This window comes from Vulpes vulpes, chromosome X (genome assembly GCF_048418805.1).
Source record: "Vulpes vulpes isolate BD-2025 chromosome X, VulVul3, whole genome shotgun sequence".
NCBI lineage: Eukaryota > Metazoa > Chordata > Mammalia > Carnivora > Canidae > Vulpes > Vulpes vulpes.
In genome coordinates this window covers 85,781,302-85,853,390 of record NC_132796.1, presented here as the reverse complement: position 1 = coordinate 85,853,390, position 72,089 = coordinate 85,781,302, and the positions used below count along the sequence as shown (strand labels likewise).

General features: G+C 37.4%; 2 protein-coding genes across 3 annotated transcripts; one reads left to right on the top strand and one right to left on the bottom strand.

Moving 5' to 3' along the window:
* Positions 1-26,406: 26,406 nt before the first annotated feature.
* Positions 26,407-27,959, top strand: CT83 (cancer/testis antigen 83). Its single transcript, XM_025986963.2, has 2 exons — positions 26,407-26,616; positions 27,681-27,959. The coding sequence occupies exons 1-2, from the start codon at positions 26,548-26,550 to the stop codon at positions 27,957-27,959; spliced, it is 348 nt and encodes a 115-aa protein (XP_025842748.2). The 5' UTR covers positions 26,407-26,547.
* Positions 27,960-30,079: 2,120 nt separating this feature from the next.
* SLC6A14 (solute carrier family 6 member 14) lies at positions 30,080-55,443 on the bottom strand. 2 transcript variants are annotated; one of them, XM_025986974.2, is made up of 14 exons: positions 54,989-55,443; positions 53,820-53,985; positions 50,466-50,597; positions 48,997-49,158; positions 47,531-47,669; positions 46,271-46,403; positions 44,213-44,353; positions 38,841-39,069; positions 36,890-37,015; positions 35,607-35,725; positions 34,794-34,893; positions 34,445-34,554; positions 31,949-32,116; positions 30,080-30,780 (listed from the first exon to the last, which is right to left on the bottom strand). In XM_025986974.2, the coding sequence occupies exons 1-14, from the start codon at positions 55,034-55,036 to the stop codon at positions 30,634-30,636; spliced, it is 1,920 nt and encodes a 639-aa protein (XP_025842759.1). In that variant the 5' UTR covers positions 55,037-55,443; the 3' UTR covers positions 30,080-30,633. The 2 variants fall into 2 exon arrangements, with proteins under 2 accessions (XP_025842759.1, XP_072600867.1); XM_072744766.1 differs by lacking the exon at positions 31,949-32,116 and having other exon boundaries at positions 54,989-55,174.
* Between the last annotated feature and the right edge of the window lie 16,646 nt (positions 55,444-72,089).

Here is a 72,089-nt window from a genome sequence, read left to right as displayed (position 1 = left end):
TAACATAAAATGAGACATGGAGGAAAGTAACTTAAAAAGAGTGATTATTCCAGGAAGGGAAGGCATATTGGGATAGATTCAGGGTAAAAAGTGGACTTCAACTGCATTTATAAGCTTTATTCTTTAAAAAAAGACTCACGCAGATATGACAAAATCTCAATATTGGTGAATACGGATTCTGAGCATCCAAATTATTGAAAAGAACATAAAATCTCTCCTAATCCCACCATCCGGGATTTACTGTTGTTAAATTTGTAACACATTTCTTAGAATCTCTGTGCATCTCCCTTGTGTTCTTATTCTCTACAGTGTGTGTGTGCATGTGTGTGCATGTGTGTGCGTAGTAAATTGTGATCATGAAGTTTTACATGCTATTTTCTTCGTCTAACATCCTATAGTAAGATTTGAGCATTTGATATATAGTCATTCCAATACCTCCCAGTTTTTCACTACTTATATAAACAAGAAATGGCTGTTTCTGATGTGCATCTCTGGCCCCATCTCTGGATAGTTTCTTAGAATAGATTTCTGATGTGGAATTACTAGGATATTAATATTTTAAGGCTTTTGATACCTATTTTGCTATAAAGCCTTTGAGAATATTTAGGTTAATTTGCATTCCTATCAGTAAAATGAGTATCCACGCTCACCACAGAAGATTAGAATCTTCAAAATATCAGTCAAATATATAGACCTCATTTGAATTTTCATTTCTTTGATTGCTAATTAGATTGGGCATTATTATTACTATAAGTTTTTGGTCAATTATTCCTCTTCTTTTTTATGTACTTATCAATTTTCTATTAGAATATTCATCTTTGTTTGGAGTTTTTGAGTCTCTTTCCATTTTCTACATATTCCTGTTCTAATACCACATTGCTTTTAAAGTGTTTCTTTGATACATTTTTATATAAGCAAGAATCCTGTCTTTATTTTTGTTGTCCAAAAATTTCTTGGCTGTCTCATGTTTTAAAACTTCCAGATGAGTGTTAAAATAATTTTCTCAAGTTTCAAAAATCCCACTGGGATTTTGATCTGAATTACAATAAACTTACATCTGAATTTTGGAAAACTTGGCATGTTCATATTGTTTAGTCTCCCCATCCAGGAACATGTTATTCTTCTATGTTTATGTAAATCTTGTATCTCTCCCAGTAAAGTTTTGTCGTTTTCTTCAGCCAATTTTTAATTGTTTGTTTCTGGGTATTTTGTTGCCATTTTAAGCGGTCTTGTTTCCCTGCTATATTTTCTAACAAGTTATTGTCAATATGTAAGGAAGCTCTTTACCCTGTTTGTTTCCTATGTATTCAGGCGTTTGACTAAACTCTCCCATTAGTTCTAAGATTTTTTTTAATGCAGAACCTTTTAGATATTCTATGCAGATATTTCTTATTGCATTCACTGGAATTTCCATGTGATAATTAAATAAATTTAATGATGAAGCATGCTTGCCTTGTTCTTAATTTTGATTATAATGTCTCCAGTGTGTCACTGTTACAGATGACGTTAGTTATTGTTTTTGTCTCAATATTGTAAGATTAAGAACCTTTCTTTCATGCCTAGGCTTTTAAAAATTAATGCTTAGTTTCATTAATCCAGAAATGGGTGTTGAAATTTAGCAAATGCCCCTTTTGGCCATATATGGAGATAGTCTAGTAACTCTAGTAACTTTTGACTTCTGGGTATGATATAATAAGTGATTTCCTAGTTTTATCAGGCTAACATTCTGAAATAAATTGTACTTGGTGATATTATTTTATTTTGTATACTGTCCATATTTTATTGCCTTAGTGCTTTATGTTAGTTTTTTTTTTTTATTTTAAAAGAATCCATCTTTTATATCTATGTGCTATATTTGGTAAGATTTTGTATCAGGGTCAAGTTAACTTCAAAAAATATATTCAGGAGACTTCCTTCTTTTACCATGATGTGATTTTTTAAAAATATTACTGGCTAATTACATATCCATGAAAATATAAAAAAACATGAATAATCAGTCTGAGAATTTGAATAGAGCCTCTCAATAGTATATAAGCTGCAAGGACAGTTTTTGTCTCTTTGTTCACTACTGTATTTCTAGAGTCTAGAACAGTTCTTGTCATAGAGTGGGTATTCAGTAAATATTTGTTGAGTTAATGTAATGAATAGTATCCTCAGACCTTTTGTAGTATTGTTTGGAAGGTTTCTTTCTGATTTATTTTGCATTTTGCTCAATAAAGCTCTTTTAGTGTGTCACTTGACACAAACATGCACATACACACAGACACACCCCTCAAAAAAACTGGTTTTTTTAGACAACCAAAGTATAGATGTTACTAGAAAGATCGTGTATTGTACTTAAATTCCCCACTGATATTAAGAACAATTATCAACATTTTCTAAGGTTTTCCAATATTATGTTTAACAAGGCCATAAATTCTATTTTAAGAAAATTTTCAGGCTGGCATTTCAAAGCTTCAGTGATAGACATAATGAATTGTTAGTCCCAATTTGAGATGGACATGTAGCTCATTCTCTTAGTAAAAAAGCTAAAAGCAATTTCTCTTCCAAGTCCCTTAATACTTTCCAGAACACATTACAGATCTAAAGGTCACTTAAAATAAGCTCTAAATGTCACTTAAAGTAAAACTATGTCAGTGAAGATAAAATACCAAATTTAAGCATCATTGCTCAGATTATATAATCTTTTTCTTTTGCCTATATTATAACATCAAGGGTGATATGGCGGTAGAGGAGCAAAAAATGTCTCAGGTTGGGGTTGATCATAATATAAACAGTTTTTAATCCCTTCTTTTGAAAAAAGAGAAGAAATATGGTCTGATATTGTTAACTCAGATGTGATTAATTTTAAAGAGCATGACCTCAGCAAAATACTATGGTAATTTTTATGTCGTGACTTCTTATTATGGTGTCATAGATCAATGATCTGTGGTATATTTCACAAATATAACTTATCACTTATTTATTTGACCCTGGATAATATGGTGCAATTCTAAATGAAAGGAAGCTGTGATTAAACAGTATAGAGCAACCCAAAAATGAAATAAACCTACAATGCCCTCTGTTGATGAAATGTGTGACTACAGAATGCGTGATCAGAAAGGAAAAATTCAACATATGTTTCTTAGTTCATTTTTCTATCAGTTTAAGGTAGTTTTTCTAAAATATGTCTTAATTTAATTTCATAAAATGACTGTTTTGTTTTTATAGCAGTGAGCACAAAATTATATAAATCAATAGGAAAAAATCAATAATTCCAGGCACATGGCCTTGAACAGGTATGATCTAGTCTGGCCTTCTTCTAGGAGAAAAACAATACAGAGGGAAGAACCATTTTTAGAGAATTTCAATTAAGGTAGAGTAGAAGAGGTAGATGAATAGTATTGCTCAGATTGCTATTCTCCTCCTCATTTCACCTAGTCTTCAAATATCAGCTAAGTCCTTACAACTGATGGAGTTCACTTGTGGCTTGTGGGTGCAAGGATGGATTGGTACCCTAAAACAAAAACTAAATCCCCTCTTCTAGAACGTGTTAAAGAGATTGATAGACATCCTTTGATAACTCTTCTTCCTCTCCTTAGTAACATAATCATAAATTTTGGTTGGGCATATTGGTACCCTGCATAAGCACTGTATTTCTTAGCCTCCATTGCAGCTAGATTTGGCCATGTATCTACATTAAGGCCAATAAAATGAAAGTGATAGTAACATATGTAAGTTCTGGGAAATTCCTTCAAAAGATAGAATGCACGTCCTTCTTCACCTTTGCCACTAGTCTGGTAAGAAAGGACAGTTCGGCAACCATCCTGGACCATAACATAGAACATATATGTTGAAGATGACAAATCAACAGAATATAACAAACTTCTGTTCCCAATGCATCTATAGATCTGCCCTACACATTCTGGAATGCCTCTCAATCAAATATTACTTTGTAAAGTTCTTATTTTGCATCTTAGCTACACCTGAATCTAAACCTAAATGAAAATAAAGGAATATTAGGTAAAGAATTTCAGAGGCTATTACACCATCAAGCATTATGACAAGTTACTTTATACCGATTATCTGCAGAACCTTTACCACATTATTCAAATATATTTGCATTAAATTCTCATTGAATGTGTTAAAGATACATTGTATAAACCTAGAGTAAATTTTATTGTTATAAGATGAAAAGTATTGTAATATTTTCTGGATATCAATTACCTTACTTCTGTGGTTATGTTGACTCATTTGTCAAGGAGGGTCTCCTTGATAATTCAGGTTGAAGATAGATGTCCTTTTATGTGTAAAGGATTAGTCTGAGGAAACTAAGGTTTCATTCCATACCCATACTACTCCTCCTACAAAGTCAATAGAAATGAGCTTACATCTTCCAGGCATCAGGAGCTATTATACTTTGAGCTTAGGAAGTATAACATTGTTACAGAGGTGGTTACATATGGTAGCATACCCAAGAGAAGATCCTGAGCAATGGCAGAAGCTCCATACCACAACTAAAAAGGGGCAAACAACTTAAATTACATCAACACTATCTTAATATCATTTGATATCCCCTCTGTCAATTTCACAACTAGAGAGATAATGAGTTACTTGTTAATGGACCTGATGGTGAACATTGAAAGATTTACTATGTATAGTAAACTGCTGCCGAGATATCTCAATTTATTCACTTTCTTAACATAGGAACAGAAAATTAATACCATAGACTATTTAACTTGTGATTCTTCTCTATTTGGGGATAAACATATGGAGACAGTATGATGAGAGGACCCCAAGTTAAGAGACCTGGTTCCTGGTTCCCAGTTAACTGGGACTATTTTTTTTTAAACTGGGACTTGTTTTGTTAAAAAAAAATTATTTTTATTTGAGAGAGAGTGAGCAAGAGAGAGCACAAGCAGGGGAAGGGACAGAAGGAGAGAGAAGCAGACTCCTCTGCTGAACAGGGGGCTCAATGGGGGGGGGGGTGAATGGAGAGCTTGATCCAAGGACCCTGGGATCATGACCTGAGCCAAAGGCAGACGCTTAACCAACTGAACTACCCAGGCGACCCTGATTCTGAGACATTAAGCAAAGCAATTAAATTACATCAGCTTCCTCTGCCGTAAAATGGGAATTACACTTGTCACAGCGACCACACAGGATTGTTGGGAGGGATTAAATGAAATCATGTAAATGAAGATGCTTTGGAAATCATAGAAACGGTAACCAAATGTAAGAGCACTACCTTTTTATCCAGGTTATTAGAGATAGCAAACTGTTTTCATGAATAAATTGATCATGTAACAAAATACACTTATCCAACTTCCATCACCATAGAAAGCACTGTCAGTGCTCCTACTAGAATGTAAAAATCACACCTATTCAAACACCAGCCTTGGAAACACTCATCAAGTTGCCCACAAATATTTCATAATAATATACAAAGGGCTAAGGAATCTGGTATGTTCAAGTTTAATATTGTATGACATATATGTCAGGACTTGGGGAAAATTTTAACAGAATTTATACATGATGTCCTCAATATCCTTTTTTTCCTTGATTCTGTCCTATTCCCTACCCTCACACAACTGTTAAACTTATTTTCTCATTATACCTCCTTCCACGAGCAGAAACCCATCAAATAACTAAGGTAATCCAAGTATTTTTAAAAAATGATGTCATGTACATCTTGGCATAAAATACATTCTTTGGGGGCACCTGGGTGGCTCAGTCAATTAAGCATCAGCCTTCAACTTAGGTCGTGAACCCCAGAGTCCTGGGATTGAGTCCCACATCTGGCTCTCTGCTCAGCGAGGAGCCCGCTTCTCCCTCTCCCCACTGCTTGTGCTGTCTCTCAATCTCTTCCTCTCTCTCTTCCTCTCTCTCTCACTCTCTCAAAGAAATAAATAAAATCTTTAAAAAATAAAGTCTAAGGAGGGAGAAATATTTTAAGCTTTATCTCTACAATGGGGAGTAAACAAAAGCTTTCACAACTTCCCCCTAAGAATTTCAGCTTCTTAGTACGGAGATTAATCTTTTCCTGTGTAAAAAATGAAGTGGCAAAGGACCAGCCCACGGATTTGAAAACTACATTCTGTAAGCATATGAGATACTGAGGACTGTTCCCTCTATCCCAACACTTTGAAGAGTCTTGATCAGGAATGGATGCTGTTTTTTGTCAAATGCTTTCTCTGCAGCTATTGAAGGATCATATGGCTCTTGTTTTTTCTCTTGTTGATATGATCTATCACGTTGATTGTTTCACGAATGTTGAACCACCCTGGTATCCCAGGGATAAATCCTACTTAGTCATGGTGAATAATTTTCTTAATGTACTGTTGTATCCTATTGGCTAGTATCTTGATGAGAATTTTCACATCCATGTTCATCAGGGATATTGGTCTACAATTCTTTTCGGTGGAGTCTTTGTCTGGTTTTGGAATCAACGTAATGCTGGCCTCATAGAATTGGTTGGAAGTACTCCATCCCTTTCTATCCTTTGAAACAGCTTTAGTAGAATAGGTATTATTTCTTCTTTAAATGTTTTATAGAATTCCCCTGAGAAGCCATCTGGCCCTGGGCTTCTGTGTCTTGGGAGGTTTTTGATGACTGCTTCAATTTCCTCCCTGGTTATATTTCTTCCTGTTTCAGTTTTGGTAATTTGTAGGATCCCAGAAATGCATCCATTTCCTCCAGATTGCTAATTTGTTGTCATATAGTTGCTCATAATACATTTTTAAATCATTTGTATTATCTTGGTATTGGTTGTGATCTCACCTCTTTCATTCATGATTCTATTAATTTCAGTCTTTTTTCTTTTTAATAAGACTGGCTAGGGGTTTACCTATCTTCTTAATTCATTCAAAGAACCAACTCCTAGTTTTGTTGATCTGTTCCACAGTTCTGGTCTCTATTTCATTGAGTTCGGCTCGAATTTTTATTATCTCTCTTCTGCCTGGTGTAAGGTTTTTTTTTTGTTTTTGGTTTTGTTTTTGATTTTTGTTTTTTTGTTTTGTTTTTTTTTTTTGCCTGGTGTAGGTTTTACTTGCTGTTTCTCCTACAATTCCTTTAGGTGCAAGGTTACCTTGTGTATTTGAGTTTTTTCCAATTTCTTGAGGGAGGTTTCTATTGTGATGTATTTCCCTCCTAGGACCGCTTTTGCTGTATCTCAAAGATTTTGAACAGTTGTATCTTTATTTTCTTTTTTTAAATAATAAATTTATTTTTTATTGGTGTTCAATTTGCCAACATACAGAATAACACCCAGTGCTCATCCTGTCAAGTAGCCCCCTCAGAGCCGGTCACACATTCACCGCCACGCCACACCCTCCTCCCCTTCCACCACCCCTAGTTCGTTTCCCAGAGTTAGGAGTCTTTATGTTCTGTGTCCCTTTCTGATATTTCCTACCCACTTCTTCTCCCTTCCCTTCTATTCCCTTTCACTATTATTTATATTCCCCAAATAAATGAGAATATAAAATGTTTGTCCTTTTCCAATTGACTTACTTCACTCAGCATAATACCCTCCAGTTCTATCCACGTTGAAGCAAATGGTGGGTATTTGTCGTTTCTAATGGCTGAGTAATATTCCATTGTATACATAGACCACATCTTCTTTATCCATTCATCTTTCGATGGACACCGAGGCACCTTCCATAGTTTGGCTATTGTGGACATTGCTGCTAGAAACATCGGGGTGCAGGTGTCCCGGCGTTTCATTGCATCTGAATCTTTGGGGTAAATCCCCAACAGTGCAATTGCTGGGTCGTAGGGCAGGTCTATTTTTAACTCTTTGAGGAACCTCCACACAGTTTTCCAGAGTGGCTGCACCAGCTCACATTCCCACCAACAGTGCAAGAGGGTTCACTTTTCTCTGCATCCTCTCCAATGTTTGTGGTTTCCTGCCTTGTTAATTTTCCCCATTCTCACTGGTGTGAGGTGGTATCTCATTGTGGTTTTGATTTGTATTTCCCTGATGGCAAGTGATGCAGAGCATTTTCTCATGTGTGTGTTGGCCATATATATGTCTTCGTCTGTGAGATTTCTATTCATATCTTTTGCCCATTTCATGATTGGATTGTTTGTTTCTTTGGTGTTGAGTTTAATAAGTTCTTTATAGATCTTGGAAACTAGCCCTTTATCTGATACGTCATTTGCAAATATCTTCTCCCATTCTGTAGGTTGACTTTTAGTTTTGTTGATTGTATCCTTTGCTGTGCAGAAGCTTCTTATCTTGATGAAGTCCCAATAGTTCATTTTTGCTTTTGTTTCTTTTGCCGTCGTGGATGTATCTTGCAAGAAGCTACTGTGGCTGAGTTCAAAAAGGGTGTTGCCTGTGTTCTCCTCTAGGATTTTGATGGAATCTTGTCTCACATTTAGATCTTTCATCCATTTTGAGTTTGTCTTTGTGTATGGTGAAAGAGAGTGGTCCAGTATCATTCTTCTGCATGTGGATGTCCAATTTTCCCAGCACCATTTATTGAAGAGACTGTCTTTCTTCCAGTGAATTGTCTTTCCTCCTTTATTGAATATTAGTTGACCATAAAGTTCAGGGTCTACTTCTGGGTTCTCTATTCTGTTCCATTGATCTATGTGTCTGTTTTTGTGCCAGTACCACACTGTCTTGATGACCACAGCTTCATAGTACAACCTGAAATCTGGCATTGTGATGCCCCCAGATATGGTTTTCTTTTTAAAATTCGCCTGGCTATTCGGGATCTTTCTGATTCCACACAAATCTTAAAATAATTTCTTTTAACTCTCTGAAGAAAGTCCATGGTATTTTGATAGGGATTGCATTAAACGTGTAAATTGCCCTGGGTAACATTGACATTTTCACAATATTAATTCTGCCAATCCATGAACATGGAATATTTTTCCATCTCTTTGTGTCTTCCTCAATTTCTTTCAGAAGTGTTCTATAGTTTTTAGGGTATAGATCTTTTACCTCTTTGGTTAGGTTTATTCCTAGGTATCTTATGCTCTTGGGTGCAATTGTAAATGGGATTGACTCCTTAATTTCTCTTTCTTCAGTCTCATTGTTAGTGTATAAAAATGCCATTCATTTCTGGGCATTGATTTTGTATCCTGCCACACTGCCATATTGCTGTATGAGTTCTAGCAATCTTGGGGTGGAGGCTTTTGGGTTTTCTAGGTAGAGTATCATGTCATCAGTGAATAGGGAGAGTTTGACTTCTTCTTTGCCAATTTGAATGCCTTTAATGTCTTTTTGTTGTCTGATTGCTGAGGCGAGGACTTCCAGTAGTATGTTTAATAGCAGTGGTGAGAGTGGACATCCCTGTCTTGTTCCTGATCTTAGGGGAAAGGCTCCCAGTGCTTCCCCATTGAGAATGATATTTGCTGTGGGCTTTTCGTAGATGGCTTTTAAGATGTTGAGGAATGTTCCCTCTATCCCTACACTCTGAAGAGTTTTGATCAGGAATGGATGCTGTATTTTGTCAAATGCTTTCTCTGCATCTTATGAAAGGATCATATGGTTCTTGGTTTTTCTCTTGCTGATATGATGAATCACATTGATTGTTTTATGAGTGTTGAACCAGCCTTGTGTCCCGGGGATAAATTCTACTTGGTCATAGTGAATAATTTTCTTAATGTACTGTTGGATCCTATTGGCTAGTATCTTGTTGAGAATTTTTGCATCCATGTTCATCACGGATATTGGACTGTAACTCTCCTTTTTGGTGGGGTCTTTGTCTGGTTTTGGAATTAAGGTGATGCTGGCCTCATAGAATGAATTTGGAAGTACTCCATCTCTTTCTATCTTTCCAAACAGCTTTAGTAGAATGGGTATGGTTTCTTCTATAAACGTTTGATAGAATTCCCCAAGGCAGCCATCTAGCCCTGGACTTTTGTGTCTTGGGAGGTTTTTGATGACTGCTTCAATTTCCTCCCTGGTTATTGGCCTGTTCAGGTTTTCTATTTCTTCCTGATCCAGTTTTGGTAGTTTGTGGCTTTCCAGGAATACGTCCATTTCTTCTAGATTGCCTAATTTATTAGCGTAGAGCTTTTCACTATATATTTTTAAAATCGTTTGTATTTCCTTGGTGTTGGTAGTGATCTCTCCTTTTTCATTCATGATTTCATTAATTTGAGTCTTATATCTCTTCTTTTTATAAGGCTGACTAATGGTTTATCGATCTTATTAATTCTTTCAAAGAACCAACTCCTGGTTCTGTTGATCTGTTCCACAGTTCTTCTGGTCTCGATTTCGTTGATTTCTGCTCGAATCTTTATCAACTCTCTTCTTCTGCTGGGTGTAGGATCTATTTGCTGTTTTTTCTCTAGCTCCTTTAGGTGTAAGGTTAGCTTTTGTATTTGAGTTCTTTCCAGTTTTTGGATGGATGATTGTATTGCGATGTATTTCCCCCTCAAGACTGCTTTTGCTGCATCCCAAAGATTTTGAACGGTTGTTATCTTCATTCTCATTAGTTTCCATGAATCTTTTTAATTCTTCCTTAATTTCCTGGTTGACCCTTTCATCTTTCAGCAAGATGGTCCTTAACCTCCATGTTTTCGAAGTCCTTGAAAACTTCTTGTTGTGATTTGTTCTAATTTCAAGGCATTATGGTCTGAGAATATGCAGGGGACGATCCCAATCTTTTGGTATCGGTTCAGACCTGAATCGTGACCCAGTATGTGGTCTATTCTGGAGAAAGTTCCATGTGCACTTGAGAAGAATGTGTATTCAGTTGAGTTTGGATGTAAAGTTCTGTACATATCTGTGAAATCTATCTGGTCCAGTGTATCATTTAAAGCTCTCGTTTCTTTGGAGATATTCTGCTTAGAAGACCTATCGAGGGTAGAAAGTGCTAGATTGAAGTCACCAAGAATAATTATAATATTATCTATGTATGTCTTAATTTTGGTTATTAATTGATTGATATATTTGACAGCTCCCACATTCGGGGCATAAATATTGATGACTGTTAAGTCCTCTTGTTGGACAGATCTTTTAAGTATGTTATAGTGTCCCTCTTCATCTCTCACTACAGTCTTCGGGGTAAATTTTAGTTTATCTGATATAATTATGGCTACCCCTGGTTTCTTTTGAGGACCATTTGAATGGTAAATGGTTCTCCAACCTTTTATTTTCAGGCTGCAGGTGTCCTTCTGTTTAAAGTGAGTCTCTTGTAGACAGCAAATAGATGGGTCCTGATTTTTTATCCCGTCTGATACCCTGAACCTTTTGATGGGGTCATTAAGCCCATTCATGTTCAGAGTTACTATTGAAAGATATGAGTTTAGTGTCATCATGATATCTATTCAGTCCCTGTTTTTGTGGATTGTTCCATTGGACTTCTTCTTAAAGGGGAATTTTGAGAGTCCCCCTTAAAATTTCTTGCAGAGCTGGTTTGGAGGTCACATATTCTTTCAGTTCCTGCCTGTCTTGGAAGCTCTTAATCTCTCCTTCCATTCTGAATGAGAGCCTTGCTGGATAAAGTATTCTTGGTTGCATGTTTTTCTCATTAGGACCCTGCATATATCCTGCCAGCCCTTTCTGGCCTGCCAGGTCTCTGTGGAGAGGTCTGCTGTTACCCTAATACTCCTCCCCATAAAACTCAGGGATTTCTTGTCTCTTGCTGCTTTAAGGATCTTCTCTTTATCTTTGGAATTTGCAAGGTTAAATATTAAATGTCAAGGTGTTGAACGGTTTTTGTTGATTTGAGGGGGGGAATCTCTCTATTTCCTGGATCTGAATGCCTGTTTCCCTTCCCAGATTAGGAAAGTTTTCAGCTAGGATTTGTTCAAATACATATTCTGGCCCTCTGGCCCTTTCGGCCCTCGGGAACCCCAATTAAACATAGGTTTTTCTTCCTCAGGCTGTCGTTTATTTCCCTTAATCTGTCTTCATGGTCTCTTAATGGTCTGTCTCTTTTTTCCTCAGTTTCCGTCTTTGCCATCAACTTGTATTCTATGTCACCCACTTATTCTTCCACCTCGTTAACCCTCGTCGTTAGGACTTCTAGCTTGGATTGCATCTCATTCAATTGATTTTTAATTTCTGCCTGATTGGATCTACATTCTACAGTCATGAAGTCTCTTGAGTCCTTTATGCTTTTTTCTAGAGCCACCAGTAGCTGTATAATAGTGCTTCTGAATTGGCTTTCTGACATTGAATTGTAATCCAAATTTTGTAACTGTGGGAGAGAGGGCTGTTTCTGATTCTTTCTTTTGAGGTAAGGTTTTCCTTCTAGTCATTTTGCTCAGTGCAGAGCATCCAAACACAAGTTGTATTGGGAAAAGGAGAAAAAGAGAGGAGAGAAAGATGGAAAGAAAAGAGAAAAAGTAAAAAGAAGAAAGGAATAAAAAAAAAAAGAAAACGAAAGAAAGGAAAAAAGGGGTGGGGAAGCAAACAGAAATCAAAAAGCAAAAAAACACGGGGGAGTATCTTCTGATTCTGTATACTTTAACTCCCTTGACTTCCCCTGGAACTTGTCCGTCTCGCTGGTCTTCTGGGGGAGGGGCCTGTTGTGCTGATTTTCAGGTGTTAGCACTTGGGGGAGCTGCTCTGCCCCCTGCCTGGTGCAGGGCTCAGTGGGGGTTGTTTACCCCGTGAGGCCCCGGGAGGAAAAACCGCAGTGGCGGGGTCAGCTCTGGGAACCTGGATTCAGCCCCCGCAGTAACTCCGGGGCTCTCCGTCTGCAGGGCCTGGAGGCTCCGGGGCGGGGGCGCTGATCTGCTCAGCTCGGAGCAGGAGCGTCCTTGTGGTCCTGGGCCCTCCTGGCCTCTGCCTGTCCCGGGGGGGAGGCCGGATCATGGGCTGTGTCCCGGCGCCCTGTGCTCCGGAGCCTGCGCTGTTGGATTCACGCTCCTGGCCCCGCAGCCCCCTCCGCGGAGCCTCCCCCGAGCCCCTCCGAGCTGCTCCGGGTCCCGCCGTGCGCGCTGCAGCCCTTAGGGAGCTCGGCGCACTCTCCCCGGGCGCAGGTGCCTGTTAGTGTCCAGGGAGCCTGAGGGCATCCCCGCCCTCCCGGGTCCTGCTCTAACTCCCTGCGAGGCCTTTCCGCCCGGGAAGGTTGGTGCAGCTCCTGCTCCTCCGGGACGGGGCTCTCCTGTCCTGGGGACACTCGCCCCGGCCTTAGCCCGGCTCCTCGCGGGGCCCTTCCCCCTTTTGTTTCTTTATTTCTTCCCCCCCCCCACCCCCACCCCCGTCTTCCTACCTTGATAGAAGCGTGAACTCTTCTCACTGTAGCATTCCGCTGGTCTCTCTTTAAATCTCCAGCCGAATTCGTAGGTTTTCAGGTTGATTTTAAGGTTATCTAGGTAATTTGGTGGGGCAAGTGACTTGGGGCGCCTACTCTTCAGCCATCTTGCCCCTGTATCTTTATTTTCGTTAGTTTCCATGACTCTTTTTAATTCTTCTGTAATTTCCTGGTTGACCCTTTCATCTCTTAGTAGGATGCTCTTTAACCTCCATGTGCTTGAGTTTCTTCCAAATTTCTTCTTGTGATTGAGTTCTAGTTTCAAAGCACTGTGGTCTGAAAATATGCAGGGGACTATCCCATCTTTTGATATTGGTTGAGACCTGATTTGTGACCCAGTGTGTGGTCTATTCTGGAGAAAGTTCCATGTGCACTTGAGAAGAATATATATTCAGTTGCAGTAGGATAGAATGTTCTGTATATATCTGTGAAATCCATTTGATCCAGTGTATCATTCAAGGCGCTTGTTTCTTTAGTGATGTTCTGCTTAGATCTGTCTTTTGCTAAGAGAGCTATGTTGAAGTCTCCTACTATTAATGTATTATTATCTATGTATCTCTTTGGTTATTAATTGATGTACTTGGCTACTCCCACATTAGAGGCATAAATATTCAAAATTGTTAGGTCTTCTTGTGGGATAAACAAGTATGATATAATGTCCCTCCTCATTTCTTACTATAGCCTTTGGTATAAACTTTAATTTATCTGATACGAGGATTGGTATCCCAGCTTTCTTTTGAGGACCATTTGAATGGCAAATTGTTCTCCACCCTATCATTTTCAGTCTTGGAGGTGCCCTTAGGTTTAAAATGAGTCTCTTATAGATAGCATACAGATAGCTCTTGCTTTTTTATCCAGTCCAAACCCCTGCATCTTTTGATGCGATCATTTAGCCCATTCATGTTCAGGGTAACTATTGAAAGCCATTTATGAAAAACCCACAGGGAACATCATTCTAAATGGGGAAAAACTGAGAGCCTTTCCCCTAAGATCAGGAGCACGACAGGGATGTCCACTCTCACCACTGATATTCAACATAGTACTAGAAATCCTAGGCTCAGCAATCAGACAACAAAAAGAAATAAAAGTCATTCAAATAGGCAGAGAAGAATTGAAACTCCCTCTTTGCAGATGACATGATATTGCATGTAGAAAACCCAAAAGACTCCACCTCAAGATTGCTAGAATTCATATAGCAATTCAGTAGTGTGGAAGGATACAAAATCAATGCCCAGAAATCAATGGCATTTCTATACACTAACAATGAGACTGAAGAAAGAGAAATTAAGGAATCAATCCCATTTACAATTGTGCCCCAAACCATAAGATACCTTGGAATAAACCTGACAAAGAGGTAAAGGATCTATGCCCTAAAAACTACAGAATATTTATGAAAGAAATTGAGGAAGCCATAAAAAGATGGAAAACCATTCCATGCTCATGGATTGGAAGAATTAATATTGTGAAAATGTCTATGCTACCCAGGGAAGTTTCCACATTCAATGCAATCCCTACCAAAATACCATGGACTTTATTTTAAAGATTTTATTTATTTATTCATGAGAGACACAGAGAGGCAGAGACATAGGCAGAGGGAGGAGAAGCAGGCTCCATGCAGGAGCCTGATGTGGGACTTGATCCCAGAACTCCAGGATCACATCCTGAGCCGAAGGCAGACACTCAACTGCTCAGCCACCCATGCGACCCTATCATGGACGTTCTTAACAGAGTTGGAACAAATACTCTTAAGATTTGTATGGAACCAGAAAAGGTCCCGAATAGCCAAAGGAATGTTGAAAAAGAAAACCAACGCTGGGAGCATCATAATGCCTGACTTCAAGCTGTATTTCAAAGCTGGGATCATCAAGACAATGTAGTACTGGCACAAAAACAGACACATAGATCAATGGAACAGTATAGATAACCCAGAAATGGGCCCTCTACTCTATGGTCAACTAATATTCAACAAAACAGAAAAGAATATCCACTGGAGAAAGGACTGTCTATTCAGTAAATGGTGCTGGGAAAATTGGACAGCCACGTGCAGAAGAATGAAACTAGACCATTCTCTTACACCATACACAAAGATAAACTCAAAATGGATGAAAGATTTAAATGTGAGACAAGACTCCATCAAAGTCCTAGAGGAGAACACAGGCAACACCCTTCTTGAACTTGGCCACAGCAACTTCTTGCAGGATACATCTATGATGGCAAGGGATACAAAAGCAAAAATGAACTATTGGTACTTCATCAAGATCAAAAGCTTCTCACTATGAGATACCACCTCATACCAGTGAGAATGGGGAAAATTAACAAGGCAGGAAACCACAAATGTTGGAGAGGATGTGGAGAAAAGGGAACCCTCTTGCACTGTTGGTGGGAATGTGAACTGGTGCAGCAACTCTGGAAAACTGTGTGGAGGTTCCTCAAAGAGTTAAAAATAGACCTGCCCTACGACCCAGCAATTGCACTCCTGGGTATTTACCCCAAAGATAGAGATGTAGTGAAACGCCGGGACACCTGCACCCCGATGTTCGCAGAAGCAATGTCCACAATAGCCAAACTGTGAAATGAACCTCAATCGATGTCCTTCATCAGATGGATAGAGAGTGATACACACACACACACACACACACACACACACAATGGAATATTACTCAACCACTAGAAATAATGAATACCCACTATTTCCTTCAACATGGATGAAACTGGAGGGTATTATCCTCACTGAATTAAGTCAATTGGAGCAGGACAATCACCATATGGTTTCACTCATATGGAATATAAGAAATAGTGAAAGGAATTACAAGGGATAGGAGGGGAACTGAATGGGGAAAAATTATAGAGGAAGACAAACCATGAGAGACTCCTAACTCTGGGAAACAAAGGGTTGCAGAAGGGAAGTTGGGTGAGGAGATGGTGTAACTGGGTGATGGGCACCAGGGAGGGCACGTGATGGGATGAGCACTGGGTGTTATACTATATGTTGGCAAAGTGAATTTAAATGAAACAATTTTTTAAAAACTACATTCTGTAAGCATATGAGATTAAACCTCATTCTGATAGGAAATCAAGGTCAAAGCATACTTTTTCCATCATATCCCAACAAGAAGATAGACCTCTGTAATTCCAATCTGAACCATGGAGCTTTTACAAAATAGAGCTTTATAAGACTGCACCAGTTTAGCTTGTTAACAGCAATTAAATAAGCAGGTTATTGCTGCTGGTTTCCTATATTTCCTTTATTCTGGATAATTTGAGCTACCCCCGCCCCCAACCAACACACACTTGTAACCTCTCACCTCTCAACCACACTAACTTGACTTATTTGCTCCTAAAGTGATTAATTTTTCCTGTTATCCAATTCTTTTGTTTTTTAAAGATTTTATTTATTTACTTGAGTGAGCGAGAGAGAGGGGGATCACAAACAGGGGGGAGGGACAGAGGGAGAAGCAGACTCCCTTCTTAGCAGAGAGCCCGACCAGGTTGGATTCCAGGACCCAGAGATCATCACCTGAGCCGAAGGCAGATGTTTAACTGACTGAGCCACCCAATTCTTGAAACTATATATGCATACTGGATGTCTCTCAATGCCAGCTATCTGCTTATTTCTAATGCCTACTATCATACTTCCTAATATCAAACATATCCTTTCTGAGATATTCTAAAAATTAATAGTATTACTAAAATATCAATAATCTTTCACATTTCATAAAATTGAGCACATCAGTAATATTTCATATTTTACAAAGTTTCTGGTAGTCACAGTACTTAAACAACAACCAAAAGGATGAGATCTTCATTGACTACACTGATTTATAAAGAGGTACTTGAAAAAGCATGTGTTCTACATAGTATCTTCAAATTGAACTCATGTTGTTGGGGGCTCAGAGAAGGAATAGTCATTAGCAGAGAGAAAGATCTGGAAGGCACCTTTCTCTTCTGTTTATAATACCTTTCCTGCATATATAAATAGGAAAAGATACTGACAGGAAAATGCGAATTTTTCTTTTTATTCACAGTTGTTTGCAAAGATAACAGATTTGTCAGAAACATCATTACATAGCACAAAACAAGATTTTTGGGGAGAAATACAATTGATTTTTATTTATGCTATCATGAAAGATAAAAATCCTTATAAGGGGAGAGAAGTAGTAAAGAAATAGAGGTATATGACTACTAAATTAAATAAATTTGCAGCAAAGACCATTGAAACAGCATTTTATAATTGAACAAGCACATTCCTGCCCTTGACCAAGATGTACAAATTTTGTAACATTTGTAGCTAATATTTTGAAAACACAGCAATAAGCAACACTAATTATTAGGGGCTTAACTTTTTCCCAAAATAAGAAAGTTTTAAAAAGATGATTTAGGGGCACCTGGATGGCTCAGTGGGTTAAGCATCTGCCTTCAGCTAGGGTCATGATGTCAGGATGGAGCCCCACATCAGGCTCCCTGCTCAGTGGGAAGCCTGCTTCTCCTTCTCCTTCTCCTTCTGCCTGCCACTCCCCCTGCTTGTCAAATAAATAAATAACATTTTTTCAAAAATAATAAAATAAAAAGATAATTAAAGGCCAGAAGCACAGAGAGTTTACAAAATATTTCAATAATAAAAGTAACCTGTTTGGGATGCCTGGGTGGCTCAGCTGTGGAACAATCTGCCTTTGGCTCAAGGCGTGATCCCGGGGTCCTGGGATCGAGTCCTGCATCTGGCTCCCTGCAGGGAGCCTGCTTCTCCCTCTGCCTATGTCTCTGCCTCTCTCTCTGTGTATCTCTCATGAATAAATAAAATCTTTTTTAAAAAGGCAACCTGTTTCTGTGTACACAATAAGTTGGTCTTTGAACAGAAACTCAAAATCCAATTTTATTTTCTGTATATTTTAATGTAATACTTTCCAGTAAAGGCTTCATAAACCACATTTCTTTCTAATCCTAACATAGCTGTATATGAATGTGTTTACACATATATAAATGTATAGTTATATGATAATGTAAATCTTTCCATCTTATTTTAAAAGATAATTAACTTTATAGGTATATTAGATAAGATAATGTGCAGTATGTTGAATTTATTATCTTTATAAAACTAATATTTTTTCTGATAAATTAAAATATTAATTATATACTTTATCTCATACATGTTCATTTCTCTATAACTATTGTATCTAGTCTAAACTCAACCATTTATTTCTGCCAGAACTAACCATTAAAACTTATTTCCTTAAGGAGAAAACTAGAAGCCAGGTAGTCAAGAACTGCCTGGCTATTTTTCTCACCACCATACATTTCATATTACTTATAAAACTTATAAATTACAATAAAAATATATGTTAAAACTATCCAACGACTTCATTTATCCTATTAATGTATAGCCATTATAGAAATAAGGGACAAGAGTAAATAAAAAATTCTGTGTAGTGACCAATGCTTTATACACTTTTCTTACTCAAAAATTGTCCCGATAACCAAAGAATATTTACTTATTAGCTCAATTCAATATGAATTTAAGGACTTAAAGTTAACTAAGGACTGGAACTAGAATTTAAGCCAACACATTAAGACTTTATGATTTTAGCATTATAAAAATTCACAAGACTGATCTTTTTATTTTTTATTTTCTTTAAGATTTTATTTATTTATTCATGAGAGACTCAAAAAGAGAGGCAGAAAAAAAAGAGAGAGGCAGAGACACAGACAGAGCGAGAAGCAGACTCCATGCAGGGAGCCCAATGTGGGACTCGAAATCATGTCCTGAGCCGAATAAGGCTCAACCACTGAGCCACCGAGGCATCCCAAGACTAATTTTTTAATATACTCACTATTGCAAATTCATTTAGTTCACAAAATTTTACATTTTAGTAATTTTAAATTGCTTGTGGAAACAATAATGACAATTTATTTGACATTTAAAACAAAGTAGGAAATTTAAATAGTTTAAAACTTCATAAATTAAATTCTTAAGCTATCTAGACTATTATATCTTTATTATTTTTCCATGGTGCTGAAATCAGAGAGAAAACACAAAATTGTCATTAAACTATAATTAAGTCACTGTTATTTGTCCAGTGTCATCTACTTATCTGGAATATTACATGAACTATTTTCTGATAAAACTCTTTACTCTTGAAATCATCCCCAAATCTGAGTGTCTCATTTTTCTCCTTATTTTGTTACCTACCAGCGTATCCAATCAAGAAAATCTGGCATCTGATGAACAGGAGAAAACAGGATTAAAAGTTAATAATATGTGTCACATTCATTTCATTATTTGTTTTTGTTTTTCTGTTAGTTTCTCACAGGAGGAGAGACTCCACACTTTTTCTTTCAAGATTTATCAATTTATTTAGATGGGGGAGGAGCAGAGAGAGAGAATCTTTCAGTCAGACTCCTCCTTGAGCACAGAGCCCAATGTGGGGCTTGATCTCATGATCCATGGGATCATGACCTGAGCAGAAACCAAGAGTTGGACGTCCAACTGACTGAGCCAGCCAGGTGCCCCAGGACTCTATACTTTCAATTATTTCTACCAGCTGTCATATTTTAAAAACCAATTGTTATGAGTGATATCAACAAGATGGTAAACTAGGAAACCTCAGACACCAGACCCTTTATCCCTCATGGAAATATCAAACAAGTATAGACTGACTAAAATAACTTTATAGGAACTGCATAAACCAGTGAAAAGTCTATAGCAACCAAGTGATTGCCAATTCCAGAAAAAAAAAAACATGAAAAACAGTGGGAAATTTTGTAGCTTTTTTGCTCACTTTTGCCTCACCCCTTCCTGATGGGGGCATGGTTGAAAAATACCAACCCAACTCCTGGTTCCATTCATTAAGCAAAAGTAGAGTGCAAATTGTTTACAAGGATTTGGTCTGTTCTTCGGCTGTTTGAGTGATCGGTTTATATCTTGCCTGACTCAAAGCTCACCTGAAGAACAGCAGAAAATCTTGGATCTCAATCTGGAAGCCATGCATGACAATGAAGAGTATCTTGGTGTGAAAACACTACAGAGGGTGTTCACACCTGTGGATGCCTACGAGCAAGAGATTCTAAATTAGAGGAATACAATAGAACCTCTAAGGCCCCAAGAAGCTAGAGTGAAACTTTGGGGGGAAATTGAGACATTTAAAAGCGGCTGGGAAATAAAAGGTAAAATTTAAGAAAGCACACACAGAGACTCATAAAAAACACATGCCTAGAGAAGACCCTGCACTGATCCCAAAGCTCAGAGTCCCTTTAAATAGTGAAGGCCTTTTATGTCAGTCTTTAAAGACTAGAAGAGGTGGGCATTTTTTCAAATGCCTGATTTTCAGCAAGGCATCAAAAAGCATACAAAGAAACAAGAACACATGACCCATTGAAAGGAACAAAATAAATCTCCAGTGATAATTCTTAAAGAACACATGCTGCAGACTTACTACACAAATATTTTAAAAGAGTTATCTTAAATATGCTCAAAGAGCTAATGGGAGGCATGGACAAAACCTACAGGAATTCAGAAAAAAGATATATAAACAAAGTGAGAATATCAACAAAAAAATAACAAAATATCAAATTCTGGAGCTGTAAAATACAATAACTGAAATGAAAAATTTACTAGAGGGGGGTTCAAAAGAAGACTCAAACAGGGAGAAAAAAGAATTGGCAAAGTTAAAGACATTAGAAAATTGTTGAATCTGAGGAGTAAAAAAAAGAAAAAGTGATGAAAAGTAAACAAAGTCTAAAGGACTTATTGGACACAATGGAGTCCACCACTACACACATTAGGGAAGTCCCAGGAGAAGAGAGAAAGAGGCGAAGACACATTATTTGAAGAAATAACGGCAGAAAATTTATTAAATTTAAAGTAATATGTGAATATACAAACCCAAGAATCTTAACAATTCCACTTAAGATTAACACAAAGAATCTTTGTGTGGTCTGAGGGGCAGTTGTTCTGCCTTGAGATCCTGGAAATCTTCAAAGAAGATTCTTCCATCCTGCCCAGACTACTTCTGTGAGCTCCAGAAACACCTATCCAAGCATTTATTCAGCATCTTTGCTATCTCGAAGACCTCTCAGATTCACTGCTTCTCTGGAGTGAAAACCATGCTTTGGAGCCCCACCCTTACCCTGACCCCACCATAAAACTCAGTTCTATTACAGGTCTCCTGACAGAGTGCATTACATCCCTGTCCACTCAAGCGTGGCCTGGAAGCCAGCAAGTCCCCTTGATGCCTCCATTTCCCAAGACCTCCCACTGCCCTGTGTCCCCCACCTCTGCCCCTCTTAACCTGACATAGCTCTTAATCCTCCTCAGCTTATTTACATCAGTGACCCAGCCTAGCTTTAATAAAGATTTTTTTAAGAAAAAAATTACCATTATAATTAAATGGTAATTAAACTGTTGAAAGCCAAAAAAGAAATAGTGAAAAAAGCAGGAAAAAAAAGTGATTTATCATGTACAAGGAATCCCCAATAAGATTATGGGTGGATTTCCCAGCAGAGACCTTGTAGGCCAGAAGGCATTGGGATGAAATATTTAAAGGGCTGAATGAAATAAACTGTCAACTGAGAATTCTACATCCAGTAAATGTGGCTATCAATAATAAGCAATAAATTCAAAAAATTTCCAGACAAGCGGTCTCAAAAGAGTTCATCACAAATAAAAATGCTAAAGGGAGCACCTGAGTGACTCAGGTTAGGCATCCAACTACTGACTCTTGATTTCCGCTCAGGTCATGCTCTCAGGGTCATGGGGTCGAGCCCATGTCAGGCTCTGAACTGGGTGTGGAACCTGCTTTGAGATTCTCTTCCCCTCTCTCTGTCCCTCCCCCTTCTCTAAAAAATAATAATAAATAACGCTAAAAAGAAATACTAAAAGGATTCATTAAAGTTAAATTAAAAGGACACTAGATAGTAACTCAAAGCCATATGAAAATATAAAGAGTTCTAGTAAAAGCAAATGCATGAGGAAATGAAAAAAAAAACTGGTATTATAGCGATTCTGGTTTCTAACTCCACCTGCTATTTTCTCAGGATTTAGAAAGACAAAATCATTTAAAAAATTATAAATCTATATAAGGGGGTATCCAATATATAAAAGATGTAGTTTGTGACATCAGTAATGTAAAGTGGAAGCAGGAAGCAAAGTTGTAAAAGAATGAAGTTTATGTATGCAATTGAAGTTGATTTGGTATCAATTTAAGACAGATAATCATAACATTAGGATATTATATGTAAATGCCATGGTAACCGCAATAAAATAGCTATTGAATATACACAAAAGGATACATGAAAATAATCAAAATGTGTCACTATAAAAAACTGAACTAAAGATAAAGGAGGTAAGCAGTTGTGGAGAAAATGAGGGACAAAAAAGCTAAAAGAGGTAGAGAAAACAATCAATCAATCAATCAATCAAGTGGTAAAAGTAAATGCTTCCCCACCAGTAATTACTTCAAATGCAAACAGATTAAATACTCCAATTAAAAGACATATATTGGCAGAATGAATTAAAAACCGAATTCAAGTGTATGTTTTCTGAAAGAGTAATTTTAGATAAAACATGCAGAGATTGACAATAAAAAGTTGGAAAAAGATATTTCTATTGAAATATCTTTCTTATCTATACTATCTGAAGATAGTAATCAAAAAGGAGTGTAAAGTTAAGTTGTTGATTTAGATCCTTTCTTTTTTTAAAAGAAAGCATTTAAACCTATCAATTTCCTGCTCAGCAGTGATTTTGCTGCATCCTATAAATTTTAGTGTATTGTATTTTCATTTTCATTTGTGTTAAGATAGCTTCTAATTTCCATTCTAATTTCTTCTTTGATCCCTTGGTTGTTTAATAGTGTGTTAATTGCCACATATTTGTGAATTTCCCTGTTTTTCCTTCTGGTGTTCATTTCCAGTTTTGTGGAAAAGATATTTTGTATGATTCAATATTTTTACATTTATTAAGATTTGTTTTGTGGCCTAACGTATGGTATGTCTTGAAGAAAGTTTCCCCGTTAACTTGAGAGAGACATGCATTCAGCTATTTTTAGGAACAATAACAGAACTAGAAAGAGAACAAATTTAATTCAATGTTATCAGAAAGGTGAAAATAAGATGCATTGGAGCAGAAATAAAGGAAATAGAGAAAATTAAGACAATAGGGGGGAAAACCCCCCAAAAAGAGTTGCTAATTTGAAGAGATCTAGATGACCCTGGAAAGGTGATAGTTTTTTAGATCTAACACCAAAGGACCTACTCATGAAAGAAAGAATTGATAAGCTGGATTTCCTTAAAATTAAACATTTCTGCTCTGTGAAAGACATTGTCAAGGAAGTAAAAACACAAGCCACTCACTGGGGGCAAACATTTGCAAAAAAAACCATATTTTATAAAGGACTGTTCTATCTAAAAGATATAAACAACTCATCTTCACAGCAGCATTATTTACGATAACCAAAAAGTGGAAGCAACATAATGTCCATTGATGGATAAATGGGTAAACAAAATGTGGTATATATATGTATACTGTTTAATATCGACCAGCCTTAAAAAGGAAAGAAATTCTCACACATGCTACAGTATGGATGAACCATGAAGACATTGTGTTAAGTGAAACAAGCCCCACCACATGACAAATATTATGTCATTCTACTCCTATGAGGTAACTCTTCTACCTAAATATGTAGAAACAGAAAGTAAAATGATAGTTTCTAGGGGCTGAGTGGAGGAAAGAATAGGAATTCAGTGTTTAATGAGTATAGATTTTCAGTTGGAGAAGATGAAAAAGTTTTGGAGATGGTGATGATGAGTTGCACAACCATGTGAGTGTACTTAGTCCACAGACATGTGCAGTTAAAATTGGTTAAAATGTTAAAATCTATATTTTGTATATATATATATATATATATATATACACAATATACAATAAAAATAAATGAAAAACTCTGTGGTTAGCAAGAGTACTCTAATGTGCTTGATGAGAATATTTTCTTTTTTTAAGCAGCTTTTTAAAAAGATTTTATTTATTTATTCATGAGAGACAGAGAGAGAGAGAGGCAGAGACATAGGTAGAGGGAGAAGCAGCCTCCCTCCGGAGAGCCTGATGTGGGACTCCATCCCAGGACCCTAGGATCACGGTAAGTCGAAGGCAGCCGCTCAACTGCTGAGCCACTCAGGCGCCCTGATGAGAATATTTTCTATGGTCTTTGCAGCATTCCCTTGGATACCAGTAGGATCAAAATTCAAAGTGCTTTTGTTAATGAGAGACTCCCAACTCTGGGAAACGAACTAGGGGTGGGGGAAGGGGAGGTGGGCGGGGGGATGGGGTGACTGGGTGACGGGCACTGAGGGGGGCACTTGACGGGATGAGCACTGGGTGTTATGCTATATGTTGGCAAATTGAACCCCAATAAAAAATAAATTTATATAAAAAAGTGCTTTTGTTAGAGATAATGTTACTGGGCCGCACTCCATTTTAGTTGATGAAAAACGTTAGATGTTAACATAACCACAATAACATACCAAAGGAAGTGTTATTACCCAGCCATTAAATACTGAAATCCTTCCATGCTCTATTCTTTGTGTTTGTATTTTTAAACTGACATGAGGCAATTTATTCTGTATCTAGAGCTTCAATTATCATTTATATGCAGATGCCTCACAACTCTGTCCTCAATTATCTCCCTGAGCTCAACTGCTTCATGTCTCAGTATCACCTCAAACTCCAAACTCAACATGTCCAACACCAAATTCATGATCAGTAGTCCCATACATGGTTATTTCCCACTCATCTAATTGAATAAGCCATAAAGCCAGGAGCTTCATTTTCCTTTACATCCCATATCCTATTAGAAGCTCCTGTGCCACCATGTACCTGTTGCTACCACTTATCTCAGCACTTTTACATTCATTTCTCTGGGTATTTGACTAATGTCTGTCTCCCACCCCACAGTGCACACTCTGGTGAACAGAGACCTATTTTTGCTCATACTCATATCCCCAGAATACATCACAGTATCCACCCTTCCAGCGTTTAATAAATGGTTGTTGAATAAATAAATCTTTAAGCTTTGAACTCATAACTGGGAAATAAGCTTGATGTGAAAACTTATAAATAATTCCTCTCCTTCCTATCTATATGAAGATGTGAGTTATTTCCCCAAGCAGTAAGAGGTTGTAGTTTGACACTCATCTTGAGATCACCCTGAGTTTTCAGTTCAGTGCCACCTTGTACATCTACCCGAATTTCTTGAACATTTCCTGTTGAGTACAATGACTCCTGTATCTGCTGCCTCTCATTAATATTAACCCAAATATTGTAAATTTAATATAACAATATAAATATAATATATTTATATTATATTTTATATAAAATATATAAAATATATATTATTTTTTATATATTAATATATATTAATTTTAATATAAATATATTGTTCAGTTCCTGAGTGGGTAATATGAAATACTTGATGCTCACAAGTCAGCGAGTGCAGACAGAGGTCCTGAGGATGGGGATGAGGGCAAGGGAAGGGCGGAGTTTATCTCAGAATTCATCTTTGTGGATTGGAGTCCAGCTCGCGCTGTTAGTTTCAAATGAGTTTACTTAATACCTGCCTCTGTTTCTACATTTCCGAAAGTGGGCACAGTATTAAAAATACGTATAGCACAAAATTATTGGGAGAATTATATGGAAGAATGTCTTTGGAATCACTTTTTAAACTGTACAGTGACACAAATGTTATGTAACGAGCCCAATGTGAACAAGGTTGGAGTGAATCCTAAAATAGCAATGGGACTGTGGAAGTTTCTGGCAAAGACTTACACGGTTACCCACATAGTTTGTGGGTAACTATCTTTCACAGCACATTTCCATCTTGTTTCTGAACTTGTTTTTGAAATGAATAATGGAGTGCTTGCGGCAAAGACAAACATAAAAGAGAAAAAAAAGGAGGGACGCGCACTTTTAAAATCTTGCATTTAACCAATGAATTTGGAGTCTGTATTTCCACCGTGTTTCAGCTTCCAGGAAACCCCCGCCGCCCCAGCGCCTCCCGCCACCCTAACGGCCGGACAGCGCAACACCGCAGGCCTTTGTAACGCCGCCTGGTTCCGGGTGCACGTCATCAGATTGTGACACAGCGCCTTTACGTGGGTGCTCAGTTGTTACGTCATGCGCCCTCTGCACTATATAAAGCTGAACTCTGCAGCTTCTCCCAGTTGTACCGGACAGTGCGGGAAGCGCCGCGTCGTGGCCCGTGGCTTCCCGAGCTGCGGCGACCAGTGTCCCCCTGGTTCCCAGCTGCCCGCCGAGTGCCTCCGGGCCGAAGAAGAAAGAAGACGCAGAGGAGGAAACTCAAGCATGCTGTTGCTTCTACTGAGCGGCATTCTGTTTGCTTTTCTGTTTGTCTTCTGGAAAAGCCGCTTTCAGGTAAACGTATAAGAGAGATTGGAATTAGATGAAGTTAGATGGTTCCTGAAAGGGGGGGGGGCGGTCTGAGAGAGTAGAAACATACTAAAATAGTAAAATAAGAGTAAGGAGAGGTCATTTCATTCCTTCTCTTGCAGCAGCCTCAAATGTTTACCCCCAAACTTCCCTTTCATTGACCAATGATTCAGCAGCTGTGGCCCCCCGGTAAAAAGCCCCAAGTCGCGGAGTAAGATGGTCAGCTTTGCACCCACTTGAAAAGTAGAACTGAAAGGGCCCACCCTCCACCACCACCTCCTATTTTAGGAATCTATACCTTCTCTATGTTCTCTAGCTTCTACTATTCCTTATGTTTGTTTGCCGCTTTCACCCTGGTTTCAACCATCTTTAAAAAGAGGTATTTGGGTATTCACAAATAATTCAGGTCAAAATGTGGGTTTCCTGGTGATACGGAAAGTTGCAAGTGACTTTTGATCTTCAGTGATCCTCAGGGTCCAAGTATAGACCTACTGTTCGAGAAATGTAAGCCAAAGATGTGACATTTTGATATTAAATAGCTATTCTCATATATATATTTTTTGAGTCTTTGGGAAGAGCATATTTCTGAGTCAACATTGTTGTTCAACAGATTTTCAATCTCTAATTCTAAGGAGAGGATAATCAGCTTATTTTGATAACCAAGACTAAGCATGTTATTTGGTCTACTCTTGAACAACGTAGGCTTGAACCCCGTGGGTCTTATACTCTCATTTTTTTTATACAGTCCAGTACTGCAAATGTATTTTCTCTTCCTTACGATTTTCTTAATACCATTTTCTTTCTTACATATGCTATGTAATACATATACAAAATATGTTAATCGACTATGCTATCTGCAAGGCTTCTGGTCAACAGTAGGCTATTAGTCTTTAAATTTTGGGAGAATCAAAAGTTACAAATGGGTTTTTGACTGCACAGGGAATCAATGCCCTTAACCACCAGCCCCCTGCCTTATTCAAAGGTCAGCTTCTTTTTTGGAAATGTTTAAACTCAATAAACTACATATGTATAATTTCCTTCCCTTACAGAGCAGCGTTGGTGAAATGTCATCAAATTCGACTTCTCTTGCACTAGTAAGACCAACCTCTTCTACTGGGTCAACTAAGAGCAATACTGATAAGAGTCTTTCAGTCAACAGCCTCTCTCGGGAAATCTTAATTAATTTCCCACACACGATAGCCATGCAGAAGCAAATATTGGTAAACCTCAGGATCGTGGAATACAAGCTGGCTGAATTGGAACTTTTCCTAGTTTTCAAGGATTTAAATTGTGCATTAGTTAACAGGAAATCTACTGACAGAGATTAGAGAATGTAATGACAGTGGAGGCAATCATTAAAGGCACTTTGAGTGAATTCATTTGATTATATGTGTTTATACCAAATGAATTGTTTAAAGGGGGAGGGGATGCCAAGTCAGGTATGAAATCCAGACATTTATCAGTTTGCTTTTACTGATATTTAAAGAATTGATTATATGTTTTATATATTTATATATTTTTATATATACAAGTTTGACAAGTTTATATATATAAATATATATTTAACTGGGGAAGGAACGAAAGCACAGTAGACAAAGAAACAGTTCCAAAGGTTTTCTTTAAAAAAAATAAGCACAGTAAAAAGAGTATAGTTGAGATGTAGCTATTTCAATTTCACTCACATGTGAAAAACTTTTTTGGTGTACAATACAATATTGCAAATGTCTTTTTGTGTTAAAGTAAATGGGATTTGATAGAACTTTTTCTTTTATACAGAATACTCTCTTACACTGTTGAATCTGTGTATTAAGAGCTATCATTGAGCACCCTAAAATATGCCAGGCATTGTTAAGATCTTGCTGTAGACACTTGTGAAGATAGTCACATAAATTCTTCCTCTTTGTAGTCAGCTCTTGAAGGGGATTTCTTACCTGTCACCCTGTCCTCCATCAATTTGATATTATCTCATTAGAAATATGCCTAAATCTTCCCTGAATTGCAAAAATCACCTATAGAAAAAGGCATGGTTTTTTTTATTTGGTGAAAAATGGACATCTCACATAGCACCAAAATATAATGATAGAATGCATTTAATGTAATATGGATTAAAATTAAGAAAAAGTATTTCTTGATTCTAATCAGTCATCTATTTCAAATGTTTTATGAAATCCAGTGTAACTGAGGAATTAACAATCTGTTGAAGTTCACTAATGGCATTTGACTTATCCACAAAGAAAATCCTCAAAATATCTATCACAAGTTCATTTTATATATATGTACGTGGTTCACTGAGATTGTTCAATTATAGCCCCATCTGTTTACCTACTGTAATGCCCCCAAAATAAATTACCAGTATAAATTAAATACCTTAATCCCTTAATCCTTTAATCTTCAATCAAAAGGAAGAGGAAAGGAATTTTAAAAGTATTAATTTAGGAACACCTGGGTGACTTAGCAGTTGAGGTCTGCCTTTGGCTCAGGGCGTTATCCTGGAGTTCCGGAATGGAGTCCCGCATTGGGCTCCCTGCATGGAGCCTGCTTCTCCCTCTGCCTGTGTCTCTGCCTTTCTCTCTGTGTCTCTCATGAATAAATAAAATCTTTTTAAAAAATTAAATGTATTAATTTAAAATTAAGCATTAAAATGATTCCTTTTATTTTTCATTTGCTGAGAACAAAAAGCCAAAAGTAGTAGTGTATATGGTTCTTAAGCTTTTTTGAGTCACAGATCCCCTTTAGTATTCTTATGAAACCTATAGACTCTCTCTCTAGAAGAATGTATGTATACATACACACAGAATGATATGTATAATGTCAGTTTCATATGTTCTCTGAAGCCCAGGTTAAGAACCTTAAAAATAACTGAGAAGTTTCTTACATATTTAGGCAATGTTCACCATCCCAGGCTGTGATGTTTAAATTAGTAGTCAATAATCAATGTGTAAGCCTATTAATGATATGTTTTTATTATCCTTTGTAAGGAAACTGGGACATAGGACTTTCTAATTTGCCTTCCCTTATTCTTGACAAATTTATCTTCTATAAGTATGTAAATAGGTTACCATCTGTAAGTAGTAACTTAACTCAAGACAAAAATAATTTTACATGATCTATTAAGTATATATTACAATCCTAAGATCTTAGATTTGATTGAAGCCATTTCCTCATTAGTATTTTGTCCCGTGTTCTATTTGAAAATAAACCTAGATTTCAGAGAATATAATGAACAACTCTTAATGTTGTGAAACACAGTAGAAATTAGGTGGGAGATATTTTCTTCCAAATATAACCTGAGGAAGATACTATATGGAGTAAGTATTCAAAGCTTCTGGATTCCATTTTCTAGATTTATCATTTACTGGCCATAGAATCCTGATTTTTCTGCCTTATTTCACTATTTGTAGGTGAAGAACATAACCACTAAGTTCACATAGAAAAAGAGACCCGTAAATACATGAAAATTTTATATATATATATTTGGATTAAAAGTATTAAAATACAGTGCTCATATACACAATCCATTTTTTCATATATGTATGGCATTTCTAGTTAAACGAGGCCTTCAATTTTAACACTTTCTTTTAAATATACTGATTTATTTCCCCCAGCTTTATGGAAAAGAAAGTTTGTAAACTAAGAAAATAAAAGCAAATAATATTTTAAAACTTATATAATAGAAAATATAACAGTTTTCTAAATCACTGGCTCAATATAACGTCTTCAGCATATTAGAAAAATATTATGATAATATTTACAAAAGTGTTGTGACATAGAGACAGCTGTGTGTTATACAGATAGATAATCTAAAAAGAAATATAATAATCACATTGTTAAATAGTAGTAGATTCACATTATATTACATTCCTGCTTAAATGGGAAAAAAGTTTATACTATCATGAATATAGTATAGACGTTTTTCTACTCGGCCAGCATATAAATAAATAAAATTTTCCTCTGTTCTAAAATAATCACATTGTATGACCACATATTTTTATAAATTAGATCTCATTCTGGTTTTCTACTGCCACTAACAGTAGGTATTTCATGGTCAGTCTCTTTTTTAGGGTCTACCATGTCTTTATATCTCTCCCCACGATGTCGTTCCAGGTATGGACCCCAGTTAGAAGCTGGTCTGCAGCAGCTTACAAAGCGCTGAAAAGAAAAAAAAAAAACTTGTTTTAGACCATAAGTGCTACATCTGTAAACAAGCAGATATCAAACCATATTTTCATTGCAAAATATTAAGTTTTTTTGCTAACCAAAATGAAATGGGAACCATGGAAAGGTAAAAGGTGGTCATCAAAAATTCTTAGTACAGTGTACTAAAAAAATGATAGTGGGAAGCCTAGGTGGCTCAGTGATTGAGCGTCTGCCTTCGGCCCAGGGCGTGATCATGGAGTCCTGGAATTGAGTCCCGCATCATGCTCCCTGCGTGGAGCCTGATTCTCCCTCTGCCTGTGTCCCTGCCTCTCTGTATGTGTCTCATGAATAAATAAATAAAATCTTTTAAAAAAATTAATTAAAAATTAAAAATGACACTCAAATTTAACTGTTAATAGAATTATATTAACTACAAAACCAAAATAAGTGAGTATGTAAATAATTTGAAAAGAAAATGTTGGGCCTGTTTGAACAATGGAATCACTCCGTGTTTTTCACTGAATTCTCCGACATTTTGGTCCTGCCCTTAGAGTGAGGGTTATGTGAGGATTTAAACCAGTGTATACCTGGGAGGTTCCAAGAACCAAATAAAAAGAGCTCAAGGATCAAACCACTGATTGGAATGAGCTTGGGAAATTACCTAAAATCTGACTGGAGATTTGTCCTAGTCATTATCCTAATGAGATGTCATGATCAACTGCATCCCCCTATGTCTCCGTGCAAGAGGGATCACTCAGGGTCTAGACTGGGTTTGAAATAATTTAGCAGGCTTTTTCCACCCTAAACAAACTATTAGCACATGTATTATAACCAGACAATATAAAGTAAGGATTATAGATATTAAGCAAAAAGGTCATTTGCTTTGTGTCATCTTCAGGGACAACTCAGTACAAGGATAAAAATCACAATTTCTTTGTGCTGAGCACTCTAATAGGAACTGAGGATATAGCAGGAAGCAACAGAAGACTCCTCCCTAAAGAAGCTTATAGTAGAAGACACACAAATATATATATGATATAAAGCTATGTTATGCACATAGTAATCTGAGGATTGTATCAGATTGTAACCTAAAGGTTCATAATCCTATATTACCACCATTTGAGTAATCACCATTTTCATCATAAGTACTTTCTACAAAGTGTAATATAAATGTGCTTACTTGAAAGATACTTCCTTCAGCTTGAATTATTTTTACTATGGCCATAATTGGAATCCAAATAATGCAGAAAATAATCATACACCAGCCTAGAGCAACTCCCCAGTCAGGATATGGAATTTGGGCATAATCAGGTCTATGAAATTTCACCAATGACCAGATCAAAATTGCCTGTGAAAGTCAAGTATGAAAAGACAATTCTAAAGATTAGACTTTATTGCACTAACGATTTCAATTGCACTAACTGTTAGGAATTTGATCCCATTCCTTAGAAATAATCTATCAAAAGCAATTAAAATGAAGATACATTCAAACAACTAAGATAATCCAGTAACTAGCCAGAAGAGAGTACTAAATGAACTCATCTAAATAACTCATATTTGGCTTTGAATAGATTCTTCCAAAATGAGCACCTCCATATAGTTATAAAAAATACAAATACTGGTCCAACATGTTTTTCAATAAAATACTTTACCATGAAATATTTCAGATTGGAAACAAAATAATATCTGAAAATTTCCATTACTGACCTTTTAACTTTAACCTACAATAGTATGATTTTATCCTATGCTATCCAGCTTGCCAGCATAGCACTTAATTCAAGGAGAATGTAAAGTACCTTTTAGTGAACATGCTTTGCACCTTGCTTAGCAGTTGCTTCTGTTATTTCCCATGGCATAGAGCACCCCTTACTCCATACCCAAAACCCACACATTCACAAACTACTGGTATATATTTGCTAAAGTACACTTCACTTCTAGCCTCTCTTTGAGAAAGGAAAACCAAACTCAATGTGTGTTTGGGTAAAACAGTGAAATCTGAATCTTCACAAGGAAAACACCTAATGGCCAAGTTAAAAAAAAAACTTCTTAAAAAACCTATTAGATATGTTGCTGCATTAAAAGTAATTATTTAGAAACTTGTAAGGCAGACAAAACAAAAACCAGACTCACATAGTAGCTTCTCTAAACTACTTAGCTATCTTTTACTAAACTCATGGAGATGGAATGTAAGAATTTTATCAAATAGGTATTCAAGTTTAATTTTAGAATTAAATAGTTAATTCCATCAATTTAATACATTAATTCCCAGTAATTTAAATGTATTTCCCAATTATCATAATCTTTTACATAAATACGAGAGAGTGGATGAGGATACTGGAATATCCATGACTTCATATAACTTTATACAAAATAGATGATAATGTATATCATTTAATATTTAATACTTTTGCATTTTAAATTAAATCCAGTTGTCAAAGCTATTAATCAATGAAAACTCACTGGCTAAAAAAAAAATTAGTGAGAGCTTCTTAATTGATAAAGGGCTTATTTTATTATGGAGACTTGTCAAAAGAAGAAAACAGTATTTAGTAGTAATGTCAAAATCATTTTGCTAGAATATGGAGCATCCAAAATATTTTAATTCAGTACAGTCAGTCCCAAACTGCTCCCTACTTGAAATTGACCTTATAAAATGTAAAAAATAAAACTTAACATTCTCTAAAACAAACATAATACTTCAGATGTGAAGCACATTCTGGATCAAATTATTTAACGCCCTTTCCTAGGAAAGACTTTTTTTTTTAATTTTTATGATAGTCACATCAGAGAGAGAGAGGCAGAGACACAGGCAGAGGGAGAAGCAGGCTCCATGCACCGGGAGCCCGAGGTGGGATTCGATCCCGGGTCTCCAGGATCGCACCCTGGGCCAAAGGCAGGCGTCAAACTGCTGTGCCACCCAGGGATCCCCCTAGGAAAGACTTTGAGACAAGGAGGCAATGAGGACCAAAAGACATCCTCTATGAAGCTTTGCCGCTGCCCCCACCTTCACCATTACAGTAATTCTCCATCCTATTGTTTATTTTGTCACTTACTGTCCTGAACTGATATTTAAAGGTATGTCTATATGTCATGTCTCTCGGGTAAGATAACTTTTGCTTTCCCTCAGTTCCTAAATAGCACCAATTGTTGAATTTAACATAAACTGTTGCCTCTGTTGACAGTGGTGAATTTATTTTAGTAATTTTGGATAGTAAATACCTCCCATAAAGAAAAATGTGCACTTAAATCTGAGTGTTGTTTCTTAGCAATTAGTGTATTGAGATCATATTCCTTGCAGGCAGAATCTGGGTCTTAGCAGAGAGGTTAGGGACAGTGTAGGTTGTTCAGGATAATTTTTAGGGAACAGGCAAACGAATGACTTATTTTTATTTATTCTATTGATAATTCTTAAGTACATAGGACTTTTAAGTCTATAAGAGCCTGTTCATTTTCTCAAATGGTAAATGTTTAAACCTATAGCCTCAAAAACAATACTGCAAAGATATTTTAATTTAGGCAACTTGCAATCATAAAGCAAAAGTTGAAAGTCATTAATTTATGACAGTTTGCCTTACTGTCTCTAACATGAATTATTCAAGTTTATCTTAGAACTGTTTTATAGATAGATAGATAGATAGATAGATAGATATCAAATTCATAGCATATTAATACTTACAATCAGAAGAAGAGGAGTAATAACAAACCAGCAAGCTCTCCACCATAGCCAGAATATCCACCTTTTTGCTCCAATCATCATTTCTATATCTTCAATGAATCTGTTCCCACCTTAGAAAAAAAGAGTGCATTCAGTCCTTGCTTACATTTTCCTCCATTAATCATTGTGGCCCCAAATTATCTGACTGTCTAAAAATTTTCCTATACTATATCAGTGAAGTATACACCTTTAACTACATATTATTCTTAATCAATTTTCCCAGGAATATTATACTTTACTATTTTCGTGAAAAGGAATCACACTAAATTAGTTAGTAAAATAAGTAGATAATTCTGTAGTTACTATTTACCATAAATCCAGATGATTCCTATGATTTCCAGTATAGCTGCAATCAAAATACCCCATCCAGCACAGAAGTGGTCAATCAAATGAACCCAATAAATTCCAGCCTACAAAAAAAAAATTACATCTAAGTATATTTTAATTTATTTTTATGATTGATGAAGTCTTTAAATATATGCTCCCTGGTTTCACCTATGCTAAGATATGATAAAGGAATGTTTCCAAATGTAAACACAAAAGTGGCTTTAAATATCTCAAAAAGGATGCACTTTCCATCCTATACTGAGTCACTGTAAAAAATAAGCATTTAGAATACTTGATTATCAAAATTATATGCAGTGTCTGTGTGCTCTGTAGTAGCTGCCAAAAATATAGCATGTGTTCAAAGTCTATACAACTTTCTTGTATTTGGGGAAATTTTCCATTATTGGATCACCTCCCCTCTTCAAAATATTATTAAATTTCAACACTGTGCTATAATGGGAAAAAATTTGGGCTAAAACCCAGAAAACCTTGATCCGAGTCAGACTTGGATTTGTCACTAAACATCCTCTTAAACCTTTGTTTGCTTATTTAGATTATAAGGTACATTCCAACTAATAATTTGTCTATGAAAAAAAATACTATAAGGGGCACCTGGGTGGCTCAGTGGTTGTGTGCCTGCCTTTGGCTCAGGTCATGATCCCGTAGTCCTGGGAGCGAGTCCCACATCAGGCTCCCTGCAGGGAGCCTGCTTCTCCCTCTCCCTATAACTCTGCCTCTCTCTCTCTGTGTCTCTCATGAATAAATAAATAAAATCTTTAAAAAAACTGTACTATACCTGAGTCACACAGACGAGACCAAGGAGAAACAAAACCAAGCAGCACCCCAAAGTTATAGGAACCCTCATTTTCTTCATCAATTTGGGAAATAAATCTTGAATCGTTGTTGTAATCGTTTCTTCAGAAGGGAAAAATGGCAATGTTATATGTAAACTCATTTGCCAATAATTTTAATCAAAGAATTCAGCTTCTAATCAAATTTACAAATATATGCTGAAAATATACTCTGGGTCCTAGTCCTTGCTTTTTTAAAAAACCCATAGGATCCTTTCTTTTGGCAGTTACCACCTGTTGGTTGTGATGAAAACCAAATGCAGCTCTCTTTATTTGTTATTTTTAGTCTGTTTTACAAGGTTTTTCATTGGTAGTAACTACAAGTTAACAGATCCCTGAAGGCTGACGTAGTTTGAAAGAGGGTTATAGGTAAGGAAGAATTCTAGAACTTTTAAATAAAATGAACATTTGAATAAATGGCATGGAGACAGAAAGGCCTTCTAGGTTTAAGAAAGAAATGTGTTCATGATACGCAGTACTGGCTGAAAGTAGAAGGATGTATGGGTGAAAGGATGAAGATACAGGTTGAAAATTTTCAAGGGCTTTGAAAGCCAACTAGAGGAGGCCAGACGTTACACTGTATATAGTCAACTATAAAAGTGTATTTATGTAAGAGTGATATGATGAAAAAGTTTCCAAATTTCTAGGTGTGTACCCCAGGGGAAATCCCTATGTGTACATAGAGCCACATGCAAGAATAATCATTGAGTAGCATGTGTAATTTTTCAAAATTGGAAATAATGCAAATGCCCATCAGTATGGCAACAGATTGTGAATTCGGTAGATATATAGGAGTATATATCAACACAGATTCACAATACATGTAAAAAACAACTGTCAGAATGATATGTATGTTATGAAACTTCACATTGATGTGACAAAATTCATGTGTTATTTATGGACATGTATATAATGTATCAAGCATGGACTGAATAACACACATAATCCATGGTGACAGTTGCTTCTGGGAAGGAAGAAATGTGAATTGTATTAGGGAGAGAAACAGGGGACTTCAATTTCATTTCTGAAGCAAATATGAAACATTCATGTCTGTTCCTTTTGGGTATCTACTGCATGAGTGCTTTGTATTTTTCTGTATTTAAAATTTAGTTAAAAAGAATGTTCAGATTCTAAGGGCAAACCTAATGGGGGCAACATGTTTTTAAGTAGAGGAAACATGAGTAAAATATAACAAAATATAAAATATAACACTCAGAGTATTACTTACCAATGGATGCAAACTGAGAGTCGAGACCCAAAGTCAAAAGCATGAAGAAAAATAATATGGACCAAAATGGCCCACCTGGGAGTTGGGCTAGCGCTTCTGGATAAGCAATGAATGCCAAATCAAAACCTAAGAAAAATGTATGACATTTAATTTAAATCAGTTGCCAAAAAGTTCATATATTTGAACATTTCCAAAATAAGATACTAGAAAAAAATCATTTCAATTTAGCAATGCCATCCATAATGCACATTCTCGAGCAACTCTTTCACTTGTACTCTTAAAAATATTCGACTTGGTTATTCAACAAAATGATAATGTGTGCATGTGTGCATGTGACGTGAATTAAGCTATGAGATGAATTTTGTAAATTACTCACATAGGAGATCTTAACTATTTCAATGATTTTGTTTAACTCTTTCATTTTTTAAAGATTCATAAAGAATAACAACTGTCTTAAACTCCAGAAACGTAAATTATATTAGCCTAGAAATTCTAAAAGAATTACACTATCAAGAAAGATATGCTTATGGAATGACTGTTGTAGTCTTTAGCCATCTCTCCAAATGTTCATCCAGAATGTGTACTGCCATTTTAACTAGTATATGCACACTTGCAAACTTGTATATAACAAAACTAAAAATTGAATCTTATTTTCTGTTTGATGTATATTATTGTTAGAGGTGCTTTAAATTTTTTCAATTATATTATATGATACTTAGTTGCCTTAAGTATTTTAGGTTTCTTCCGAGTCCTAGAAGACTGACCTAGGATTCAGCAGAATTAGCTTCTGACCTAGGCTCTGTCACTTCCTAATGATTTTATCTATCTACTATAAGACATAAAATTTCTCTGCATCAGTCCACTTCTCTGGAAATGAGAAGCTAGATTATCTATGAGGTCTCTTCTAGTCCTAACATTCTATTCTCCTGCTTTGGTTTCTCCATCAAATGATACTGGCCATAAATAAATTTTTTTATTTTTTTTATTTTTGTAATAATAAATTTATTTTTTATTGGTGTTCAATTTGCTAACATACAGAATAACACCCAGTGCTCATCCCGTCAAGTGCCCCCCCTCAGTACCCGTCACCCATTCACCCCCACCCCCCGCCCTCCTCCCCTTCCACCACCCCTAGTTCGTTTCCCAGAGTATTTTTTAAATATTATTTATTTATTTATTCATGAGAGACACACAGAGAGAGGCAGAGACACAGGCAGAGAGAGAAGCAGGCTCCATGCACAGAGCCCAACGCAGGACTCGATCCCAGGACTCCAGGATCACACCCCGGGCCGAAGGCAGGCTCTAAACCACTGAGCCACCCAGGCGTCCCCATAAATAAAAATTTAATGAGGAATTCCTACCACTAAGAATCCTGGAATTCTTTTCCTAAGATTCTTAGTCAGATAACTAAGCATCCTTAGCTAAAGAAAGTTAGGAAGTTCATTAAATAGATTCCTTTAAAGCTGGACATAGCTGGATACTCAAAGTTACTTGGGTTTCTATCGATATGACACTGATGTGTTTTAAAAATTCAGACCCAATACTGCACTTGTACATGGAGGAATACACAGCCACACCCCCACACACATATACTCTTATATAGTCATTCATATGAATACATGCATGTATATATGTATATATACACACATAAATGAAGATAATATGTGTAAAGGCACCCATGTACAGTAGGCAGTTCATATGAAGGACTATGTAAAATTCAGACAATTATCTTCTTAAACAATTGTTCCCTAATATAGTCCTGTTTTCTCAGACAATCTAAGAATTATTACATGATTAAAGCAAACAAATTATATAAGATGAAATGAGAAAGAAAATGCAACACCCTAAACCTTGCTTGAGTGCTTTAAGTAAATTGCTACAAAATGTATTAGTGTTTCTTAAAAGAGCTATACTGAATTAATCAAAGTTATTAACGTAGAGCATCACATACCTGATTTTACGACTTGAGAGACTTCCTTTCCAGATATGTGAGCCATGTGTCCCAGTATAGAAAAAATAGCAAATCCAGCAAACACACTAGTGAGGCAGTTTGTCAAACAAACTACAATAGCATCTGAGAAGCAGTTGTTATTGAACTTATTGTAAGATGATAGAGCAACTAAGCCACCCCAAGCCACTGAAAGGGAGTAAAATATTTGAGTGGCAGCATCCTTCCAAACCTATAAGAGAAGATAATTCAATTTATAAAAAGACACACTTTAAATTTTTTACTTCTATAAAATACTTCATATATACTGATGAATTAATATGAATAATAATGAAATAAACACCAAACCCACTACTCAGCTTAAAAAATGAAATGTTGTCAGTCTTTGGAAGCCATCCAATGCCCCTTTGTCATCATATCACCCTTCAACCTCCAGTGGTAACTGTTATCCTGACTTATGTGTTTCTCATTTCCTTGTTTTTCTTTATATTTTTATCATAAAAATATGTAAACCCAAACAGTATGGTATTTAGCTTTTCATGTTATTGGGTTTATAGAAAAGCTTTCCTGATGGATGTAAGCCTATGCAACATGCCTTTTTTCATTCAGTATTGTATGAGATTTATCCACGATCAATTTGAACCACATTACATTTCAACTTTATGTTGAAAATGAAAAAATATGGGCAAATTCATATGGTTTAGTTAAATATCTGTAGTTTTGAACATTTTTTTCACTGCCGTTTGCCCCACTATGTATACCACAGGTCATCCTTTATCCTTCTGAGGGACATTCAGGCTGTTCAATATTCTGCTATTAAAAATGATGTAGCTGTAAGTATTCCTGTGCATGTCTCCTCATACCTAGTTGAGGAACTGCAATGTCAAAGAGTATATGATGCGTCTTCCCTTTTACTAAATATTGCCATATTATTTTAGCACCTACTCTCACCAGCTAAGTGTGAGAGCTCCCATTCCTTCACATGCTTGCCAATATTGGTCAGAATTTTTAATATGGTCATATCTGGTGGCTGTCGAATGAGAGTTTTCATTACCCTAATTACTTACAAGGTTTAGTTTGTTTTTATGTGTTTATATTCCATAGGGTTTTTTTCCCTGTGAAATTCCTATTCATGCCTTTTGCCAATTTGCCAATTTGCCAATTTGCCAATTTGCCAATTTGCCAATTTGGGTTATTTGTCTTCTTTGATCTCTAGCAATTCTTATGTAATTTGGATTCTAATCCTTTGTCTATTATATATGATAACTTTCCTCCCAATTTGTGGTTAACTCTTTTCACCTCTTAACATCATGACCTTTGATGAGCCAAAGGTTTTATTGTTGTTTTAATGTAACTAAAGGTGTCCATCTTCACTTTCATGTATTGTCCTTGATTTCTCTTACTTAAAGAGAAGTCTTAGCCAAAGGTCATAAAGATACGTCCTACATTTTCTTCAAAAGGATTTAAAGCTTTGCTCATATTGTTTTCAATTAACCTAAAAATTGATACAGTATATATTAAATTGGAAATCCCAATTCATTTTCTTTTCTAGAGTATCATTTGTCTAAAGATGATTTATATTATCAATTATATCAATTGGATGTCAATTATATCAATTAGATAGTCCATCCTTTCCCCCATCGATCTGCATTGCCACCTCTGCCATATATCAAGTTCCAAATGTTCATGAATCTATTTCTGAGACTACTGTTCCACTGGTCTGTAAGTCTATACCTATGCTAACACCACTTTATTTTAATTCCTATAGCGTTATAATATTGTTTCATATCTAGTAGGACAGGTCTTCCTTCTTCAAAAACACCTTTTTTTTTTTTTGCCTTTTTCTCTTACACGTAAATTTTACAATCAGTTCTCAAGATCTAAGAAAAACTGCTGTCAATCTGATTAAAATTTTATTGACTCTGCATACCAATTTGGGGAGGATAGATACATATCCATTCTTAACAAGGATAGTAGTAGGCAATTTTTGAAGAATGATGATATATTTAGACATCCCTTAGTTCGTTTAGAGCCCCGCATAGCTGGCCTCCACTCTTTAAGCAGCCTCCCACTCACTGCATCCAATCTTACCCCTTTACTAGTGTCCCTTTTATAATTTGCCTCTCCTATATCTTTGCTAAAGGACAATAATCTTAGAAACTAATCTAATCTATGGAAATTCATGTTAACAGTGAAATTCTGTAGATAAAGCATTACCCAAAGTAACCTAATTGTGTAGATTTCAAGGAATAAGACTGGCAAAGATTTGGGCAAAAGTGTTGTTTTTGTTTTGTTTTGTTTTGTTTTGTTTTAGTCCATCTAAAAACAGGACTGCTCAGTGAAAGGCAGGCAATATAAAATGGTGACAAAGAGCTCTAGCTCTGGAGTCAAAGAAAATGAAGTTTATATCCAATACCTCTTATTCTCCTTGCCTTCAATTTATTTAACATTTTTAAGCCTGTTTATTCATCTGTAAAATGGAGAGGATGAAGAAAATGATGATGATGATAACTATTATTATTACAAGTGTACTCGGAATGATGTGAGAATTGAATAAGATAGCATATGTAAAGCAATTAGGATGCTCAATGGTAGCTATTGCTGTTATTGTGGAAAATAATCATAAAATGATAGTTTCTTTTATGGAAATTAAAAACTGTAATTTTCCCCTTGAAAGGTATGTAATCTATTTCCAATTTAAATAGAAATAAAAGTTGTTAGGGAATAAAATTTGCTAGATCTTCAGAATACAGCTTGATGTTAGATTATTATTATATTATAATTGCTTTATAATGGCAGGCAGCCAAAAGAAAGCAAAATGGATGGATGAGATAGGCATAGATAGATAACGGTTATTTCACTTATTGTAACAAAATCATTAGAAATAAAATGCTCTTATTTTTTAGGCAGCTGTACATATTAAGAGATGAACAACATGCTTATGTTGATCTCTCAGCTGCTTTTACTTGATACATTTTTGTATGCATATGTGAATTAGGGGGAGCTGGAAATTGGTGTGGCAGGTCTGGTTTCTATAAAAATGCTACTGCATACTATGATGTGTATCTAGGTTGCAAGTAAAGTGAAGCAAAATTCCAAATGTAGTTATAATATCCATATCTATCAACTCATAGCTATATACAAAATTATTAATTTAGGGATTAAGAAATCTTCATTCAAGATGCACAAACTGGCTGTGTAAACTTAACTAAATTTGAATCTTTCTGGGTTTCAGTTTCACCATTGTAAAATGAAGGAGTTAGTACGATAATCACTGAAGACTGGAAGACTCTTCTAGCTATAAATTTGTATGGTCCTCTGCTCTCCTACAGATTGCAACAAAGTTCAGATATCCAAAGAAAAGGAAAAAATATATATTTATGATCCCATACTCAGGATATGGATTGTGAGAGATAAAAAAAAAATCTAAGAAAAAATTCTCATTACCAGCAAACCCAAAGAAGGGTGGGGGTACTGTTTCTACCACATTGAAGAGGAGGAAGGATTAAATTGTATGTTTCATAAAGAGCTTTAGGTTTAGGTCTGATATTTTAAAGATAATAGAGACATTGAAACAGACAAATATAAAATAATCATATAAAATTTTCAGGAACTGTAAAGCTCAGGTGATCTCAGGCTTGTAAAAGTCAAAGAATATTAAAGGGGCTTTTCAACTGTGCTCAAAGTTAAGCTTAAAGAAAATGGAGGATCTACTTCTTAGAGAAAATGTTGCATCTCTAATAGTATAGTATAACATGACAGCAATAATTGAAATCAGTGTGCTCATATTCATTTAACAATTTACCATTTTGAAAGCGCATTAATTAATATTTCATCTTGCTTAACAACCTGACAGAGAGAAGATGATGAATCCCAACTTCCATTTTATTTGTTTCTGATTCATCATCGAAAATGGTCTTCGAGTTGGGAAGATATTAACAAACAAGGTTAAAAGATGTGAGGCCCAACATAAGTGAAGAAATAAGCAAATGGCCTGTGGACACATCAAACTATATTAATTTCCAAGACTAAAATAATAAAAGTTCATAGTTCTGAAATAATTTGAGGCTGTTCTAGTTAATTCCTGAGTGAAAATTATTTGGGTACAGGAAACTAAAGGCCAGACACTGACATCTCAATTTTCAGAAAAGGTAAAGGATGGATATCCATGACAAAAAAAAAACTGATAAATTTGACTTGCTTACCAGAGAAATTCTACAACAAATAATTAAATGTGCAGATTGTGGGGTGCCTGGATGGCTCAGTGGGTTAATCATCCAACTCTTGATTTCAGCTCGTGTCATGATCTCAGGGTCGTGATAGCGAGCCTGCACCAGGCTCCACACTCAGTGTAGAGTCTGTTTGAGATTCTCCCTCTCCCTCTCCCTCTGTCCCTCCCCCTGCTTGCACTCTCTCTAAATAAATAAATAAAATCTTCTTATAAATATATCCATATTGTAAGTATTTAGAAAATAACAAATTGCTGGAAATTAGCATGAGTTCCTCAAAGAACACCACAGCAAATAAACTAATAACTATTTTGGATAGCACTGCTAATATGGAAGATAATAGTAACATAGTGTTTCTTGACTTCAACGTAAGACTTGGGGTTTTAGCTGGCCAGAAGCTTGATGTGTGCCAAAAATGTGACGTGTTTACTGAAAAAGTGAAACCATTCATAAGCTATGTGAATAGACGCATCCTATATACAGTCCACTTACTGTTAATGCTCTCTGCGATCAAAAATGCAAAAAATTTTATGTATCCATGATACACACAGCCATTATCTAGTGATAGACTGAAAAGAAGGTTACCCAATTCATATTCATGGCACACATTTATGTTTACAAGTAACAGTTTTGTTAATGGAATGCTTCATTCATTTCAAATTTGTGGTTTAACTTCATAATCCATTAGGTACACTTTGATCTTAATTTGGGGATATTAACTTTTGAAGCAATTAAAATGTGTATTAGATCATTAGACTTTCACCTATAATCTTGAAATCTATGAGTTTATCCAAGAAGTCTTACTGTTCTACTCATCAACTTGCAGGTAGGTATCCAAACATGACAAGTTCTTTTTCAGATTAATAGGCCCCAAATCCTTTTGGTCAAATAGAATCAGTTGTATGAATAAGATGACTTTTAAAATTTTTCTGCTAAAATGACCATCTCACTTCCAATAGGAAAGCACTAGTGTCATGTTAAATGGCTACATTAGACTTCCCAGTGAACAGAAACACTAACAAACTTAACAGCGTATTCTTTTACAAGCCACTACATTATGATACTCTTACCTGCAACCAAAGATTTTCAGTGTTTGCTTTTACGGTTTACCTCCTCAGATAATCTAAAATCCAAATGAAGTCTTACCTCTGCTTCCCTAAGTTTTGTAAAATTTGACTGTGCTCCAATATAGTATGAAATGCCTTTTGATGCACCCTCCAGAGTTGCACCTCGGATTAGCAGGATGAGTAGGACAACATAGGGGAAAATAGCTGTAAAATATACCACCTAACAAGAAAAACAACCAGAGGTTGATAAGTTAAATTTTTAAGTCATGTTACATAATTGTATATGAACAAAATTGTTAGGCAGTTGACACTAGTAAAAGTATTAACGATTTCATACATTTTTAATAAACCTGGTGATACCAATACCAAAATTGGCATAATTTTCTCTTTCTTTTCCCACTCTGAGATGATCCATTTTCAAAACACTCTGATGTATGAAGCACTATTTCCTGGGTTCACATTGTAAATACACAATACATCAGCAGTGGTAACTGGGAATCAAGGTAGAGTACCTTCCTAAATATGTCTTTATAGATGTCTGAGGGGACAGATATCACTTCTTAGTGAATTACTGCATTGAGGTGGGAAGGGAATGATTTTATAACTGAAATAACTGAAATAGTATATATTGTCCCCAAGGAGAAGGAAAATAATCTCCTAGTAGACATCCAAATCCCATGAAAGCTGATTAAAGTGAATACCCAACACTTGATATTATTATCCTTAGAGCTACCATTAAGTGAGTTTGATAGCACACATACATGTGCACGGCTTGTATCCTGGATAACACATAGTTCCAGATGAGCAGATTGCTTTTGAGGCTAGCTTTTCATTAATGTGGATGATTTCTTTGATCCATAGATGTCCTATGTTTGATAATATGCCCAAGGAGACAATTTAAAGTCATCCAGAGACCAATAAAAATTAATTGCCTAGACAAATGGCCTTTAATGGATTATTTCAATATTGATGTCGAAAAGGAACTACAGGTTTCAAAAATGTGCAATTGAAACATTATTTTGGAAAGTTTTCACTGGCTTTGCAATATTCACAGTATTTTTGTGATCTAACAGAGGGTCTCATTATAGTTTAGCATTAACAATGTGCTAGATATTATACCAGGAATACAAAGATAGTATCCACAGTTACCCCTGTCTTCTGTATATAAAGAGGTTTCAGTCTAGTAGTCATACATAAACATTCACTTTTCTGAGTACTGTACAACTGTTCACGAAGAAAATTCCACGTTGTTCCCTGAAATGCCATGACGTTCTTGGGAAAGTTTAAAAAATAAAACAATAAAGGGAGAAAATACAGTGTTTTTCAGAAGAGGACTCTTCACTTAAAAAAGAGGGTTCTGAGTCAATTTTGGCAAGCTTTAAGAAAACGACTGTATATTTGATTTTTTCCCTCTCCCACAAAAGGAATCCTGACACTGTCCCTATATAACTAGGATCTAGAGTTTCTAAACCAGACATTCCAATATACAATTCCATTCAAGATGCTTCTTTATATAATAGGACAGACCATTTTAAACACACACTCAAGCTTCAGAATGCTATATAAGCTAGCAGGGTCCAGTTTGAGTACAGTTGATCCTTGAACAACACAGGTTTGAACTGCATGGGTCCACTTAGATGAGGATTTTTTCAATAAATTCAAATACTATAAATGTGTTCTCCTATGATTTTCTTAATAACATTTTCTTTTCTCCGGCTTACTTTATTATAAGAATACAGCATATAGTACATATAACATACTAAAATAGGTGTTAATTGACTTTACATGATCAGTAAGGCTTCTAAGGGAACAGCATGCTGTTAGTAGTTGTGAGGGAATCAAGTTATAGCTGGATTTTCAACTGCAAGGAGGGAGTTGGCACCCCTCACCCCCACATTGTTCAAGGGTCAGCTGAAATTGCACAACCCTAGTACTAGTTTTTGCTTGTTTTGTTTTATTTGTACCAATAGCAGCAATCTTATGTATTTTCCTACAGCCAGGCTGCCTACTTAGAAAGCTTTTCACACATTTGAATATTCCCATTATAGAAAAAACATGCATTTGATTATGCTTGACATTGAACTGCAATGAAATTGGAAAAGAGCTACATCACTATCTAATGTGTTTTCCAAATTACCTTGCCAGAAGACTTGATTCCTTTAAATAGCGCTGCTCCAACTATGAGCCAAGCCAGAAGAAGACAAAGTGCTAAATACCACACAATTACTCCAGTCTCATCCATTCCACTTGACCGCTGGAGCGCCACTTTACTGAAAACATACAAGTCTTTTTATGAACACAGAATCACTTGTCTTAACACATTGAATTTTGTAATATCTACAGCCAGGGAGATGTTCGTGAGTATTCCATCATATTAATGCATCAATTTCATATGAGCTATAGTACAGAGGGCAAAAATAGTTCAATGAAAAACTAGGCTGTGAACTTTAGGGTTAACTGTAGCCAATCCAAAGTTCCAAACCCTAGAATAAAAGATCTACTAATTCTTTTAGCTATGATTTGCCTCCTAGTATTTCAAAGCTTCTTTATGTAAAACAAAAATTAACCTTACATCAGATTATTTCTTTTATTTGTTACAGTATTTTTCTCAAGGTAAAATGATGAAGAACACATCTAAAATTAAATTATTCATCATACTTGTAGTTAGCATCAAACCTAAATGGTCCCAATTTTTAGACCTTTTTCAAAGGCTTTCTATAAAAATCAATGATTTCTATTTAGGACCTGCATGGATCTAGGGTTTTTATTCTTAGTTTGATGTTTGGGAACATTTTAAGTTCCAAATTTTTAAAGGGTCACACAGAGCATTAACGCGTAGATGCAGAAGAGCTCATTACAGCAAGAGTCAAGGCAGTTTGGTAAGGGTAAAATGTAGGTATAAGTAAGGAAAGTAAAGTGTAATCAATTAAAGTTAATACAAGTAAATATAACCCCAAATATCTATTTTTATCATATAATGATAATCATAAGCAAAATGGATAATGAAGAATGGCAGCCTTAAATAGCACCAAATATTACTCACTACCCAACAGTTTACTATTAGAATTTGCTGAGTATAGTCTAAAATTTGAGATTCTTTTTCTTCAAAGAAATGCCCTAAATTATACATGACAAGCACTGAACAAATCATCACCAACAGTATTGTGCTCATTTAACAAACAATTTATAAATGGCAATTTGTTGACTATGAGCTGATCCTGCAGGTTACTACCACTCACATAGGGTAGGTAAGCATTTGAGTCATGTGAAGTATAATTGGCTCTGATTCCCCTTTTTTCCTACTTATACAAGGCAAGGAACAAGCTGATCAATATTTTATTGTTAGTTCCAAAAACTTAAATAACATCTGTTTAAATAGATTATCTAGCATACTTACTTCCAATATTGTTCACTGGGAAGTTGCCCTGGCTGATAAGCTTCACTTCCATTGATGCAGGTTAAACTGTTGTTGTATACCCAGCTTCTATTGACTCGGATGATCTCCCCCGTATTTGTACTGACATTACAATGAATAACTAAAAATTATATATAAAAAAAAGAATACACACACAGAAACGTACTTAGTTTTAGAAGAGTATTTTCCTGAAAAAAAAAAGGTGTTTTTTTTAAAGATTCATTTACTCATTTTAGACATAGAGCACATGAATGGAGAGGCGAAGGGAAAGAGAGAATCCTGAAGCAGACTCCCCACTGAATGTGGAGACCTATGTAGGGTTGGATCCCAGGACCCTAAGATCATGACCTGAGCTGAAACCAAGAGCCGGCTGCTCAACCAACTGCATCACCCAGGCACCCCCTCCTGAAAAAAAGTTTTCATGGTAAAATAATTAAACCATTTAGATTGTTACTTGGTGAGGGCAGAGGAGAAGTCTTACAAATAGAACAAGCCATGCACATTCAGCATCTTAAATCCTCTCTACTAGTAAACTAAGGGTGAGTAAACATCATCCCTTTTAAACTGGGATTACATGTATAGTAATAACCACTATAAAGTAACAATAATTTTGATTGTGATTTAGTGCTCTAAAAAATTTTTGGTATGTGGATTTATTTAACTTATATAGACAAATGACACCTTTAAGTTGCTAAGAAGCATTAAAGCTTTATTACTTTATTCTCCGATATACATAGGCAATCCCTGCAGTAATGGTCTACAATATCAATTTGACATGATCCCAAAGACCAGCAACTTATGATGTGGATGACTTTCACTGGCTCCTGAAATACCACAGTCCTGTCAGTCCTGTCATGGATAGTGCTGGTCTCTACCACTTTCCCACTTTCTTCCTTCTCTCTTAGCTACTCCTAAGGATGGTTTGGCTTTACTGGCAGCCCTCAAAAATTAACATATTGCACTAATCACTTTTCAAAGTTATCCATGCTTTATCCTACTTTCATCAATAACCTGTGGCTCACTGTAAGATTTTATTTTTTTTAATTTTTATTTATTTATGATAGTCACCCAGAGAGAGAGAGAAGCAGAGACACAGGCAGAGGGAGAAGCAGGCTCCATGCACCGGGAGCCCGACGTGGGATTCGATCCCGGGTCTCCAGGATCACGCCCTGGGCCAAAGGCAGGCGCTAAACCGCTGCGCCACCCAGGGATCCCTAAGATTTTATTTTTGAATAATCTCTTAACACCCGACGTGGGGCTCGAACTCACAACCCTGAGATCAAGAGTAGCATGCTCTACTGACTGAGCCAGATGGGCATCTCATTCTTGGTTTACTTTAAATTGCCCCTATATTGGTGAGAAAATCATGTAACTTTTTAAGCTTATGAGAAAGGATGAACGAATCATGCTCTGTTCACAATATCTTTTAAGAAAATAAGCAAAGTTACCTATAGGTGACCTGCTACAGTTCTGATCCGCCCAAGATGAACAATTTTTCCACGGCAGTTCACTTTGGAAAGAAGCAAACATGTAATAAAGACTGTAGGCAATTATGACATTGTAATAGATCGTCACAAAAATGGATATCAGGACCATCGTAATTCCCACACCTGGAAAAAGAGAACAGTTGAAATCAAAAACAAAAAAGTGCAATTTCTTTTCCTAATTCATAAAAAAAAAAAAAAGCTGCATCTCAATTTCCACAGAATCTATCTAAAACGAGAAGGCAGGTTCAAACAACACTGTCTATCTTTTCTTGTTTTTTGTTTTGTTTTTTGTTTTTTTGTTTTTTGTAGGGGGAGAGGAGAGGAAGTACTACTGTCTAAACAGCTTTTTTTTCAATTTTAAAATTATTTTGGTGACTGGCTTTCTGAAACCATTTCCTTTTAGTTAATTAGAAAAAATGATACTAAGATCAAGGGCAGAGGACCTGTATTGATCTGTCAAGTTCACATAAGGAATCACCCATGGCTATTTCTCTCTTATTATGTCTGAAAGTCCTTGTCAGAGTGAGTCCTGTTCTTGAAAACAAACAAACACTATTCAAAACTCGTATCCTATTGATCCTCTGACCAGTACTTGCATCTTCATCTATAAGCCAATATTTTGACAAGTAGCAGATAAAGGCTCTGAATTAATATACAGGATTTCTACAAGTGCATGTAAAGAAAATTCAATAGTTCAGTAACAATCTGAATTTAAACTGCCAAAGTTTCTTGAACTTGTAATATCAAAATGTAGTTTAGCATACCGAATACAACTCGTATGCTCAAGACTGGCTTTTGAGGTGGCTTCCTTAATATTCCCGCACAATGTTCTATTCACCTCACTACAAATTTATTTTTGATGCTGCATTGAGGCTTTTACAAATAGTTTGCAACAGCTAGCATATAGCAAAATGATATCTTACCTTCAGACAGGAAGTCTGTTTGATGTTTAATAATAATCAAGGCACTTTGAAAAGCTTTGCCAATGTCCTATTCTATTAGTCATACCCAAGAAAACAAAGTGACCTGCCCTTCAACTTTGCTGAATGAGGCATTGTAAAAGATATGCAAAGGCAAGAAGACAAAAGACTGCATATGAAGTAGAAAAAAGCCAGAGCCATGCAGGTAATGCACAACAGGACTATAACTATGCGCCAAGGGATTTTAAAAGCTGAGTGTAGGAAAATAATGACATCCTGACAACCCCCTCTAGTATCCTCCAGAACCCCATCCAGATCTTCAGCCCCAGAGAAACAGAAATACAAATTAACGTTTGGTCTTTCAATTTTACAGTAGCAAAAATTCAGAGAAACAATGTATGTTTCTTTGCCTTTATCATGTCCAAATATGAAACACTTTCCTGCTACATAGTGGGAACAGCTCTATACACAGACCAATAGGCATGGAAAGAAATACATTTTAATACCAACCTTGAAACAATGGAAGAATCCTCCAAATTGAAACTGGACTTAAGCTAGCAAATTGTCCCAGTGAACACTCTAGGAAGAACAGAGGCAAACCAGCCAGGGCCAGCATGATCGCATAAGGTATCAAGAAGGCGCCTAGAAAATGCAAAATAGAAGCAAAGCACTATTATGTCCCAAACCTCTGATGGCCCTTCGATAACCAGTGTAACATTGTGAAAGCCTTCTGATAGAGTGGAGTCAGAGCACTGGGTTCAGGCCCCAGATTTATTACTTTCTGTGAGAAAGTAATTGATTCTCTAAACCTTGGCTTCGTCTGTGAAATGGGATTCTAGTATTACCTAAAGAGGTTGCTATGATTATTAAAAACAATAGCCTATAAAAGAGCCATCCTGAGGACATGAATGATCACAGGCTTTGGAGCCAGATACACCTAGATTTATATCCTGACTCCACCATTTGCTAGTTATGCGACCTGGGGCAATCTACCTAACCTCCAGACCTTGGGTTCCTCATAAATGGGGAGAGTGATACCAATTCATCAGTCTGTGCTAAGGGTTCAATTATAGAGCCTATGTGAAAACCCTTGGCAAAATGGCAGGCATGCAGTCTATGTCCAAAGTTAGTTTCCCTCCTTTCTCCTTTCCAAATAAGCAGTCTATTTTTTGTAAGACTTCCAGTATAAATGCTAAATGTGGTTCAGAGTGGAAGCTACTGCAGCTGAGTGGACTATTCTCCAAATGGTCATAAGGGTCTTTCCTCAATGTCTGTAAGAATTTTTTTGGTTTTGTTAAGAGATTCTGAAGTTTTGAGATACATTCAAAGTTAACTTTCCGGGATGCCTGGGTGGCTCAGTGGGTTCGGTGTCTGACTCTCGATTTCGGCTCAGGTCATAATCTCAGGGTCATGGGAACTGCTACGGCTCCACTGCTGGCACAGGGCTGGGTTGAGATTTTCTCTCTCCCTCTCCCTCTGCCCCTCCCCCCACTGCTTGTGCATGCACGTGTGCACACACACACCCTATCAAAAAAAAAGTTAACTCTCTATTTTATAAGGTAGGACTAATTCTCCTGCATTTAGATTATCCAGATCCTTTTTTAAATTTTTTTTGACCTTCATTATTTCACTTTTTTCTGCCCACTTTTGGGACATAATTGCTCATTCGAACTTTTGCCAGGTTGTAGGTAGAAGCACGACAGAATATTAAACTTATTGATCAAGTACGTAGCAGTCTTAACAAAGTTTAACAGGAAAACGTGGGGATCAGTGGATAAAAAAATGGGCTTTTGGATTCTGTACATTTCACTGGCCCACACTGCACTATTTTTCTCACATATTTTCCATACTATGATATTGTAACATCATACCTGGGAATTACATTTTTCCCAACCCTCAAAATATATTCCATTAAAAATAATGACACAATAAAATACTTGTTATGTACACGTCACTAGGTACTAGAACATAGAGACAATATGTTTTTATAGATGTTGCAATGTACATACCTTCATTACTATGACTAATTGAAGTTTTAGTCTTACCATGATAAATACGAAGAAAAGTAATATAGACTCTCTCTGTCTAAATACAACAAGGTAAATCTTACTAGCCCATTACAAATAGGGTGGGTTGGGTTGTTGTTGCTTTTTTTTTTTTTCAAAAAAATATGATTTTCCTTAGTGGTATACTTAGCTTTTTACCCATTATATTATTTTTTATTGATAACAATCATAATTGGTAAATTGCTAACATAATACACTGGTCAAAAACTGTTGATACTACTATCTCAGACCCTATGGTTATATGATACTTCTTCATAAACTAGTAAAAAGAATCCTAGATAAAAATGATTCCAAATTTTAGCAACAGTTTTGCAAACCTGACCATATTTAAAAATCTGATCAATTAACACTTGACAAATCTGAATTTCATGTTCTTCTCCTACGCTTGGACAGAGGAAAAAAAACAATCAAAAGAGCCTAGGCTATTCATTACCTAAATGATACAATCTTTAAAAACTAAGAATTAATGTGATATATTAATTTTTAGAGGAAATCGTGAGAGAGATGATAGCATATAAAGAATAATAGCATTTAGTGTGTGGGGGGGGTACGTTTAAAATTCTCTATTAAACCTAGTTTAATATAGTTCCTGGAAATTTATGGCCACCCCTGGGCCACTATATGATGGCAAGTCACAGGGAATCTCTGAAACTGTGGTTTTTCTGAACCTGAACACAAGACGCTGGAAAGGAGTCTGAATGCTCTTCGCTACACTAGACCTCAGGAATGAGACACCCAAAGGACTGTAATTCCTAACTCATTTTCCAGTTCAAACTTAGACAAAATCCCTGACTAAACGATATAGGCTCCAGAGAGGGGAATTATTGCCACCAACACTTAAAGTGTTTGATAAACAGAGCTTCTCTCTTAAGTCTCTAAAGGCCAATATGAATGTTCTAATGCAACCAATTAACAAGGACTATAAGATTGAAACATCACCACACAAAATCCTATTATACCAAGAAAAATAATTATAGTGGCACAGTTTCACTGGTTCCCAATTATGAAATCTAAGGGCATGTCACCTCTACACTTCTAATAGAACCTGTAATTACAAGTAAATAAAATATGGTGTAAGTGAAAAGTTGTTTCAACACTACTAGGGAATTGTGCAATTCATTTTGTTTCCTTTTGTATGTCATCTCAGAGTTAATTTTTTTCTCCTTGTTCTAATGAGTCTTCCTTAATGATCTCTGAAGCATAAACAGTATCATTTTGCAGAAATTAAACACCTAGTCTTGAACTAAAGTCTATTGCATTCTAGAAGGATCCTCCGTATGGTCAATTCAATTAGGAATACGTCTAACTGAATATTGCAGCTTAAAATGCTAGACCTTTACTTTTTAATCAACTCCTTCCAAACTTGTATTTCCACAATATAATACCTTATGCTACTTAAGCAATGTATTTGGGCTTCATATTAGAATGAGAATCCCCTGCCTTTTGCTTTGATTCAGTCTTAAATGAGGCCCAACATAACTTGAGTCTGAACAGATTATCATGGCAACATGTATATAAAAGAGAAATTGGAAGATTATATTGCATCTTAAATCAAAAACTCAGAAGTGCTAAAAGGACAACTTTTATCAAGTTTATACCTGAGGATTTTGTGAGGCCAGCTTCTTAACTTGAGCTAGCAACTCATAGTCTAATGATGGATGCAATATGCTTGCTTCCCATTCCCCTACTAACCCAAACTGGCATATACCTCTGCTTAGTTCTTAAAATAGCCTCAGAGGCCATAGAGCACACCATTTAAAATGAAAGAGGAAAGAAGTTGAGGGGGAGAGGGCAATACCTCCACCATTGTTGTAGGTCAAATAGGGGAATCTCCACACATTCCCCAATCCCACTGCGTATCCAACCATAGATAGAAGATAATCCGATTTTTTGGACCAGTTACCACGGTCCTGATTCTCATCATTTTCACCAACATGGAAATTCTCAGATGAAGCTGTCACTTTCTGGAGAAGAGAAAATATCAAGAGTTTGTCTTTCTACTATTAAAAATCCACAGAAGCATAATTTCACACGTGTGTGTGTGTGTGTGTGTTACAGAGAGAGAGGTGGGGGGAGAAAATGAACCCTGAAAGCTGTAGCCAAGGAAAAGGCTTTCCAAGGGTTGAGGAGATTTCTGCTAGTGGCTGCTTCCACTTTACAACATTTACCCCTTAAAATGGGGGGAAAACACCCGAACACCTCTTTAGATGGATATGTTTGCTACTTCTTTGGGTGAGATCATCCAAATTTTGCTAGAAAAGTTACATGTGGTACCCAGCATGAAAGGGAAATGAGGGCAGACAAGTAAGGCTTCAAATACTAGTCTTAAAGAAGACTGGAATGAAATCAACGTTCTTGAGATTGCAGGAGATCTTTGAAAAGAAGGATACAACATAGCTTCTACTAAAACAAAGAATTTACAGACTCCTTTTGCTATCCGCTGATAGTTTGGGATGTTCGGAGTTAAGGGAAGTTTGACTTCACTCCCAATCTTGGAGAATAAAATCGGGGCTTCGCTGGAAGCCACAGAATAATACTCCTAGACAAATTCTCCTGTCCCACCAGGTGGAGCAGCTCTTTCTGCACCTCAGAGGGAAGGGGTTCTCTCCCAACCTGTTAGCTGCTCTGGGCTATGGAGGGTTCCAGGTCAGATCAGGACACTGCACTTTCTCATTTCTCTCCATATGGACACAGTCTGGTCAGGGACAAAAAAAAAGCCCCAGAATTTTGTGGGCATACCCAAGGCAGAGGTTGAGGTGACCCTAAGTCTTCTGGCTACCCAGGAAGAGCTGTTCTCTTTTTCTTCTACTCTTGGGGACATCTCAGGCACACTTGAAGGTAGTTGAAGAGGAATGTGGAGAACAAGGAGCAGCCAGCAGAAGGCAAAGCCTGAGACTGCCTCCCCCGAAGTTTACCCTTCCCAGGCGCCCCCCTCCGCCACGCCTCCCACCGTTTCCAGACCCCTACCTCCTTCCCTCTGCACTTGAAGAAGCTCGGGCACTTCAACTTGTCCATGGTTGACTCACTCCCTCAGTTCGCTCCGCCTCGTCTCGAAGTCTGGCCGAGCTCGCCCGGCGGCAGGTGCACACTCCCCCGTTGCTACCTGCCTGAGTGAGCCACCTTGCCCAGGGGTGGGACCATTTATGGAGGGAGCTCTCCCCTCCCCCTTCAGGGCGCCCTGTCGTGTCAATTACCGGAAGGGACTAAAGTGAGGCTCTGGTTTTCCCCCGGGGAAGCTGGCATGTAGCAATCCCCGGCCCCGGCCCCGGCCCCGGCCCCGGCCGAGGGCTGGGCTGGCGCGAGCCGAGCAGCCCGAGCGAAGGGACTGACAGCCCTGACTCAGAGCCTGGAGGTGCCTTCGCAACCTCGCCTCGGTCCGGCTTCCCGGCTTCCCCCTGACGTCCTCTCTTACTCTGGTCTCTGTCCTGACGCCAAGTGCTGATCTCCACCGGCGCGGGGGGCGGGGGGTGAAGGGCACGGTCTGTGGGGCCCGCCCCGTTCCCCAAGTTTCTTCTGAACAGACCCCGTCGTCCCGGGCCCCGGGGTTTCGCCGAGTTTTGCCCCACTAGTCAGCCCCCGGTGGCCCGGGGCGAGCGCCGCTCCCGGCGGGAAAGCTCCTGAACCGGGCACCTGGCAAAGCAGCTACCTGCGATAAGGTTACTCAGCTGGCTCTGCCTGAAAAGAGCGACTTGGAGCCGCTGTCTCGGGGACCTTCCTCAGCCTTCGGGACAGCGTTGCCCTTTACAGGGATTGCTTTGTGCCGCATTTCAAAGAGGGCAAACAAAAACAAATGATCGAGCGGGTTTGTGGGAAATTCTAACCCTAACAAAGGACTCCGCTTTGCAAGAGTAAGGCCTAGCAAGTAAACTATGAGGAAGCATCCCAGCTTGGCCAGGGAGGAAAGAATGACCGTAATGCTGTTTACCAGTGTATCACCTTTTCATCCAAAAGCTCAATGGATCATCTGACTCGGGTCAAACATGGTGGCAGTTCTCTGAAACACAGTCCGAATGGGTGCGCACAGGGGAGCCAGCAGAGAGTCAAATTCTATACCCTAAGTGCAGCTCCTTTGCTCTCCATCCACCCGATGGGCATTTCCCATTTGCAACACAAATAGACCCCCCGAGGAGTCTGGGCAGGCAAAGCAGAGGAAATCTCCAGAGGGAAGTGGGAAGGTAGGTAGGTAGTCATGAGAAAGCATTAATGAATTTCATCTTCGTCTTGAACATAGCACATGCTGGTGTGCGTGTGCACCTCTTAGTATTATATGCACACTACTGGGGGGGGGGGGCTAAAATGAAGGAATTATTAGCCTGTCTCAGACATAGAAGAGAGGAGAGGAAAAGGGACATATAACCCTCTGTTCAAAATGATGAGCTGAAAAACAAATCTAATCGCATTTGCCCAACTATCAACATCTCACAGAAATTAAAGGGGGCACAGAAAACAGACAGGGACTTTGGGACTAGGAAGAGAATAGGACTCTTGGGAATACATAGATTATGGGAATATCAAGGCAGGGGTAGGGGGGAATGCAGAGAACACAAATTGCAGTTCTCCCTGCCTGTTACACAGTAGAGAAGCGTCTAACAACTTAGAGCATCAGAGGCATAACACTTAAAATGGAAGGTATTCGAGAGAAAGCATTGTTAGTTTATGTGTTTGTTTGAGGGATAGTTTCCCCGTTGTCTTGCATCTTTTGCCATTCTCTGCCTCACACTCGTAAACTTGCATGTCCTCCCCCACACAGGCACATGCATGCTGGTTCCCACCTCTGTGCCTCTGCTCATGCTATTTCTTCTTCTGGAAATTCCCACCTTCCTCATTTGGTTAGCTACTACTCATGCTTTAAGACTCTACTGAGGTGTCACATCCTCCAGGTCTTTCCACAATGGTTGCACCTCAATGACTGCACACTGGGCTTAGTTGCCTCTCCTCCATAGTCCTATGCTGCCCCATACTCATGTTACGTCATGTGAAATTATTTGCTTACAGTCCTCTAGACTGCCAGCTCTCTGCATGTTAATCATTCCCGTGTTCCCAACACCTAGCACAAAACCTGACATGGACAGGCACTCAGTAAATGCTGATTAGAAATTTTGAATCAGAGAGGCCACTTAATAACTCCATGGTCAGAAAAGGGAAAGTACACCTGGTCTACCATCCATCCCCAAGAGATCATAAAATACCAGGACTGCATTTCCTTCTCTTTGGGTTCTGATTTATTATCTCACAAACAAATGGTGTTTGTGGATTTTTTTTTCATTTATTTGAGACTCGAAAGAAGTATGGAAGTTGAGTGGGCATAAGAGAGAGGGAACTACATAAACTCAGCCAAAAGGGTATGAATGAGCATGGTGTCGGAGACTATGAGAAGAGTCTGCTAATTGACAGGATAATAAAAAATAAAGTTGGGGAGAGAAAGTGTGGCCATTTATATGCTTTGAAATCCAGGCCTAAGCCACGGTCTCGTAGGCAATAGTAAAGTGATTGTTAACTTGGGAATGACACATAGTACACTCTACTTTAGTTGTACAAAACACCTGAAAATTATAATTAACAATCTCCATGCACCAAGTTGTGCAATGCTGGACTTTTAACTATGGGTCATCTATTCCAGGACACCCACACCACAGCCATGAATCTGCTTAGCTTAAGACAGAAAGAAAGAGAAAGAAAGAAAGAAAGAAAGAAAGAAAGAAAGAAAGAAAGAAAGAAAAGAAAGAAAGCATTGACAGCAATTTAAAGATTTATTTAGTAAATCACCAGCAACTAAAGATCATAACTGTAATTTGGCCAGGAAAAAAGTTAAAGACCGATCCAATAGTTATATCCCACGTTCTTTGCCTGTAGTATTGAGATTCAGTTTATGTCATTATTCATGGAAGTCCCTTCGATATTGTTTCTGGTCACTAAAGATAAAGGAGACTCATTACCTAAAGCTTTCTTCTAGCCTGGATATGAAATTTTTCACTATTTAGATGTGAAAATTTTGCACTACTCAGAAGGTCTTTGAACAATTTCAACAAACCCAGTGTCTTTTTGAGCAACCACACCGTTCTGTAGCCCTCTTCTGGAAGAACCCCAATAAACTTCACCAGCTGAAAACCTTAAGAAAAGAAACCCTACTAGTCTATCAGCAGGAAAAATAAATAAATATATATATATGAAAAAGAAATATATATGAAAAAGAAATAAATAGATATATTTTAAATATATGCATACATACATATATATACATTTAAAATCCTATCATAGTAAATGTGCATACATGAATTATCCCTTGAAAGTCTATAGTTTCAAGGGTGCCTGGGTGGCACAAGTGGTTAAGCATCTGACTCTTGGTTTCAGCTCAGATCATGACCTCAGGGTAGTGACATTGAGCCAGCCCCATGTTGGGCTCTGCACAGAGTCGACTTAAGACTCTCCCTCTCTCTCTGCCCCTCCCCACCACACTTTGGCTCTCTCTCTAAAGTAAATAAATAAACCTTTAAAAAAACATTTAAAGTCTATAGTTTCAGACATTAAACACTTGATGAAAAAATCAGACTCCACCCATAATCAAAACAAATTAATAAATAAGTAATAAATTATTTCTTTTTTAATAAAGTGTCTTTCAATTCCAGGAAGCAAGACTTACTTATGAAAGACAAATTGCATAGATGTTCTTGCTGCCAGCCAAGGAGGTGATGATTCTCTAGCTGGGACACCTACTGAAGGGACAAAGAAAATGCAAACTCCTTTCTTACAGAATACTAGAGGGTGCTATGCCAGAGAAACTTGAAAGAAAATGATAGCCCTTGGTGAATAATTTCATATGGATGGTTTCTAAACAGGAAAAGTTAATCTGTCAAGTTTCATAATTTTTTAAAGTAGGCTCCACACCCAGCAAGGAGCCCAACTCAGGGCTTGAACTCAAAGCCCTGAGATCAAGACCTGAGCTGAAATCACAAGTCAGTTGCCCAACTGACTAAGCCACCCAGGTGCCTCAAATTTCCTAATTTTTACATTCACTATAGCATACCATACAGCTTTTCTTAAGTGTACAAATCAGAGGTGTACAGCTTGATACATTTTCACAAATATAGCACTCCCAAGCATCTAGTTTCATGTTCAAGAAACAATAGTACCAGGACCTCAGAAGACCCCTTCTTAATCTCCTCAAGGTTAATCACTATCTTGGATTTTTTTAACACCATAAAGTAGTTTGGGCAGGTTTTGAACTCCATATAAATGGATATTATTGCACATACACATTTATGTCTGACTTCTTTGGGCTCGGCATTATGTACTGGAGATCCAAACATATTGTAACATGCACCTGTAGTTCATCTATTGTCGTACTACATGGTATTCCAATGTATGACTATACCATCATTTATTGATTTGTTTTACTGATGGACACTTGGGCTGTTTCCAGATCGGGGCTGTCTTGAAGATCATGGCTATGAGCTCTCCTGTAACAGGTCTTCTGTGCATACTTTTGTTAGGCATAGACCTAGTGTGGATGTTCTGGATCACAAGGTATACCCTGTTTAGCTTTAGCCGATGTTGCCAAATACTATTCCAAAATGATTCTCCAATTACATTCCCTCTAGCACTACCATATCGATTTTAAAGGCCACGTGGAATAGAATGGGCTTGTGGAAGGAAAAGAAGCAAGATGGAAGGAAGTAAGCACTTGATGGGCAAAGAGGAGAAAAACTTACTGAGCCAGGTGCTGTGTTAAGTGAGCCACATTTCTGATCTCATTTAATTCTCATAGAACCACTTTGAGGTAGGAACAGCCATTTTACAAATGGAGAAACAGAGGCCCAGAGACATTAAATGATTTGCCCAAAGTTACATAGCTAGTAAGTAATGGGTCTGATATTTCAACCCAGAATGTCTGACTCTCCAGGCTATGTTCCCAAACCCCCTTACTACAAGAACATGAGCACAAGATGTTAGGAAATGCTTTATCTGTGGGATTACTGCAGCACATGACTTGACACTTCATCAGCAGGAATGATGATATGGAACAATTAGGCATCATTTGACCCTCCATAGCCAGTAGAACAGTCCACAGAAATGACACTCTCATCTTTAGGAAGATTGAATAAGCTTTTCCATATTGCCTCCTTGAAGGAAAAGTCACAACGTGAAACATTTGTGGCACCCTCCCAGCTGAGTCTAACACTGTCAATTTGCAAGGGTCACCATTGAGAGATTTGGATTCAGCTGATTCATAGTGAGGTCAATCAGCAGTGTTCAGTGTTCAGGGTGAGGGCTGGATTTCAGTAACCAGAGCTTAGAAACAAAGAATGACATGCAATGCTCTTTCTATAACACACATAGGACTTGGAGCCTGTGAGGCCAAATCCCACACCTTGCAGCTTTCTTTTTAAAATACCTTTAACCAAACCAAACTTTTTTTTTAAAGATTTTTATTTATTTATTTGAGAGGGAGAGAGAGAGAGAGAAAGAGAGAGCGCATGAGCAAGCATGGGCAGATGGAGGGGCAAAGGGAGAGAAACAGAGAGAGAGGGAGAAGCAGATTGCCTGCTGAGCGGGGAGCCCAATGCAAGGCTCTATGCAAGGCCCGACGTGGGGCTTGATGCCAGGACCCTAGGCTCATGACTTGAGCCGAAGGCAGATGCTTAACCAGCTGAGCCATTCAGGCACCTCCTAACCAAACCAATCCTTAATATAAGAGATATCTGAATCGAACGACGCAATAGAGCTAATGTGAATTTTTAAAAATCTTTATTTATTTTGTGCATAGGAATAAACAGATTAAGAATTTTCTCTCCCAGGACAGAGAAGGCCTTTCTTCAGTACATCAGTATTCATCCTTTCTACTACCCTGAATCACTGACTGTGTAGCCACTAGAGGTACTCTTTAAATTGTTAGCAACAATTAATAAACATTTTAATCTGACCTACTTATCTGATACTATTGTAATGATCCACTAAAGGAGAGAAATATTTAGGCTTCACTCTTGATACACTGGTATTTATCCTTTGAAAAACATTGCTGTGAGGCATGCTTACTCTCAGTTTGTATTTGTAATAATAAACTGTATCAGAACTATATCAGAACTAGCTCTCAGACACTCAGGCCCTTTAGAGATCCAGGTGTCCAATCTTTTGCTTTCCCACCTAAGGAAATCACTCACTTTATAGGAGTCACAGGAGGATTGCTTTTGTTAGTTTCTTAAATAAAAGCAAGCATTTAAAAAAATCATTTCATTATGAGGCCTAACTGGAATCTATGCACAAAAATCCTTTGAGAAGATAAAATCAACTAAAAAATAGTTATGTTAGTACTATGTTCATGTGCAAAAATTTTATTTTTTTAAGATTTTATTTATTTATTCATGAGAGACATACACAGAGAGGCAGAGACATAGGCAGAGGGAGAAGCAGGTTCCCTGAGGCAGGACTCAATCCCAGGACCGCAGGATCACAACCTTAGCCAAAGACAGATGCTCAACCACTAAGCCACCCAAAGTGCCACATGTGCAAGAATTTTCAATATCTTATTCTAATTAATAAAGATCACATGGGAGTTGCTACATCTTCTAAAGAATTTGAAAATGAAGTACTATGCACAATGCCGATTATGTGTCTAAAATGCAGCATTTATTTTTTTTCTTGCTTGGCTGATGTCCTTTAATGTAAAAGTAATGTGTAGTAGAATGTCTAATACGTGAGTAATATAATGCAGTTCTTTTTCTCCTTTCACCAACACAGCGATGTTCTAGCTTCTGTTGTTAAAAACTCACAACTGGAGGGCTAGCAGACCTTCATCTATGCACTTTCTTTTATTAATGAGTGTCATGGCGATTGATTTGTGCTTTATTACCATCAAACAATACCATCACTATCAACAACAATGCTACTGCCTCTAAGAGAAAGAAAATAATCATCACAACGGTAATAATATCAGCTACACTTTGTTGAGTAGCTCCTATATGTCACGTACTTTATGTGCGTTCTTTTCAATCCTTACAACTCTACCAAATACGTACTATTATTATCCCCATTTTTAATAGATGAATAAACAGGTACAGATGGGAAAAATAACTTGTCCAGGGTCATAGGGCTGGAATATGCAGGCGCTGATATTCAAACCCTGTTCCGTTAATAAAATCTGAGCTTTCCCTGGTGATAGTACTGTGGGGCTTCTCCTTCTCACTTCAGCCTTTCTAGATTATTCCTTTAAAAAAAAAAAAGATGTTGTTTATTTGACAGAGAGCACAAGCAGGGGAAGGGACAAGGGGGGAGGGAGAGCCAGACTCCAGGCTGATTAGGAAGCCCCATGCAGCACTTGATCCCAGGACCCTGGGATCATGACCTGAGCCGAAGGCAGACATTTAACCACCTGCACCACCCAGGTGCCCCTCTGGATTATTCTATAACTTCTTTCCCTCTTTCTAACGTTCCACTCTTTTGCTATTTACTTCTCTTACTCCTTCCTTTACCTCCTATCATGCCTAACCCAATCCTTCATACAAATTATATTCCCATTCTTGGCGATCTCCATCTTCTGATACCTCCCCTCTCAGTTGGTCTCTTTTTAAAACACAAACAAAGGTTAATCAGTATTCATCATCAGCCTAAACAGACAACACCTTAACACCTGCCAGGTATCTCACTTCTCCAGGCTGGGGATCCCTTTTGGGAGACTGCTGAAAAGAGGAAGGGTGATTCAATGTATAAGCCTATTGGATCAGTTCCATGGGCTTCCTACAATCAGAAATCAGTTTATGAAACCAGGACCAAGACCTCTGCCAATACCCATGGAAGGAAGGGCTTATAAATAAAATGGAGTCCAGCACCATAATCAGTTTTCTTATAGTTATTAACATCAGTGGGGTGCAGCAACCAGTCCCTGGTGGTCAGGATTTCAGGCTGCCCGTGACCCTGTGTTGTTGGGATGCTGTTGTTTTCAGGCTTAGGAGTGGTGATACATCTGTTTCATAATTACACAACACCAACTAATGCCTCAGTGGGTTACAGACTGACTCATTTGTTTAGATCTTTTGTGTCTAGAAATGAAGGGAGCTATATGATTAAGACTTACTGGGAAATATTATTGAAAAGTACAGGAAAAATGAAAACACAACCTTTTATGTAATACCTTTCTGTTAAGTCATTTTACCAATTTGAATTGCTCATTCCAATGAGGTATACCAGGTGGAATAGGTGCAATGTGTATTAGTCTTATTTTTCTAAATAGTTAACAGAAAAACACTCATGTTGCTGTTGTATAACTTCATGATGCCAAAAAAAATTTGTGGGGCTAGAAAAAAACTAACATTTCCTGAGATAGGTATTAAATCCTATTACCTATTCTGACTGACATGTCCTTTAAGAAATAGAAAATAAAATCCTATTGATATCCAGTTTATCGAACAGTGTTGTGAACACATGTAACTTTTTTTTAATTACTGCTTTTAGCCATAGTGTGTTGAATCTCCATTTTCTGAACCTTAAAAACACCTCAGGAGTAAAGATTTCACTATTTACAGATGACATGATATTATATATTTAAGAAAACCCCAAAGACCCGCACACACACCCAGAATTGTTGGGACTAAAAAAAAAAATAATTCAGTAAAGTTGCAGGATAAAAAATCAATATACAAAAATCTCTTGTTTTTCTATATACTCACAACAAACTATCAGAAAGAGAAATCAAGAAAAGTTTCCCAGCTACAATTGCATCAAAAAGAATAAAATACTTAGGCATAAATTTATTCAAGGATATAAGAATTCTGTACACTGAAGGCTATAAGTTGCTGATATAAGAAACTGAAGAAAACACATACAAATGGAGAGAGATATTTCATGTTGATGGATTGAAAGAGTGAATATTGTTAAAATGTCCATGCTACCCAAAGCAATCTACAGATTCAGTGCAAACCCTATCAAAATTCCAATGGCATTTTTTTTTTACAGAAACAGAACAAACAATCCTAAAATTCACAAGGAACTGCAAAGGACCCTGAACTACTGAAGTAATCCAGAGAAAAAAAAACAAAGCTGGAGGCAACACAATCCCTGATTTCAAATCACATTATGAAGCTCTAGTAATCAAAATAGTGTGGTATTGGTATAAAAATAGATGCATAGATCAATGGAACAGAATAGAGAATCCAGAAATAAACCCATGCATAAATGGTCAATTGATTTATGACAAAGGAGGCAAGAATATACAATGGGGAAAAGACGGCTCCTTTAGTAAATGGTGTTGAGAAAACTGGACAACCACATGCAAAAGAATGAGACTGGACAACTTTCTTACATCATACACAAAAATTAACTCAAAATAGATTAAAGGCTTGAATGTAAGACTTGAAACCAGAAAATTCGGATAAGAAAATATAAATGGTAAGCTCCTTGATGTCAATCTTAGTGATGATATTTTAGACATCAAAGGATGTCAAAAAGCAAAAATAAACAAATGGGACCACATCAAACAGCAAAAGGAAAGCTTCTGTACAGCAAAGGAAACCATCAACAACAACAAAAAGGCAACCTACTAACTGGGAGAAGATAATTGCAAATCGTACATCAGTTAAGAGGTTAATATCCAAAATATATAAAGAACTGATACAACTGAATAACCAACCAACCAACCAACAATCCAATTTTAAAATGGGCAGAATATCTAAAAAGACATTTTTCCACAGAAGACCTACAGGTGGCCAACAGAGACATGATTAAATGCTCAGCATCACTAATCAGGAGATGCAAATCAAAACCACAAGGAGATATCACCTCACACCTGTTAGAATGACTGTCATCAAAAAGACAAGCAGTAAGTGTTGGTGAGGATGTGGAGCAAAGGGAACTCCGTGTGCTATTGGTGGAAAAGTAAATTGATGCCACTTTGGAAAACAGTATGGAGTTCACTAAAAAATAAAAATAAAAACAGAACTACCACATGATTGAGCAATTCCACTCCTGGATATTTATCCAAAGAGATGGAGAACACTAGCTCAAAAAAGGTATCTGTACACCTATGTTCATTGTGGCATTATTTACAATAGCCAAGATTTGGAAACCATGTTACTGTCTATTGATGGATAAATGGATAAAGGAAAATGTGGTATTGGGGCACCTGGGTGACCCAGTCAGTTAAGCTTCTGACTCTTTGTTTGGGCTCAGGTCATGATCTCAGGGTTATGAGATGGAGCCCTGAGTTGGGCTTCACACTCAGCATGGAGTCTGCTTGAGATTCTCTTTCCCTCTCCCTCTACCTCTCCCCCTGCATGCACATACACTCTCTCTCTCTAAAATAAATAAATCTTTTTTTAAAAAAAGAAATGTGGTGTGTATATATGCAATGGGATATTATTCAGCCATGAAAAGAATAAAATCATGCATTTGCTACAAAGGGTGGGTTTTGAAGACATTCTGCTAAGTGAAATAAATCAGAGAAAAACAAATACTGTATGACATCATGAACTCACTTATATGTGGAATCTGAAAAGCTCATAGATGCAGAGAACAGATTAGTGGCTACTAGAAGTGGGGCATAAAGAGGACAGGCGAAAAGGGTGAAGGGGATCAAAAGATACAAATGTCCAGTTATACAAATAATAATTCATGGAGATGTAATCTATAGTATGGTGACTATAGTTAATAATACCGTATTGCGGGGCACCTGGGTGGCTCAGTTGTTTAAGCATTTGCCTTTGACTCAGGTCATGATCCAGGAGTCTTGGGATCAAGTCCCACATCAGGCTCCCCACGGGGAGCCTGCTTCTCCCTCTGCCTATGTCTCTGCCTCTCTGTGTGTCTTTCATGAATAAATAAACAAAATCTTTTTTAAAAATACCATTTTGCATATTCAAAAGTTGCTAAGGGAATCAATCTTAAAAGTTCTTGACATAAGAAAAAAACTTTTTAAACTATGTATGTTGACAGATATTAACCAGACTCATCATTTGGGAATATATACAAATATCGACTCATACTCTATGTCTGAAACTAATATGGTATATGCTAATTATACCTAAAAAAAAAGGGAAGGACACACGAGGAAAAGATCCCCAACCTAAGGCATATATCATTGCTTTCTGGTCACTTTAAGGTATTAAAAAATCCAACCTAGTCCAACCCATCTAAAAACTTCAATTCACTGCCAATTTCCTCTTCACCTTCTTTCTCCTCTCAGTAACAGACTTCAGCTGAAGGGACTTGGAATAGTAAAGAAATACAACTGGCTCTTATTCCTCCCCTCTCTTTCCAGAGTCCCTTTCTCCTCTGCAGCATTGGAGATGGGAAGAGCTCCTGGTACAACCTGAATTCAGCTGTCACTGTCACTGCTTCCTTGACTATGAATGCCTGGCCATCAATGCCCTCTGCATGACAGGGAACCAAATCACAGGTGCCTCTGGGATCTTTTGGAAATGTATGGATGTGTGGCTCCTCCATCCCACTATCCTTTGACATCCAGTTGCCACCTCTCCCAAGCCAACATCTGTAGTTCACTTCGGAGCCTCTGACTACTGGGAAAACCCTCACCAACTGGCAGCCCTCCTGGGTAGTATCCTGGTGAGATGACTCAAGCCTGGCTGTTTCTGGTGGCATCTACTTGACCAAAGGGAAACACATACCCACTTTCTATGCCAAACTGGAGTTCAGGCTGTTCCACAGACATCTCCTCTCTTTGCCCTGCCGTCTCTCTTCTATTATTTTCTCCTGCTGCTCAAAGCATCAGAAGGGACAGATCAGATGGTCCAGATAAGCAGAAGTTAAAAGGAAAAAATAACAGGCCAGTGTCTCTTTTGGCCAGACCTGCGCTTTGTGGCCAGCAGTTACCTTGGAGTCCTCTCCACCCTAACTTGTCATTGGACCGTGCCTCCTCTTCCTCTTTAAGAAGAAAGAGGACCTATTGTGGTAAGCATGTCACAATATCTACAAATATTAAATCAGTCAGTATGTTGCACATGTGAAACAAACATAACATTATATGTCAATTATATCTCAATAAAAAAATCTAAGGAAAAAGAGAACCATTAACACTTCACACATACAACTTTTTACATCTAACTTCTTGTATGATTCTCCTAACAAGACGATAAAATGGGTAACAGATATATCACAGTCTCCATTTTACAAAAGAATCTAAAACACAAGAAGTATATGACTCCCTCAAGATGTGTTTTCAAAGGAACAAACTGTGGTTCCCCAATTCGCAGGCCCATGCCACGTGCTGGAGCCCCACACTAACACTGTCCTCAGGGACTCTGCTTTTTATTTGCAGCTAGACTGACGTGGAGATCCTTAGGACCTCTGTAATGAAATCTCCTGGGGGGTGGATCCAAGGCAGAGCAGCCTTATTCCGAATTGCATCCCCTTGACGAGAACCCAAGGTTCTGGTAAAGAAGGGGTTATTTGGTGCATACACCACACTAGGTGCAGTGGGGAAGCTATGCTGAGCTTGCAGTGCAGTCCGTCTCAGGGAGGGGAAAGAGGAGTCAAGGAAGACAATGAAGAATCAATTATGAATACAGATTCAAGTGCTCGAATGAGAGGAATAGCTGGGGAGAGTTTCACAGGGGACTTAGGATAAGCCTTGATTGTAAGGACTAGTGCTCATGGGGCAAGATAACTGTAATCGGGCAAGGATGAGCATACAGCAGCTCAGATACAAGTATGACTAGAGCAATAGATTTTGTGTTGGGGAGGGAGAGTAGAAGAAATAATTGGCTCAATTCAGACTGAGAAATTCACGGAGGGACCTTGTCTTTATTTTGCAGTGCATCCCTAGTGCTCTGAAGGAGGCCTGGAGCACAACGGACTCAATAAATATTTATTGCTTGCTGAACCTGAGCATAGAGGTCCTTGAATCTGGATTCTATCTGGTAGGTAAGAGAGAGCCTTCAGAGTTATCATCAAGAACAGAACCACTTGAGCATTTTCCCAAGTGCCTTTAGAATTATTTCAAGACTAATCTTGTATCTAGGCTTCATCATCCTGCTCTCTTCTTATTCTAACCAAGGCTACTTCAAAGCAAGTAAGAGCAAACCAGCAGTCCCAGCCCAGGAAAAAAGGCTGAAGGATGACCGAAGTAGTGTTCATTTTTCTCTCTTTGGCTGCCATCAGAGTAGAGTTTATGATAACATTTGTGTTATTGCTTGTGGTTTGCAAATCCAGATTCACGTTCATTTGCATAATTGATAGGACTGTACAGTTGTGTAAATTCCTGAAAAACAAAGTGGCAGCATACATCAAGAATTTGAAGAATGTTCATATCCTCTGACCTGGTATTTCTTAATGCTAGCAGTGGAGACTAAGGAAACTAAGATGTAAATAAAAAATTTAGCATAATCGAGAAAAACTAATAACACTCTGAGTAACTCAACATTTGTGAATGTTAAAGTAAGTTGTATATTATTCAACCAAGAGAATTTCTGTTGTAAAATAATGACATATAAAAATGTAAACATATACACAAATAGATTGGGAAAAGTCTGGAAAAAATTACACTAAAATATTAGAGGGAGATTTCTCTAGGCAGTGAGATTATTACTAATTTATATTCCAAATTACCATGTGTATTTTTTATAATCAAAGAAAAGCTACACTCTGAGTTTATTTCAGACTCTATCTTTGATTTTATCTTCTCGTACCTACTGCAGAGGCCAAAAAATGAAAAGGGACAGAGAAACAGAAGTAACAATAAATTCAATGCAACTTAGGAACATACCAGTAGGTATTTAGGGACTATGCATGGGTGCCCTAAATCCATTCCCAGAGCAATCCTGCAAACTCCTCCCTTCCCCTCATTTTCTTGCCCCAGTATAACCATCCATGCAAATAACAACAGAAATTTTGTTAAAACAAAAACAAAAACCACAGTTCAATTTAGATGGTTCTCTGCTTTCTGATGTAACAGGGAGGAGAGAGAGAGTGGTATATGTAGCTCTAAGCCTGGGAGTCTCTTTGAATTCTAGTCTGAACCTCCATTCTTCAGCTTCCTTTTCATAAAGTTGGCCTAAGAGTTTTTAAAAACAAAGGAAATAGAGGTTTTGACAATGTTTACTATACTTCCTGTCAACTTCGTAGTAATTATGAGTATTAGGAAATAAGGCTACTAACCTCAAATAGGCAGTTCCCTGCTGGCTAACTTTCTGCTGACATCATCCAAGGTAATGCCTGGGTAGCAGCAGGTAGGGTGGTTCTTTTCTGAACTCCATGCCCTATGGCCCACAGTCTTTTCTCTTTCCTTCTCCCTTGGCTTCATCCTCTGCACCATGTCTACTGCTCACACATACTCAGTCAGCCAGTTGAAGCACAAAACTACTTACAGAGCATGGCAATTTCAGAGTATAAACTATACATAGATTAGGTAAATTGTAGGTACACAGGCTTATTATTTAAATTAGCGAGACACAGCTTACTTGTTAATTAGGCCCTTAAAGAGGCTGTTGCTCTAGATTTTTCTCCAAGGCTGGACAGCTCACACATTTGGCTCTCTTCTTCCCTGACAGACCAATAGGCCAACCCCTCAAGGCTGAGGTAAAACTATACCTTCTTTAAGTACTCCAAAATTGTATAGAATATAGTATTTATTTTACCTACTGATTATAAAAGTAATATTTTTTGTTTAAGAAATCACGAAAGAAGTATAAAGTAAAGCAAAAATTATCCATAATACCTCCATCCAGTTACAACCACTATTGCTTTCTCATTTGCTTTATATATATAGGTGAATGTATATATGTATGTATAAACAAAATAAAATAATTTTGATGTTATAAAAAAGGTTTTAATCCCATTTTTTTGCACGTAGTATATTTTGAGCATTTTTATGTTAACATCTCTTAAAATTGCTCCATGGCATCCTATCACCTGGGTATGGCAATTTATTTGACCTATTCTTGGTGACTTACAATTTTTCAAGTTTTCACTGCTATAAATGATATTTAGATAAGCACCTGTGTCTATAAATTGTTAATGATTATTTTCCTCAGGATAGATTCCTAGAAGTGTGAATAGAAATCAGAAGGAATGATTGTTTTAAGCTTTAAGACATATTTCCAAATTATCATCCAAAATTGTGCCAATTCACATTACTCCCAGAAGTATATCAGAGAACCTTGGTAATTCTTGGTACTAGAAAACTTTGGGCCAGTATTTTCAGTATAGTTTATACTTTATATAGTTTATAGTTTATGTAGTATAGCCAGGCCCAGATATGCAAGGATTTTACTTATTTATTTGCATCCCACATTTACTGCAATTTACTACCCAGAAACAGAAAAAGTCGCTGTCAATCTCCATGGATCTTTATGACTTTTTGATATGGCCTTGAAGTCCAATTAGTGGTTTCAGTATCTTATATTCCTTAATTACATTTGTCTGTAAACTCCACGTATCTCTGAACTCTCACCAGAATGTAGTAAAAATTGCAGGAGCGTGCAGCAATGTCCATGTGAAAATCTTTACCAGCTGCCACTGTGATTTCAGATGGCCAAGAAGTCCACCAAATAAATGTAAAATTTACATTTTACAGTTTTACCTAATATTTTGTGTGTTAAGTTCTATTCGCTTTAGTCAGTTACTGTAAAAGTTATATGGGAGAAGACTAACATTTTTTTGAGTAATAACATATGCCAGGGAGTGTGTGCTTCTCGTCAATGCATAATCTCGTTTAATCGTCACAAGGCTCTTAGGTGACACTCAGTTTTGCTGATGAGAAAACTGAGGCTTAGAGAAGCTAACTCTCCTCCGACCACTAGGAAATGGCAGAGTCACAGATGAGACCCAGGTCTGTCTGACACCGTGGCTGGAGCTCTCTCCACTTCACCACGCGAAATTCTGAGAGGGTCCGTTGACACGCTCAATAACCTTCCTCCTCCCCCTAATATCAATACTGCATTTGGTCCCGTTTCCAGCAAAAACCTTCTACCATGAACCATTACTACCATAGGAATATTCTGAGGATGAATCGATAACCGATGGCAGAAATGCTAGCATTCTAAATACAGCCACCTCACAGCACAGCACAGCCAGGTCAGGGGCATGACATTAAAGCCACTGTAAGATGAAATGACTTAAAGCCAGTGGCTCCAATTTTAATGTTATCTATTAATCTATCTGTATGTAAATGTTCACTTCCTTATTTTACACTACTAGGAGAGGATCTTTATCCTCAGACACCCTTAAAGTCACCCTTGCTGACTTCTAAGAGTTCCACATAAATATCTGCGGATAGAATTTGACTCTCTGTATGTCAAGGATTAAGTTACTAAAAATGAGGTCACCACTAATCTAATGTATGAATCAACTGCTCTCAGAGCATCTCCCTCCCTCCTCTTCCCTTAAAATTAGGAGTGGCTTGCTTTTCAAGGGTTTGCTTCTTGTTTCTTCGAATAAATTATTAACCACTTGCATGAGAGTCCTATAAATCGTTTGGGAAACAGTCTTTTGAGACCATTCTTTTTGTCCACAGGAGCCATCTTCAAGTACATTCAAGCTCTTGGAATTTACAAGATAGCAGCCGAGTCACAGAACCGGTATCGTCCCAGATAAGCTCATGCAACAAGCCCTTGTAAGGCGATTTGTGATTATCGCTCCAAGTCAGTTTCTCAACAGTAACACTGTTGACATTTGGGGCCACATGATTCTCTTTTGCTGGGAGGGATTCCTGTTCATCATAGGATGTTCAGCAGCATCCCTCGCCTCTACTTAGCAGATGCCAGAAGCAAGCCCCCACCCACGTCGTGACCATCCAAAATGTCTTTAGACACTGGCAAACGTGCCCGGGGGTGGACAGTCATGGGCAAAATGTCCCGCAGTTGAGAACTACTGCTCTCAGCAAAGGGTTCATAACTTCTTTGTAGTGAGGTTGCCATTCTACCTTCCACTTGAAGCTTGAGGCTGGGGTAAAGAAGAGAGAAATGGCTTTTGGGAGGAAAATCTTTGAGTTGGGCAGAAGCAGTATATATGCAATATTAGCCTCTCCTCTACCGGATCGTTCTAAAGAAGAATCAAGTAAGGTATTATTTGCACAATGAGATAGCATGTATTTATGGGAAATACATTGTCACGGTTAAAAATTTAG

Bases quoted from the DNA above. Each gene is read 5' to 3' on its own strand.
- SLC6A14 (XM_025986974.2), bottom strand. From the start codon at position 55,036: ATGGACAAGTTGAAGTGCCCGAGCTTCTTCAAGTGCAGAGGGAAGGAG. The intron at 50,598-53,819 runs GTATTGCCCTCT...TGCATTTTCTAG, and splicing joins GACCTACAACAATGGTGGAG to GCGCCTTCTTGATACCTTAT. The intron at 49,159-50,465 runs GTTGGTATTAAA...CTCTTTTTCCAG, and splicing joins GATTCTTCCATTGTTTCAAG to GTGTGGGAATTACGATGGTC.
- CT83 (XM_025986963.2), top strand. From the start codon at position 26,548: ATGCTGTTGCTTCTACTGAGCGGCATTCTGTTTGCTTTTCTGTTTGTC. The intron at 26,617-27,680 runs GTAAACGTATAA...CTTCCCTTACAG, and splicing joins TCTGGAAAAGCCGCTTTCAG to AGCAGCGTTGGTGAAATGTC.